The sequence below is a fragment of the Aotus nancymaae genome, unplaced genomic scaffold (assembly GCF_030222135.1).
Source record: "Aotus nancymaae isolate 86718 unplaced genomic scaffold, 86718_ANA_hifiasm-v0.15.2.pri h1tg000058l, whole genome shotgun sequence".
Taxonomy (NCBI): Eukaryota; Metazoa; Chordata; class Mammalia; order Primates; family Aotidae; genus Aotus; species Aotus nancymaae.
This window is the reverse complement of record NW_026988472.1, coordinates 32,761,307-32,833,395: the sequence shown is the minus strand read 5'-3', so window position 1 is coordinate 32,833,395 and position 72,089 is coordinate 32,761,307.

Genomic DNA, 72,089 nt, shown 5'->3' with positions numbered 1-72,089 from the left:
CATGGCATAAGGCAGCCCCAATGCCTTTCTTTCAACAGATCTCTCTCTCAAAAAAAATCGTTCTTTAATAAACCATTATATCTACTATAGCTCACTTTCATCTTAATTATATATTCTTTACTTTTTATAAATAGCCATATGATGTCTCTCCAAATGAGAAGAAGAATACAAAGTGCTACGGTTTTAATGTGTTCCCCAAAGTACATGTGATGGGAACTAGATCCTCAGTGTGGTAGTGTTGGGAGGTGAGACCTAATAAAAGCTGTTTTCGTCATGAGGGCACAACTCTTATGAATGGATTAATGTCATTATCATGGGAGAGGGTTTGTTATCATGGGAGTGGATTGCTTCCAAAAGGATTAGTTTGGTCCCCACTTGTTCTCTCTCTCAAACTCTGTTTGCTCTTCCATCATGGAATAATGAAGCAAGAAAGCCCTTACACGATACCAAGTCAATAAATATCAGTTATTTATGAAGCATCCAGTCTGTGGGATTGTGATAGCACAAAATGAAGTAAGGCACAAGACTACCTCATCCATTATGACCCCATCCACATAGGTTAAAGAAAATAATCAAAGAAGTCCTGACCGAACAAGAACTCTCTCCATTGCCACTTCTCTGAAAGTCCCAATGGCTGCATCAGACTCAGTGTTTTGGCTCATAATGTTCCTTTAGCAGCCTCATGTAACTTGTACTCTGATAGTCAAGAATGGAGGGTCTCGATACAAGCAGGCCTGATTCAAACCCTCATTCTTCCAAGCTTATCATCTGACTGACCATGAGCACATGAATTAAGTTCTCCAAGTTTTAGTATCTTAATCAACTAAATGCAAATAATACTGTACAGTGTTAATAACAGGGCTGGTGTGAGGATAAAGTGTGATAATTATTGTAATGTCTGGCTTATCTTAAATTCTAAAACTGTTACCTAATTTAATTTTTAAAATATTAAGCATTTCCTAATCTTTTCTAGTATGTGCCTCCTCCACAGAGAAGAACCAGAATGGTGAGTAGACACATTTTGACCAGATGGTCTAGGATAGAACATTTGGATTCACCAGAGAAGAGATGGGAAGAAGAGATGATAAGGACAGTGTTCGAGGCAGCTTGCCCCGCTGGGAACTGGCTGAGACTTCAGAGTGGCTCCTGAACACAGGGAAACAGCAAGAGAGAAATAACCAGGGCTCTGAAACAGGCTTTTATGATCTTGGCTATGGGAGGAACCCTTGACCTACAAGGGCCTTGTTCCTGACATCTGGAGCTGCATAAAGATTGCACAGAGATGTTACTTCAGAAAGGGAACCCACACAGAATCCCACACACATCCAAGCCTGGGGCAGCCTCAGCTGGAAGCCATTTTGAAAGCCCAGATGCCAGGGATTTATGAACATGGCTGCAGCCACAACAGTGCTACCAGGAAGGACAGGGGAAAACAGGCTTACTCATTCACACTTGCTGATGTGAATGAGAGTACTTGCTGCTCTGCCAGGAACTGGTGTTGAGACCGAGATGTGAGTGGACCAAACTCCGCACAGCTTCTTGCTCAAGCTGCTTGCCCAGGTGGTGTTCCACCCTCCCTGGCCCCAGGCCCAAAGTACTATTTTGAGAGTTTAACTCTAGGCTGCACCCTGCCTTTGGCCTAAGCTTTGATGTAGCTGCAGCCACTGCCCAGCCAAGAAGGGAGAGGGAGACCAGGCCATCCCAGGCACAACAATGTCCACTGCTCTTAAGTCAGACTGAGATGCAAACCACACTCTTCACAGCTTTTTGCCACATTGCTTGCTCGAGAGGGTCCCTACCCTCTCTAGTTACAAGCCCATAACTGGTAACATTTTGAGAGTTCAGAGACATTGTTTGGTGACATGGTATTGTAGTCTGGGGCCAGAGATTGGAGTGCTTTCTCTGGAATGCGGGGAGAGTCGCTACAGCCAGAATTGAGCAGTGAGTGTGGAGAGTGCCTCAGCAGCAGACGCTGGAATTAGGCACTCTCCCATCACAGGACTGGAGAGTGATGGAAGGTGCTGAAGCTGAGATTTCTCCTGGGCAGCCAAACTTGCAACCAGGGACAGTTTTGCAACCTGGAACCATTCTGTGTGTGTCATTGCTGGATGCCCCAGCCTGTTCCCTCAGTCAGCTGGGGGACACTGGCCCACTAGCTCTGAGGAGTGGAAGGCAGGTAGACTCCACTCTTTTGAAAATCTATCCCTCAACATGGTTCATCCTTAAGGGATGGGGTAGCACAGCCCACCAAAGCCCAGTTTGAGTCAAAGGAAATGTAAACGTGGCGCTGGCCACTGAAGGGGTCACCACCAAAGCCCAGGAACGAATGTGGAGATGGGAGATTCTTTCACTCCCCCCATCCCTCCTTGGTGCACTGTCATGGACTCAGCGGTGGCTCTTCCTGTGGAGACCCTAGGAGTGTTGGCTAAGAGTCCACCTCTCCAAGGGCTTCTCCAGCAACTCCACCCTCACTAAAAGTGAATGCACCCTAGGGGACAGTGTTTTTTGTCCTCCATTGCCTCTGCCCTGCCTTAACCTGCTGGCTCTTACTCCTATGAGCCATCTCCTGGAAGCAGGCAAAATTACGCCAACAAACGAAATTAGATTGCTGCAACAAGCAATGTCTGAGAAAGCCACTGCACAAACCTAACTTCAACCATGGAACACATACTTAGCACATTGAAAGTATCCAGAAATAAAGCCAATTGATCATATTCATTATATAATGCAGTCATACCACCAAAGGAGAAAAGAGTAAGACATCAAGAAGCCCCATTCTAACAATAACAATTTTTTAAAAAAAGCATCCGCTCTTTGAGATGAGAAGGAACCAGCACAAGAACTCCAGCAATGCAAAAAGCCAGAGTGTTTAATCACCTCCAGAGGATCCCATTAACACCCAAACAATGAATCCTAACCAAAGTCAAATATTTGAAATGACGGATATAGAATTCAGAATATGAATGACAAAGAAACTCAGTAAGATCCAAGAGAAATCTAACACAAAGAAGTCAGAAAAATGATCCAAAATTTGAAATATAACATAGCTACATTAAGAAAGAACCACACAGAATGTCTTGAATTAAAAAATTCACTTCAGTAATTTCAAAATATGATCATAAATCTTAACAAATGACTAGACCAAGCAGAAGAAAAAAAATCAGAGCTCAAGGATTGGTCCTATGAATTGACTCAGTAAAAAACTAAAGAAAAAAGAATAAAATGAACAAAGCCTTTAAGAAATATGGGATTATGCTAAGTGACCAAATCTGTGACTTATTGGCATTCCTGAGACAGAAGAAAAGAAGATAAGCAACTTAGAAAAGATATCTGAAGATATAATTCAGGAAAATTTCCCCAGTCTTGCTAAAGGGGTTAACATATAGCTAGAAAAAATCTGGGGAACTCCTATGAGATACTATATAAAGACAATGATCCCTAAAGCACTTAGTCATCAGACTATCCAAGGTCAATATAAAAGAAAAAGTTGTAAAAGCAGCAAGAGAAAAGGGTCCTATCACCTATAAAGGGAAATCCATCAGACTAACAGTGGATATGTCAGCAGAAATCTTGCAAGCCAGAAGAGATTGGGGGCCCATTTTCAGCATTCTTAAAGAAAAGTAAAGCTAGCCAAGAATTTCATATCTGAACAAACTATGTTTCATAACTAAATGGAAAATAAAGTCTTTCCAAAACAAAAAATTACTAAGGGAATTCATCACTATCAGACCAGCCTTACAAGTGATGCTTAATTCTGAACATGGAAACAAAATAATGGTACTCGCTACCATAAAAGCACATGCAAACACAGAGCCCAGGAAGCCCAAAAGCAACTTTATGGTCAAGACTACAAAACAACTAGCTAACAACATAAGTTGTTACAAAACTACACATATCAATATTAACCTAAAAAGTAAATGACCTAAATGCTCCACTTAAAAGACATAGAGTGGCAAATTGGATTTTTAAAAGCAAGACTCATTCTTCTACTGTCTTCAAGGAACTCATGTCACATGTAATGGTACCCACAGGCTCAAAGTAAAAGGATAGCAACAGATTTATCACAACCAATAGAAAACAATAAAGAGGAGGGGCCACTAATCTTATATCAGATAAAACAGACTTTAAACCAACGATAGTTTAAAAAAAAAAAAAAAAAAAAAAGGGCATTATGTAATCATCAAAGGTTCAACTCCACAAGAAGGCTTAACTATCCTAAATATATATTCAACCAATATTGGAGCACCTGTATTTATAAAATAATTACTTCTAAACCTAACAAAAGACTTTAACAGCCAGATAGTAAAGGGGGAGACTTCAAAACCCTACTGACAGCATTAGACAGATCATTGAGGCAGGAAACCAACAAAGAAATTCTGTTCTTAAATTCAATACTTGACCAATTAGACCTAGTAGACATCTACAGAATACTCCACCCAATAACCATAGAGTATACATTCTTCTCATCTGCACATGAAACATATTCTAGGATTGACCACATGCTCAATCATAAAGCAAGTCTTAATAAATTCAAAAAATCTGAAATCATGTGAAGCATCATCTGTGATCACAGTGAACAAAAATGGAAATCAATACCAAAAGGAATTCTTAAAGAAAACCCACACAAATACATGGAAACTAAACAACTTGGTTCTAAATGACTTTTGAGTAAACAACAAAATTAAGGCAGAAATAAGTTCTCTGAAAAAAAATGAAAATAGACATGCAACATACCAAAACCTATGGGATATGGCAAAAGCTGTGCTAAAAGAAAACTTTATATTGTTATGTGTCCACATTAATTAGAAACATCTCAAGTTAATGATCTAACATCACATCTAGAGGAAGTAGAAAAGAACAATCTCAACCTAAAGTTAGCAAAAGAAATTACTAAAATCAAAGCAGATCTAAATGAAATTGTGACCCCAAAAACCATACAAAGGATTGAGAGGAAAAGTTGGTTTGTTGAAAGGATAAACAAGATTGATAGATAATTAGATAGATTAACAAAGAAAAAGAGAAGATCTAAATAAGCACAATCAGAAATGCTAAAGGTGACATCACAACTGTTATCACAGAAATACAAAAGATCATCAGAGGGTACTGTGGATACCTCTATGCACACAAACTAGAAAATCAAGGAGAAATTGATAAATTCTTGGAAACACACAAACTTCCAAGATTGATCCAGGAAGAAACAGAATTCCTGAACCAACTAATAATGAGTAAAGAATTGAATCAGTAATTTAAAAAAATCCACCAACCAAAACATGCTATGGACCAGGTAGATTCACAGCTAAATTCTACCAGACACACAATGAAGAACTGGTACAAATTCTACTGAAACTATTCCAAAAATCGAGCAGAAGGGACTCCTCACTAACCCAAATCTGGCAAAAACACAACACCTACACCAAAATCTGGTAAAAACACAACAAAATAAGAAAACTGCAGGTCACTATCCCTGACGAACGTAGATGTAAAAATCCTCAACAAATTCTAGCAAATCAAATCCAGCAAAACATCAAAAAGTTAATTCACCATGACCAAGTGGGCTTAATTCCTGGGAAGCAAGGGTGGTTCAACATATGAAAATCAATAAATCTAATTCACCACATAAACACAATTGAAAACAAAAAACATCTGATCATCTCAGTAGACACAGAAGAGGCCTTTTGAAAAAAAATCCAACATACCTTCATAATAAAAACCCTCAACACACAAGGCATCAAAAGAATATACCTCAAAATAGGAACCATCTAGGACAAACCCACAGCCAACATCATACTGAATGAGCAAAAGCTGGAAGCATTCCCCTTAAGAACTGGAACAGATAAAGATGCCCACTCTCACCACTCCTATTCAGCACAGTACTGGAAGTCCTATCCTGAGCAATAAGGCAGGAGAAATAAATAAAAGGCACCCAAATGGGAAAAAAGGAAGTCAAATTATCTGTCTTCACTGATCCTATACCTAGAAAACACTAAAGAGTCTATGAAAAAACTCTTAGAACTGATGACTTCAGCACTCTCAGGATACAAAACCAAAGTACAAAAATCAGTAGCATTTCTATTCACCAATGATGGTCAAGCTGAGAATCAAATCAAGAATGCAATCCCATTGCAAATAGACACACACACACACACACACACGCAAACTACCCAGAAATACATTTAGCCAAGGAGGAGAAACATCTCTGTAAGGACAACTACAGAACACTTCTAAATGAAATTATAGACGACACAAACAAATGGAAAAACATTCCATGGATCATGGATTCAAAGAATAAATATTGTTAAAGTGTCCATACTGCACAAAGCAATCTACAGATTCAATGGTATTTCTATCAAATTAATGATATCATTTTTCACAGAATTGGGAAAAACTATTCTAAAATTTACATGGAACCCCAAAAGAGCCTGAATAGTAAAGGAAATCCTAGGCAAAAAGAATGAAGCTGGGGACATCACATTACCTGACTGGAAACAATACTATAAGGCTACAGTAACCAAAACAGCATGGTACTGGTGCAAAAATATATGCATAGAGCAGTGGAACAGAATAGTGCCTCCTGCAATAAAGCTGAACACTTACAACCAACTGATCTTCAACAAAGCTGAAAAAATAAACAATGCAGAAAGGACTCCCTATTCAATAAATGGTACTGGGATAACTGGCTAACCATATGCAAAAGAATGAAACTGGACTGCTACCTTTCACCATATACAAAAATTAATGTAAGATGGATTAAATCCTTAAATATAAGATCTCAAACCATACAAATCTCAGAAGAAAACCTTGGAAATATTCTTCTAGATGTTTGGCTTCTGCAAAGTATTTATGATGAAGACCCTGAAAGCAAAGGTGACAAAATCAAAAACAGGCAAATGGGACTTAATTAAAGAGCTTCTGCACAGCAAAGAAACTATCAAGAGAGTATATAGACAACCCACAGAATGGGAGAAAATATTTGCAAACTATGCATCTAGCAAATGACTAAAATCCAGAACCTTTAAAGAATTTAATAAAATCAATGAGGAAAAAAAAATAACCCCATTAAAAAGTGGGCAAAGGACATAAACAGACACTTCTCAAAAGAAGATATATAAGTGACTAACAGACATAAAAATAAAATCACTAAGCATCAGAGAGATGCAAATGAAAACCACACTGAGGTACCATCTCATACCAGTCACAATGACTATTATTACAAAATAAGAGAATAACAGAGGCTGGTGAGGCTGTGGAGAAAAAGGAACATTCATACAATGGTGGTAGGCACGTAAATTAGTTCAGCCACCGTGGAAAGCAGTTTGGAGATTTATCAAAGAACTAAAACTAGAATGGCCATTCAACCCAACAATCTCATAACTGAGTACATCAAGAGGAAAAAAATTTATTTAAATAAACAAATAAAATAAATACATATACATTACAGAATACCATGCAGCCATAAAAAAAGAATGAAATTGTTAGAGTAGGTAGGTAGGCAGATGTGAGCAGGGGAGGAAAGTTCCCCTCCCACCCAGGAATGTCAGGCAGCCATCAGATGATGGTCAGGTGGTTATTAAACAGTCTCACTAAAACAATTGGTCACAGCTGGCACCAGGGAAGGACAGTCTCCCAACAGACAGAAAACACGTGAAGCTGGTGATCAGCCGCTTCTCAATAAGATCTCAGGAGTTGGGTGAAGAGGCTCAAGCATGCACACTAAGAGGCAAAATAGTGGAGTTTAACCAGAATATGACCTCCCTCTAGGTACACTAGATTGAAGGAAAAATCACCTCAAGTGAGCACCCACAAAATTTCAGTAAACACACTGCACATGTGGTCCCTCCCAAGAGCTGGCAGGCCACCATACATTCGAACAGCCTGTTCCAAGGGAAGAATGAAGGGAGAAGAAACACAAACCCTGGAACCATGCCAATGTATAAAACCCCAAGGCAAGGGCCAAATGAGTACTTGGATCTCTTGTCACCTGCTTGGCCCTCTTCCAAATATACTTTACTTCCTTTCACTCCTGCTCTAAAACTTGCCCCAATCTCTCCCTCTCACTTAAACCTATTTCTGTCTCTCAGCTAAATATTCTTTCCTCTGAGGAGGCAAGGATCAAATTTGCTGCAGACTCATCAAATTTGCTGCTCCCAACAAAATCTTGTCCTTTGCAGCAACTTGGACGCAGTTAGAGGACATTATCCTCAGTGAATTTATACAGGAACAGAAAACTATTGCATATCCTCACTTATAAGTAGGAGTTAAACATTGGGTACAATCAGATATGAAGATGGGAACAATAGACACTGGGGATTCCAAAAGGGGAGGGAGGGAGTGGGTCAGGACTGAAAAACTCTCTACTGAGTACTTTGTTGCTACTTTGGTGGCGAGATCATTAGAAGCCCAAACTTCAGCATCACAAAATATACACATGTAACAAGACTGAACATATACCCTTTTAATTTACAACTTTTTTTAAAAAAGAAAAAACCTTACATTTTTAAATATATAACTTAAAAACTTGAGAAGCCCTGAAATTCTTTTCCCAAAAATAAGGAAAATAATTTAGACAACTGTTCAATATAGATATGATGCAAGTCACCTTTTTAACTTGATTACCAACAGTGATTTCCTACAGGAAACTTAAAAGGAATCAAACACATATCCTATCATTCCACATATCCTGTTCGGATTTTATACAAAGTAATCAAGCATTTCTGTTAATCTGAGAAATTTAAATTGACTATCTGCCAATACTCTTGACTATTAATTTAGTAGAAGCTTTCCTTTATTATTGTAAAAGTACCATATCACTTCAATGTTGATTGTTGTGAGATATTTAATTTTCTATCTACTCAAAGCATTGTAGATCTAGTGGACAAAAAGCCTCATTAAGCTCTGAAATTAAATCTCAACTGCAAACAAGTTGGCTTAATCCCATCTCTGTAAGATTTTCATCTTCAAGTGACCTAATAAAGATTGATATATACTTAGTGTATAATTATTCAGGAGAAAATATTGATAAAGAATATTTTTTAAAAATTGTGGCCAGGCGTGGTGGCTCATGCTTGTAATCTCAGCACTTTAGGACGCTGAGGCAGGCGGATCACCTGAGGTCAAGTTTCGAGACCAGCCTGACCAACATGGTGAAACTCCATCTCTACTAAAAATACCAAAATTAGCCAAGCATGGTGGCATATGCCTGTAATCTCAGCTACACGGGAGGCTGAGGCAGGAGAATTGCTTGAACCCAGGAGGCAGAGGTTGCAGTGAGCCAAGATCCCACCACTGCAGCCTGAGCTACAGAGCGAGACTCCGTTTCAACAAAAAAGAAAAAAAAAATCCTACCAGATACCAAAGGTGAAATAACTCATTACTTTAAACCAAGGATTCTCAGATTCTAACACAAGATGAGAAATATCTTCCCAGGGGTTAGGGCCAAGAAGACTGACTAAAAACAACAGCAATCCGAGGCTACCATTGAAGAAAAACCATAATAAGTATGCGAATCCTTACCAGCAACCAAGCTATCCAGGTTCTCTCCTCAGAACTGAGCAGGAGACTGGTAAGATCCATGGAGAGGAAGGAAGAGCAGTGTGGTGCGGTGTCCCACCTGAGAGCCACAAGGGGCAGGAGAGCCCCCATCCCCAGTGAAGGGGGGGCAGTGAGTGAGTGTGCTACCCAGCCGGGTAAACTATGCTTTTTCCACAGAACTGTGCAACCCACAGATTGGAAGATTCCACTTGCAAACACACACCACCGGGGCCTAGCGTCCCAACCCCCGAGCCATGCAGATTCTCAACAGCCTCTCAGCTGGAATCTGTTTAAGCCTACTGAGCTCCCTTGGGGAGGGGTTAGCAGCACCACAGCTGAGGCTGCCTGTGGTCTAAGCCATTTGAGCTCGTTGGGGGAGGGGAAGCAGCCAGCACTGGGACTGATAATTGCCTAACACGCTAAGCTTTCTGGGTAGGTGAAGGATAGCACTCATCTCTATAGCTCCAAGCTGTGTTTTTCCCTGCAGGAGCTAGGGAGGCTGGACGCCTTGGTCCCAAGACATGTCCCATACAGCCCAACACACTGGCTGTGGCAGACTGCAGCCAGAGTGCCTCTTCAGGCCTGACCTTGACACATCCTTCTTCACTGGGTGGGAATTCCCTGCAGGAACTCCAATAACTTCAGCTAGAGGCTCAGGGATAGAACCCAGATCTCCCTTGACCTGAGACCCTAGAGGGAGGGATAGCCACAGTCTAGCTACCCCTAGAGGATGAGATGGATGAATTGACAGTAGGTTTCAGAAGATGGGTAATCAAAAACTACAGTGAGCTAAAGGAACATGTTCTAACTCAATGTAAAAAAGCTAAGAACCTTGATAAAATGTTAGAAGACCTGCTAACTAGAATAACCAGTTTAGAGAGGAACATAAATGACCCAATGAAGCTGAAAAACACAGCATAAGAACTTGGTAAAGTATACACAAGTATTGATAGCTGAATCAACCAAGTGGAAGAAAGGATATTAGAGTTTGAAGACCAACTTGCAAAATAAAGCATGCAAACAAGACTAGAGAAAATAACAACGAAAATGAATAAACAAAGTCTCCAAGAAATATGGGACTTCAATGAAAGATTAAACCTATGATTGACTGGAGTACCAGAAGGACATGGGTAGAATGGAAACAACCTGGAAAACACACTTCAGGATATTATCCAGTAGAATTTCCCCAACCTAGCAATACAGACCAACATGCAAATTCAGGAAATACAGAGAACATCACTAAGATACTCCATGAGAAGATTAACCCCAAAAAACATAATCATCAGATTCTCTAAGGTTGAAATGAAGGTGAAAATATTAAGGGCAGCCAGAGAGAAAGGCCAGGTCACCTAAAAAACGAAGCCCATCAGACTAACAGTGGACCTCTCAGCAGAAACTCTACAAACCAGAAGATATTGCAGGTCAATATTCAACTTTCTTAAAGAAAAGAATTTTCAACCCAGATTTTTATATTCAGTCAAACTAAGCTTCATAAGCGAAGGAGAAATAAAATCCTTTCCAGACAAGCAAATCATGAGGGATTTTGTTACCACCAGGCCTGCCTCACAAGAGCTCCTGAAAAATGCACAAAATATGGAAAAGAAAAATGGGCACCAGCCACTGCAAAAACACACAAATTATAAAGATCAATGACACTATAAAGAAACTGCATCAACTAGTGTGCAAAATAACCAGATAAGATCATGATGACAGGATCAAACTCACACATAACAATACTAAACTTAGATGTAAATGGGCTAAATGCCCCAATTAAAAGACACAGATTGGCAAATTGGATAAAGAGTCAGGACCCATCTTATGTGGAAAGGAACAAAAAATAAAGGGATGGAGGAAAATTTACCAAGCAAATGGAAAGCAAAAAAAAAGAAAAAAGAAAAAGAAAAACAGGGGTTGCAATCCTAGTCTCTGACAAAACAGACCTTAAACCAACAAAGATCATAAAAGACAAAGAAGGGGATTACATAATGGTAGAGAGAACAATTCAACAAGAAGAGCTGAGTATTCTAAATATATATACACCCAATACAGGAGCACCCAAATTCATAAAACAAGCTGTTAGAGACCTACAAAGAGACTTAGACTCCAATACAATAATAGTGGGATATTTTAACACCCCACTGTCAATATTAGACAGATCAATGAGACAGAAAATTAACAAGGATATTCAGGACTTGTACTCAGCTCTGGATCAAGTGGACCAAATAGACATCTACAGAACTCTCCACCCCAATTTAACAGAGTATACATTATTCTCAGTGCCACATGACTCTTATTCTAAAATTGACCATATAATTGGAAGTAAAACACTCCTCAGCAAATGTAAAATAACTGAAATCATAACAAACAGTATCTCAGACCACAGTGCAATCAAATTAGAACTCAGGATTAAGAAACTTACTCAAAACCAAACAATTGAATCAAAATTGAAAAAGCTGCTCCTGAATGACTCCTGGGAAAATAATGAAATTAAGACAGAAATCCAAGTATTTATTCAAAGCCAATGAGAACAAAGAGACAACATATCAGAGTCTCTGGGACACAGCGAAAGCAGTATCAAGAGGGAAATATATAGCACTAAATGCCCACATCAGAAAGCCAGAAAGATCTAAAATTGACACCCTAACATCACAATGAAAAGAGCTAGAGAGGCAAGAGAAAACTAATCCGAAAGCTAACGGGAGGCAATAAATAAGATCAGAAAAGAATTGAAGGAGATAGAGACATGAAAAACCCTCTAAAAAAAAATCAACAAATGCAGGAGCTGGTTTTTTGAAAAAATTAACAAAATAGACTGCTAGCTAAATTAAAAAAGAAAAATAAGAGAGAAGAATCAAATAGACACAATAAAAAAATGACAAAGGTGATATCACCACTGACCCCAAAGAAATACAAACTATGATCAGAGAATACTATAAATACCTCTATGCAAATAAACCAGAAAATTGAGAAGAAATGGATAAATTCCTGAACACTTACACCTTCCCAAGACTAAATCAGGAAAAAGCTGAATCCCTGAATAGACAAGTTCTGAAATAACAAGTTCTAAAATCGAGGCAGTAATTAATAGCCTACCAAACAAAAGAAGCCCAGGACCAGATAGTTTCACAGGCAAATTCTACCAAAGGTACAAAGAGGAGCCAGTACCATTCCTTCTGAAACTATTGCAAACAATTGAAAAGGAGGAACTCCTCCCTAACTCATTTTATAAAGCCAGCATCATCCTGATACCAAAAACAGGGAAGAGTCACATGGACAACAACAAAAACTTCAGGCCAATATCCCTGATGAACATAGATGCAAAAATCCTCAATAAAATACTGGCAAACCAAATCCAGCTGCACATCAGAAAACTTATCTACCATAATCAAGTCAGCTTCATCCCTGGGATGCAAGGCTAGTTCAATATATGCAAATCAATATATGTAATCTATCGCATAAACAGAACCAAAGACAAAAACCACATGATTATCTCTATAGATGCAGAAAAGCCTCTGATAAAATTCAACATCCTTTCATGTTAAAAACTCTCAATAAACTAGGTATTGAAGGAACATATCTCAAAATAATAAGAACTATTTATGACAAAACCACAGTCAATATCATACTGAATGGGCAAAAGCTGGAAGCACTCCCTTTAAAAACCAGTACAAGACAAGGGTGCCCTCTCTCACTACTCCTATTTAACATAGTATTGGAAGTTCTGGCCAGGGCAATTAAGCAAGAAAAAGAAATTAAGGGTATTCAAATAGGAAGAGAGGAAGTCAAATTGTCTCTGTTTGCAGATGACATGATTTTATATTTAGAAAACCCCATCATCTCAGCTCAAAAGCTCCTTAAAGTAATAAGCAACTTCAGCAAAGTCTCAGGATACAAAATCAATGTGCAAAAATAAGAAGCATTCCTATACACCAACAATAGACAAGCAGAGAGCCAAATCATAAATTAACTCCTATTAATGATTGCTATAAAGAGAATAAAATACCTAGGAATACAGCTAAAAAGGGATGTGAAGGACCTCTTCAAGGAGAACTACAAACCACTTTCAAGGAATAAAAGAGGACACAAAGAAATGGAAAAGCATCCCATTCTCATGGATAGGAAGAATCAATATTGTGAAAATGGCCAAACTTCCCAAAGTAATTTATAGATTCAATGCTATTCCTATCAAACTACCATTGACATTCTTCACAGAATGAGAAAAACATACTTTAAAACTCATATGGAATCAAAGAAGAACCCATATATCGAAGACAATCCTAAGCAAAAAGAACAAAGCTGGAAGCATCATGCTACCTAACTTCAAACTATACTACAAGGCTACAGTAACAAAAACAGCATGATACTGGTACCAAAACAGACATATAGACCAATGAAACAGAACAGAGACCTTAGAAATAACACCATACATCTACAACCATCAGATCTTTGTCAAACCTGACAAAAGCAAGCAATGGGGAAAGGATCTCCTACTCAATAAATGGTGCTGGGAAAACTGGCTCGCCAAATGCAGAATTCTGAAACTGGTCTCCTTCCTTACACCTTATACAAAAATTAACTTAAGATGGATTAGAGACTGAAATGTAAAACCCAAAACCATAAAAACTCTAGAAGAAAACCTAGGCAATACCATTCAGGACATAGGCACGAACAAAGACTTCATGACGAAAAGGCCAAAAGCAATTGCAACAAAAGCCAAAATTGAGAAATGGGATCTAATTAAACTAAAGAGCTTCTGCACAGCAGAAAAAGAAAAAAGAAAAAAAGAAAAAAAATTATCATCAGAGTGAACATGTGAACTACAGAATGGGAGAAAATTTTGGCACTGTATCCATCTGACAAAGGTCTAATATCCCAAATTTACAAGAAACTTAAACACATTTAAAAGAAAAAAACCAGTCTCATCAAAAAGGGAGCAAAGGATATGAACAGACACTTCTCGAAAGACGATATTTACACTGCCAAACAACATATGAAAAAAAACTCAACATCACTGATTATTAGAGAAATGCAAATCAAAATCACAATGAGATACCATCTTATACCAGTCAGAATGGTGATTATTAAAAAGTGAAGAAACAATAGATGCTAGAGAGGATATGGAGAAATAGGAATGCTTTTACACTGTTGGTGAGAATGTAAATTAGTTCCACCATTGTGGAAGACAGTGTGGTGATTCCTTAAAGATCTAGAACCAGAAATACCATTTGACCCAGCAGTACCATTACTGGGTATATACCCAAAAGAATTTAAATTATTTTACTATAAAGACACATGCACACATATGTTTATTGCAACAATATTTACAATAGCAGAGTCATGGAACCAACCTAAATGCCCATCAATGATAGACCAGATAAAGAAAATGTGGTACATATGCACCACAGAATACTATGCAGTCACAAAGTGGAACGAGATTATGTCCTTTGCAGGGACATGGATGAAGCTGGAAGCCATCATCCTCAGCAAACTAACATGGAAGAGAAAACCAAATACCACATGTTTTCACTCATAAGTGGAACAATGAGAACACATGGACATAGGGAGGGGAACAACACACACCAGGACCTGTTGGGGGGTGGGAGGCATGGGAAGGAAATTAGGGGATGGGTCAATAGGTACAGCAAATCATCATGGCACACATATACCTATGTAACAAACCTGTATGTTCTACACATGTATCCCAGAACTTAAAGTAAAATTAAAAAAAACCTTTGCATTATCTTCCCTATATCTGCCCATTCCCCCCACGCCACCCTGTACTCCCTGGCTCCCATTAACCACTATTTTACTCTCTGTTTCTATATATTTGATTTTTTAGGACATCTTTATATGGATGCAGGAATGAAAAACATAAAATTGGCTGCTAACATCCATAGTGTAAAAACAAAACCAATCAATGTTTGTGGCATATGTTTTTATACTTCTCAAATAAGTCCCCAATCTGCTCACTGATGCTTATAAAATGTAATTCCTCTAATATAAATAAAAATGGTTAGCATTTATATTGTGCATGCAGTGCACAGAGTGTTCTATGACATGATTTCCATATATTAACTAATTTTACCCTCACATTACCCAGTGAATATATATTGTTATTAACCTTATTTTACATATTTGGAAACTAAGGCAACCATAGAATAAGCAAATTGTCTGAGGTGGCAATAACTAAAGGTAGAATGATATAATGAGAGTGACAATGATAATATTAGATAACAGCATTGATAGCTACCATTTACTGAATCCTTATGTAAGAATTAAGCCTTCAAATTTACATTTAATTATCACAATATTGCTATAAAGCAGACCTTATTTCCAGAAATAAATAGGTTCTGAGAAGTAAATAAATTTTTTTATGTTCCCCCAGCTGATTAGGTGGCATAACTGGGATTAAAATGCACATCCTTCTGACGCTAAGGCTGATCTCTTTCAATGATGAGGCATTTTATCTCAGCAAATAATACTAATAGTAACACATTGACCTAATTCACTCTACAGCTTGAGTAATGAGAATCAAATTTTTCTCTGAAATTAGATTTTAAAATAGCACTGTGGTGAATATGAAGGAACTGAGTGAAAAAGAAGACATCTCACAAAGTCTGGGGACTGCTCTTCGCGGCAATCAAAACAAGTCCACATATTTGCCACTGATGGTTAGTTCCATTCTCTGATCTATTTGTGCATATTTAGGTAAGAAGTGTTTTTTTAAATGAGATAGATCCTAAGGGTTTGCTTTATTCTCCTGCTTGTCATTTTACATTTCTCATTATTTTTAAAATAATGAAATAAATGTCCTTTACTTATATCTTTAAAATCACTTCTGGTATATATCTTCAATTTTAGTACTACAAACTGCCCTTGCTCATGGCCTTGAGCCAGGAATCAAGAGACATGTGTTCTGTTCATTGATCAATATTGACTAACTACACAGAGCCAAATCCTCCAAATGAAAAACAAATAATAGATGTTGCATCATGCCAATATTTCATGTACACTTTAACGTTTACCTAGTTATTTGGGAAGTGCTAAACAATTGACAGAGGTTTTCACTTTTTATCTTGTTAACAACCTGTAGGCTGTCATTTGAGATAGTGAAAGGCTCATTTCCATCTATTTAATCAGCAATAAACGGGTATGACATTCACACACAAAATACCTATCAGAGTTTTGGCTTACAAGATGCCATATAAGTAGAAAATAATGAATGGTTTTAGCGTACAAATTCTAAAATAGCCCTATATATTATCAAGTGGAAATGCATGCTTTGAACAAGTTATAACATTGAGTGATATAAATGTAAAGTAAAATAATATTGTCTGGAATTTTAATTTTTATTCTATGTTGGAATGAATTCAATTTAATTCTCAAATATTCAATAACTCTTCAATGACTTGGCATTTTTGTAGAAGACAGGGACAGAAAATGGATGAGAAATTTTCAATTTACCAATAGGATTTACTTATAAGTTTCACTTTCAAATCAGTTATTTTTAAGCTGCCTAATCCCTCTTCTGTTGCAACTAACCCTTCCATGCCTTATCCCGCAGAGTGTTCCAAATTCTGAAATTACCTACCTTCCTTTTTAAAGTGTGGCAAAATATCTCTTTTTTCAGAGAACAGTGGCCTTGGCATTTTAATCAACATTCATAACAGTTCAGTACTCCATTTTCTTCTCTATCACACTCAGTTAAAACAAATCCTTATAAATTACTTATGCAGCTATTAAAGTTTGTATTAATAACATAATGGTCATTTAATTTATTTTTTATTTTACATTGTGTTTTGAGACAGAGTCTCACTTTGTCTCCCAGGCTGGAGTACAGTGGTGAGATCTTGGCTCACTACAACCTCTGCCTCCCGCATTCAAGCTATTCTCCTGCCTCAGTCTCCCAAGTAGCTGGGATTATAGGCATGTGCTACCACGCTGGGCTAATTTTGTATTTTTAGTAGAGACAGGGTTTCACCATGTTAGTCAGGCTGGTCTCGAACTCCTGATCTGAGATGATCTACCCGCCTCGGCCTCCTGAAGTGCTGGGATTACAGGCATGAGCCACTGCGCCTGGCCTCGTGCAGAGTTTTGAACTCTATTTTCTCAGAGTTCCAAACAAAAATGTTAAGGTGTTTCAAGCAGCCACTTTTATGTAGGGATATTTGTTAAATATAAAACAAATAAACAATGGTTGACCTAATTTATACCAACAGTGTGGCAATTCCTCAAGGACCTAGAAATAGAAATTTCATTTGACCTAGCAATCCCATTACTGGGTATATATCCAAAGGATTATAAATCGTTCTATTATAAGGACACATGCACACGTATGTTCACTGCAGCACTGTTTATAATAGTGAAGACTTGGTACCACCCAAATGCCTATGGATGATAGACTGGACAGGGAAAATGTGGCACATATATACCATGGAATACTATACAGCCATAAAAAATGATGAGTTCTTGTCCTATGTAGGGACATGGATGAACCTGGAAACCATCATTCTCAGCAAACTGACACAGGAACAGAGAATCAAGCACTGCATGATCTCACTCATATGCAGGTGTTGAACAATGAGAACACATGGACACAAGGAGGGGAACATCACACACTGGGGTCTGTTGGGGGGTACTAAGGGAGGGACAGTAGGGGGTAGGGAGTTGGGGAGGGATAACATGGGGAGAAATGCCAGATATAGGTGATGGGGATGGAGGCAACAAACCACATTGCCATGTATGTACCTATGCAACAATCCTGCATGTTCTTTACATGTACTCCAGAACCTAAAATGCAATTATATATATATATATATTTAAAAGAAAAAAGGAAATTAAAAAGAAAACATTATATTTTAAAAAAAGAAAGAAAAACACATCAAAACCAAATTTTGTTAGTAGGAAAAATGCACTGTTCAAAACGTGAAATAAATGTTTAATGAAAAACAAAAAATAAAATAAAATAAATAACAAAGATGAAAATAAATGAGTTGAAAAGGAAGAGATAATTGTAAAACACGGAAAGGGTATTGAGTTTATTTTTATACTATCAATAATGAGTATTTTCCCCTAACTGACTTCTTAATAAATAGGTCACACATGGCATATGATCTGTTCTCTGTTCTATAAATGGCTTTGGGAATATAATTAAACCATTAAGGCTTACTCTAATAAATTTGTCTCACCTCTTCAAGGAAAGAAAGACTGCCCCATTGAAGACTGAAACATGAGTAGGAATAAGTATTCTCCTTCTCCTTCTTTTCTCTTAAATTTCACATTAAATTCCTGGGTCCCCAGTGGACCAACTTTGAAGGAAGAGAAGCCAATTCTCTTCTCTGATTCTCTTCTCTGATGACACCGAATTACTATACACCAATTCTAACTGCTGTGGTTTTGGAGACTCTAGGATTAGTGAATGGAATGACATCACTGTTTGGAGTTAGGATGTGAGCAAAGTAACTGCCCCAACTTAGCTATAATATCCTTTTTTATCTGAGAAAATTGAAACTAGTAGTTGGTTAATTATGGTAGGCAGAATAATGGCTCCCCAAAGATGTCCATGTCTTAATTCTCATAACCTGTGAATATGTTAAGTTACACGGCAAAGGAAATTAATTAATTGGCTGACCTTAAAATAGGAAGATTACCCTAGATTATCTAGGTGGGTCCAGTGTAATCATCAGAATCTATGAAAGTGGAAGATGAAAGGAGGAAGGAGTCAGAGTCAGAGGAGATATGATGACAGAAGCAGAGTCAGAGTGATGCAATGTGAGGACTCCATTGACCATTGCTACCTATGAAGACAGAACGGGGCCATGGTCAAGGAATGTGGACAGCCTCTAGAAACTGGAAAAAGCAAGAAAACAGGTTTTTCCTGAGAGCCTCCAGAAGAAATACAGACTTGCCAGCACCTTGATTTTAGCTTCATTTCAGACTTTGGATCTCCAGAACTGTGAGATATTGTATTTGTGTTTTAAGCAGTAATTTTGCAGTAATGTGTTACAGCAGAAATAGAAAGCTGATACACTATTTAATCAAAATATAGGTTAAAATGAAGATTAAAAGTAAGTTATATACATGTTAAATATTCTACATTAATGTAAAATATGCAAATACTATCTATTCTCCAAACTTTTCATGTAGGGTCAAGATCTTTGATGATAGTTCCACAATATATATCGTGTATAAACACTCGCCATATGCATTGATTATGATATACAGTTTCTGAGGAAAGTAGTCATTCAATACAGTTTAATTGAATGAAGGGATGAATAAATAAACCACAAGTTTTTCTGGATCAAACTTTTGAATTATTACTCACAACACAATATTTTTAAAGTTGTCCAAAACAATTATATATTTTAAGTCATTTATCCTAACTGGAATTCCTGATTTTGGGTCCTAAATAGACACAGCTAAGGATTACAAGGCCTGTGTGTGGTCTAAGCAGCCAAGGCTATCCAATGTCTGACATTATCTGAGGAATGACGTAAAGAATGTACAGGCATAGCTTGACTTACTGTGCTTAACTTTATTGTTCTTTACAGACACTGAGTTTTTTACAAATTGAAGGTTTGTGGCAACCCTGCATTAAGCAAGTCTATCAGCACCATTTCTCCAACAGCATGTGCTGCTCACTTCATCTCTTTTTGTCACACTTTGATATTTCTCCCAAATATTTCAAAATTTTTCATGATTATTATATCTGTTATGATGATCTGTGATCAATGATCTTTGATGTTACTACTGCAATTGTTCTGGGCTCCATGAACCACTCCCATATAAGATGGTAAACAATCAATAAATGTTGTGTGTATTCTTAATGCTCCACGAACCAGCAGTGCCCTGTGTCTCTTACTATCCTTGGGCCACTGTATTCCTAGACATACAGTAATATTAAAATTAGGACAATTAATAACCCTACGACTGCCTAAGTGTTCAAGTGAAATGAAGTGTTGCACAAAATCAAAATCTAGAATGGTTAAGTTTAGTGAGGAAGGCGTATTGAAAGCCAAAACAGGCCAAAAGCTAGGTCTTTTGTGCCAAACAGCCAAGTTGTGAATGTAAATGAAAAGTTCCTTAAGGAACTTAAAAGTGCAACGTCAGTGAATGCATAAATGACAAGGAAGAAAAACAACCTTATTGCTGATATGGAGAAAGTTTTGGTGGTCTAGATAGAAAATCAAATAAGCCACAACATTGCTGTAAGCCAAAGCCTAATTTAGAGCAAAGCCCTAATTCTCTTTAATTTTATGAAGGGTAAGAGAGGTGACGAAGCTGAAGAAGAAACTTTTGAAGCTAGCAGAGGTTGGTTCATGAGGTTTGAAAAAGGAAGCCATCTATAATATAAAAGTAAAAGGTAAAACAGTAAGCATTGATATAGAAGCTGCAACAAGTTGTCTAGAAGATCTCACTAAATTGTTTATGGAGGTGGCTACACTAAACAATAGATTTACAATGTAGATGAAACAGCCTTATATTAGAAGGAGATGCTACCTAGGATTTTTGTAGCTAGAGAGAAGTCAATGCCTGGCTTCAAAACTTCAAAGAACAGGCAGACTTGCTTGTAGGGACTCATGCAGCTAGGTGATTTTAAGTTCAAGCCAATGCTCATTTACCATTCTGAAAATGCTAGGGCCCTTAAGAATATGCTAAATCTACTCTTCTTGTGCTCTATAAATAGAACAACAAAGCCTGGGTGACAGTACATCTGTTTATAGCATGGTTTACTGAATGTTTTAAGTCCACTGTTGTGACCTACTGCTCAGAAAAAAAAAAAAAAAACAAATTCTTTCCAAAAGGTTATTGCTAATTGATAATGCACCCAGTCACCTAAGAGCTCTCACAGAGATGTACAAGGATATTAATATTTTCACACCTGCTCACACAACATCCATTTTGCAACCCATGGATCAATAAGTAATTATGATTTTCAAGTCTTATTATTTAAAAAATATATTTCATAAGGCTACAGCTGCCAAAGGTAGTGATTCCTCTGATGGATCTGAACAATTAAATTGAAAAAGTCTGGAAAGAATTAACCATTCTAGATGCCATTAAGAACATTCTTGATTCATGGACAGAGGTCAAAATAACATTAACAGGAATTTGAAATAAGCTGCTGATTCCAGCCTTCATGGATAAATTTAGGTAGTTCAAGACTTCAGTGGAAGATCTGCAGATGTGGTAGAAATAGCAAGAGAAGCAGAATTCGAAGTTGATCCTGAAGATGTGACTAAATTTCTGTGATCTCATCATAACACTGGATGAAGAGCTGGGCACGGTGGCTCACGCTTGTAATCCCAGCACTTTGGGAGGCCAAGGCAGGCGGATCATGAGGTTAAGAGATCAAGACCATCCTGGCCAACATGGTGAAATCTTGTCTCTACTAAAAATAATAAAATCAGCTGGGCATGGTGGTGTGCACCTGTAGTCCCAGCTACTCGAGAGGCTGAGGCAGAAGAATCGCTTGAACCCAGGAGATGGAGGTTGCAGTGAGCTGAGATCACGCCATTGCACTCCAGCCTGGTGACAGAGTGAGACTTTGTCTCACAAAAAACAAAACAAAACAACAACAACAACAAAACTGGATGAAGAGTTACTTTTTGTGCATGAAAAAGAAAGTGGTTTCTTGAGATAAAAATCTACTCGTAGTGAAGATGCTACGAACATAGTTGAAATGACAACAAAGGATTTAGAATATCACATAAACTTAGTTGATAAAGCAGTGGCAGGGATTGAGAGAATTGACCTCAATTTTGAAAGATGTTCTACTGTGGGTAAAACGCTATCAAACAGCATCACATATTACAGAGATTCATTAAAGGAAGATTCAATCACTGGAGCAAACTTCATTGTTTTCTTATTTTAAGAAATTACCACAGTCACTCCAATCTTTTTTTTTCTTTTTTTTTTTTTTTTTTGAGAGGGAGTCTTGCTCTGTCACCCAGGCTGGAGTGCAGCGTAATGATCTTGACTCACTGCAACCTCTGCCTCCCTCCTGGGTTCAAGAGATTCTCCTGCCTCAGCCTCCCAAGTAGCTGGGACTACAGATGTGTGCCACCATGCCCGGGTAATTTTTTGCATTTTTAGTAGAGATGGGCTTTGCCACGTTGGCCAGGATGGTCTCAATCTCCTGACCTCGTGATCTGCCCACCTCGGTCTCCCAAAAGCCACTCCAATCTTAAGCAACAACCATCCTAATTAGTCAGCAGCCATCAATGTCAAGGCAAGACCATCCACCAGCAAAAAGATCACAACTCACTGAAGGCTCAGATGATCATTATCATTTTTAGCAACAAAGTCCATTTTTAAGATATAAAATGAATTGTTGCATGCTTAATAAACTACAGTATGATGAAAATATAACTTTTATATGCACAGAAACAGAAAACACTGTGTGACTCACTTCATTGCAACATTTGCTTTATGGTGTGGTCTAGAACCGAATCTCCAATATCTCTGAAATCTGCCTACATAGATTGTCATAGAAGCTGAAAAGTATAAAATGTTTGGGAATTAAAGATTTGTTCTGAGTTTCATGAGGGCCCTGAGAAAAGTCACAGATACCAATAAAGGGAAACAAAAATAATATTCAGGTAAATCTCTCTAGCTTCTCCTTTTGGCCTGTACCCTGGCCTTGCCCTTTTTTTAGTTTCTTCTAACCTAGGTAATAAGCCATCATTTTTCTGCCTAACAATTTCCTTGAGGAATTTTTTTCTCAATCCCAATTTAACACAGATACCTAAATAGAAGTATCTTCTGAACACAGTTCTTTTTCTGCTTTGTCAGTTTTCAATATTTACTTGATTATTTGGTTTATTAGAGTTACCTGCATAAAATTATTTTATTTTTCATTCCTTTAACTCAATTTCCATTTTTTTAGACAAAATTGACACAAGTCATTTAAGGATGTTAAAAGGCAAATAGAAATTATAATATGAGATCTGCTAAATTTGGGTGCCAGAACTTAACTGTAGTAAACACTTAGATCTTTTAACACTGTAGTGAAAATTTATGAAAACTAGGGCAGGTGCAGTGGCTCACACCTGTAATCTCAGCACTTAGGGAGGCCGAGGCGGGCTGGTCACAAAGTCAGGAGTTCGACACCAGCCTGGCCAACATGGTGAAACCCTGTCTCTACTAAAAATATGAAAATTAGATGGACATGGTGGCGTGTGCCTGTAATCCTTCAGGAGGTTGAGGCAGGAGAATTGCTTGAGCCCAGGAGGCAGAGGTTGCAGTGAGCCAAGATCACACCACTGTACTCCAGCCTGGGTGACAAAGCAAGACCCATCTCAAAAAAAAAAAAAAAAAAAAGAAATTATCAAAACTAGTATTAAATCTACATTCTTTTGACATTAATTCAAATTTATTTCTAAAATCAACTTTAGCTCATTTGCTCATGTCACAAATTTTTTAAAAATGTAATCATTATTTATGATTGACTTGGACTGAATTTTATATTCTTAATATCAGAAAAACTGTGCTCTAATTTATTCCCCAACTCTTTGAAGCTCATCTTTGCTAGGAAAGAGATGCTTCTTAGTTGTCCTTTAATCTCTTTCACTTATTATACCATCAATCATTTTTTAACTAAGCTATCAGGAAAGATATTTTGTTATCAACCCGACTGGAAATAAAACTTTGTTGCCACATAATCCTGTTCTGTAAGAAAAAATAATAATCTTAGTGAAAAAGGAAACAACTTATACTATTGGTAAACCAAAGACATCTGTGATATTCTGCATGAAGCACAGAATTTAACGACAAACATTATTTTGGTTCCTCAATGATCAGGCATTCACGAAAGGTCCAATCAGATTAAATTGTATATGTACTTGTGTGCACGCTTTATAAATCAGTACAGATGCTCTTTAACTTACCATGGAGTTACCTCCTGATAAATCCATTGTAAGTTGAAAGGATATGAAGTTGGAAATGCATTTAATACACCTAACCTAATAAACATCAATAACTTAACCTATCCTAATTTAAAATATTCAGAAGATTTTCATTAGCATACATGGGCAAAATCATTTACCATAAAGCCTATTTTATAATAAAGTGCTGAGTATCTCTCATGTAATTTATTGAATACTGTAATGAAAGTGAAAATTTGGGTACTCACTATTAATATGTAGTTGAAAGCATAGTGGGCCTGTAGAATGTTTTATGCATTGAACTAAAATTAATTGCTGGGTTATGGAAATACTATAGCACCAAGGTCATCAATTTCTCTGTCTTCTGATGAGGCTCTAGAATAGCTGGTAAAATGTACCAGGGCATCAATACTTGGTGACAGTTTAGCAGGCATAGTGTTCTTCAGGAAGATGTCAGGTTTTGACCGTACAGTTTGTTTCTTTCTTTCATTATGTATTTCTCTATAGTAAGCAAAAGGATCCTGTATATGCACATCACGTCTTGTGAATTTCTCATAATTGATGTCCACTTTTTCTAACATCAACATGCCACTGCTGACAGTACGAAACACCTCTGACAGCTTCTTTGTTGTACATTTTCTTGGTGCCTCGGGTATAACTTCCTTCTTTGCTTCAGCTTCTTTATTTCTGTCTTCTTCCATTTCGATCAACTCCTCATTGGAAAGCTCTCCAGCACCAATGCCAACAAGTTCATAAATATACACTTCATCAATGCCCAACTCTAGCTGTTTCTCAAGCACTAATATCTTGTTACTTACTATTTCCTCAACATTGGAATTTTTATTAAAGCCTTTGAATGTGTTCACGTACGTCTTCAAAATTTTCTTCCAAATGTATTTACGCACTACTGTGTGACTTTTTCCCATGTTGCAGTGATGTTCCAGACAACATTTAGAATCTTAAAACCATTCCAAAACTCTTTAAGTGTTTGGCCATATTCAGTAGCTTCAATAGCCTATGAAAATGTTTGGCATAAATAGTATTCTTTTAATGCAACAATTAAGCCTTGGTCTATTGGTTGAAGAGTGTGGTTGTGTTTCGCAGCAAATATACAATGATTACATCAAGATTTATGTCACCTATATACTGTGGGTGCCCTGGAGCATTGTTTAAAATCAGAATAATTTTGAATGGGATATTGTTTTGCCTATAATATTGTCTTACCTGAAGAATAAAACAACTCAAAAACCCGTCTTCAAACAATGCAAATGTCATGCAGGCTTCTTTGCCAAGGTGCTAATAAACAGGAAGAATATGCTTGCTCACAATCTTGAATGTTCTAGGATTTTGGGAGTGGTAGATGAGGAAAGGCTTTAATTTGAACTCTGTACCATTTCAGCCTAAAATCAGTATTACACAGTTTTTGAATGCTTTGAATACTGGCATTGTCTTGGACTCTTGATGAATTTACAGTCCTCGATTTATAATGGTTTGACTTACAATTTTTTGACCTTATGATGGTGTAAAAATGATACACATTCAGTAGAAACCATATTATGAGTACCCATACAACCATTCTGTTTTCCACATTCAGTACAGTATTAAAAAATTACATGAGAGATATTATACACTTTATTATAAAGTAGGCTTTGTGTTAGATGATTTTTCCTAACTAGAGGCTACTGGAAGTGTTCTGGACGTATTTGAGGTAGGCTAGGCTAACCTATGTTTGATAGGTTAGGTGTATTAAATGCATTTTTGACTTATGATATTTTCAATCTATGATGTATTTATCAGGAGGTAACACCATTGTAAGTCAAGGCACATCTGTATGTACACTCTGGTATACACTTCTAGAAAAAGCTCATTTAATTAACATTAAATGTTCATTCTGGTAATTATTTCTTACCCACAATTATGCAGCTCTTCCTTAAAAGCTTTGACACCTTCAGTATTGGTAGTTGCTGCCTCACCACTGATCTTCACTTTATGATAATTATGCTGCCTTTTGAAGCATTGGAACCACCCATGACTTGCTATAAACGCTCCCATATACGTAGAATCATTAGCATGCAGTTTTAGTATATTGAAAAGACTTCTTGCCTTAACCTGGCTCATCAATAGGCTAAGAGGTATGTGCTTCTGAATCTTGTCTTCCATCACATGGCAAGTAATTTCAATCGGCCTAGCTGTTTTTTCATAATTACAGTGGATTTAACTGATGATGATGGTCTCATTGCATCACTAATTCACTTCTTATCCTTTAAAAGGGTCATGAGCATTGATTACAGAAGTTCTAACTCATGTGTGGTAGCCATTACTGGCTTGCTGCCTTCGTGCTGGGCAAATGTCTTATATTTCATCTCGAGTAATCACCTTCCTCCTCTTCTCACCATAAGTAGGAGACACAGATGGGTGTTTTATACACGTGATGGTACACTAAACACGAAACAAAACATCCAATAAATGCTGGCAACGCACTACACTGTAAAGTATGGGATGTTGACCCTTGTGATCACGTGACTGACTGGGAGCCATGGCTCCCTTCCATTGCCTAGCATTGCAAAAAGGTACTATGCTGCATATCCCTAGTTCAGTAAAAGATCAAACTTTTAGGTATGGTTTGTACTGGGTGCATATCACTTTCACACCATCTTCAAGTCAAAAAATTATAAATTGAACCTTCATGAGTCGGGATGATTTGTATTTCATTTCATAAGATCATTGTCTTAAAAATGATGCTAAATTTCTCATAGATCTAAAATAAATCAAACAATTATTTCTTTTTATCAAATTGAAGGACAAGACCCATTCCAAAACCCCTTTGGGAATTATGAAATAAATGCATTTATTAAACAATTTCAAATATCACCATAAACAATTGTTCACATAATAATAAATTGCAATGAAAATGTATATTTTTGGCCTGAGATTTTATTCTGACTTTACAGATATGTTTTGAAAAGTGATATGATGAAATTCACTAATGATTACTGAACTCTGAGTAATGTAAGCTGTTCAAAATAGAAAACAGTTACATATTTGGTGAATGAAACTTGGCCTATGATATGGTTTTGAAATGTCATTATTATCTAGATAATTTGAAATCTGTAAAATTACATTATTAACAAATAAAAAGGGGATGTAACATTTTTGAGAGGAAATTAAGGTGTGTATTCAGTGACCCTAAACTCAAGCTACTAATGTTTTATTCTTTAAAAACTACGTAGATACTAGGAACTAATTACTCAGGAGTTATTATGAGTCAGATGAATCTGGGGTATAGGCTTACTTTTTATTTGTAAAAATGATTTTTTTAAAAAAAGAAATCTATTCTTTATCCTTGAAGGTTTAGAAAACATTTGCTGACATTTTGTGAGTTAAAGTTCATTAGAAAATTATGAAAATCCATATGCATTTTTATTTAGAGTTCTCCAGAAAGCAGACTGATACACATATTAAGACGATTAAAACAATAATAAACCATGGTGTAAATTTTAAAAATTTCCTCTGCTTAAGTTTACTAATACCTAGATATTAAATACATTTACATGTCAAGTAGAATATCGATTACTTGTCTAGTCCCAATTTTATTGTCATTACTGTAGTAACTCCTCAGGTATTTTAATGAGGCAAGTAACCACATGAGAAGTAACATAAATTCAAATCTGTCATTCTATGTACTAACAGGGTTAATTTGTGTATACTAATGTTATAATAGCGTCTCTCTCTTTCCTCTTTTTCTGTTTCTATGTGTTCTTCCCACAGTTAGGTCTTCAGAGAAGGAGAAGATGATTGTTATTTGGTTAAGTCAGTATAAATTAGCTGCATTTTCCTACAAATACCTCTGAAAAGCTTGAAACAGAATGGGTAATTTTGCCAAGTTACTAGGAGAATTCTAAAGAGGACTCTACATAATGCTAGACTGAAAAAACAATTTTCCCATTTCAGAAGGAAGGTTCTCCACCCACCCACCATCAAAAACAAATATATATACTTAATTCCGTTAAGTATTATCCTATTACTCTCCAGAAAGGCTTTACAGGGGCCCATTGCTCCTCATCCTCACAAAACTTTTATATTACCAACTTCCAATATTATTAATCTGATGACTGTTGAGTAGCATCTCCTTTTTAATTTGCATTTTTGTTGAATGATACATGATGAACAGCTATTTGTATACAAATTATCTTTCCTTTACCTATTTTTCCTGTCGACATTCAGGATTTCCTTGGATATTCTGGATCTTATTACCTTGAGAATGTTCTTCTGAATTCTCCCAATCAAAAAGATAGTCTCCCATAGTTTATTTGGTTAGTTTCAGAGGTTTACCTTGCACAACTAGGTATTATATGCATCTAAAATTCTTTGCGCGTGCCTTTTATTTTCAATATTTCTGGGTACATCTTGGTAGACACTTTTGAATTGTTTTTAAAAAAATCCAATCTTAGTATTTTGTGTCTAGAAATGCCAGAAAAACATTTACTTTTATTTGAATACCATTATATTTGGAGTGCTCTGGTAATTTTAGCTAATTCTTTCTATTTTCATTACTTTTTTCTTTTTACCTTTAATTTCACAGTTTTACAAAACAATCCACATGGCTTATCTTATGTTGGTTTCTGTGACTTATAATTCTTGTTTCTGTGGCAAATTTTGAATTGAGCTTGAATGACAGAAACATGTTAGTTCACTATCTTGTCAGGAAAAAGATACAGTTGCACCCCTCAGATCCCTTTTTAGAACTGAAGCACACATTCACCACATGGCTAGGAGTGTTGGCTGCTGACAGTCCTTCATCCCTAAGAAACGTCAGAGACCAAAGGGAGTTGCCTTGCTAAGGTCATGTCTTAACCTCAGACAGCCTAGCAGCATATTAAAAACATTAATTTATATGATATTTATAAATTAAGATTATTAAAACTTAATTTTAAATATTTGCTGTAAACAATTACCAGCTGGCTATATGACTTCAACTCTGAAGATTATGTTGTACAGGCTCAAATGTTTTATTTGATATGTTTAAAAATATTATGTGATACATCCAAATAATACATATCTGTGTGTCTGCCTGTGTGTGTGTGCATTTGTAAGTTATGCATCACAATGATATAATGAATCCTCATGAACTTAAGACCCAAATCCAACATGAGAGCCTGTTAGGGAAATATAATTTAAAACAAAATCTCTCACCCCTCAGAAAAATCTCTCCAACAAAAGTAGAAGAGAAAGAAAGCAATTTTATTATTAAATAAGCATTAAACAAAAATGTCATATGCATTTAAGGCAATCTGTTAAAGAGATTGCAAAAACGGGAAGAAATTTCATCCTTTTCTATAGTTTAGCAGATATAACCCATTATATCAATGTTCTCAAGAGGAAAAAATAACTAATCTCAAGTAAGAGGACTTGACTGCAATGTTTGTCCCACATAGTTCATCTCAAATTCACTTGATAGTTGCAGTGACTATCTGTGTTAGCTAACTGGCTTTATCCAAAGGAAAAATAAGCTTCTCATGTCTTTATGATAGGACATAGTTTATGAGCTAGACTCAAGCTGAAGTGAGGAGCCCATTCTCCCAAAGAAAACAGAAAATCTTTGATGATTATATTTCAAAGACATGGCAACAAGGTTCCTAAGACAGATATTCCTGGATTGTAAATCTAGAAAGAAGTTTATTTAGGTTTTTAATAAGATGTACATATATCTCAAAGGAGAAGAGAAAGAATTTACAATGACAAGTTTTCTAAAGAAAATGCTTTGAAGGGGAGGAGGATTCTTTTCCTGATGTAAATCAGACAAAACTAATTTTTCTTTTTAAAATTATTTTTCTATTAATATTTACGCTTACAAACATGACCAATAACTTAAATTTACCCATGTCACACACACACACATGCACACACACACACACACGTAACAATTACACTGAATTTGGCGTGTAGTAATCGTTCTGGAACTTGCTTTATAATTCTTTAATAGTATGTTTTTAAGGTCCAGTCATATAGTTTTATGAAGATGGAAGTCCTTGATTTTCACTGCTGTATATTTTGTACTATGATGATACCCAAAATATATTTATTTTCTACCTCTTCTCTTATACATTTGTATTTTTTCGGCTCCTGCTATTATTAATTGTGCTTCTGTGAACATTCTTTCACACGTCTTCTGATGAACACAAGCAAGAGTTTTTCCACTTGATATACCTAGGACTAATTGCTAAGTCATAGGACATGAATTTTCAATTTTACAATAAAAAATCTAAGTTATTTTCTAAAATAGTATATAGTACATTAGTAATATATATAATACCTACCAGCAAAAAATAATGCAATCTCATTGTTTCACATCCTTTCCAACAATTGATGCAGCTAGACTTAATTTTTGCTAATACAGAGGGTATAAAATGGTACCTAGCGCCTTTGTCAGCCACTCCTTATGAACCACTTTAGATTCTCTCAACCTTTCTCTTTTTCCAGATGCTACACAACCAGTGTAGCCTAATAGCATTTTCAAGCAGGTACAAAATAATAGCACTTTTTCCCATACCCCTGCTACAGCCTGGGGATTCCAAGTTGATGCCAAGATGTGGGATGCTATGGGACACTGCTCTATGACCATACATATGCCCCATGGGATGAATTTTGATTAGGTAATATGGGAACTGGTAGGTACATTTTTCTACTCTCCACTGCTCACCCCCAAGACCGAATGACCTGAAATGCAGTTAAACAACTTCTTAGAAGGCAATCCTATAAGATGGAATAATCAGACATATTTAGCTGCAACTAGCTCCTTAATACACCTTCATATTGACCCTCATTCTTTCCCTGTTTTCTTCTCCCCATCCATCACTCCTACTACCTGGGATTGAATTCTCTAATAAAGTAGTAGCTATCTGGAAAACCCAGGTTAAGGCAAGACCATAATTTTCATTTTTCTGATTACATAATATGGATTGGCCATAATTGTGATGGGCCTTTTCATGTGTCTTGTTTATTTTTATTGAGGGAAGGTGTGATGTTTGTTTATTGCTCTCTCATTGATTAGGATAATTTTTCCATTTTGAGAACTAATCTTTAGTAAGTTACATGTGTTATAGTTTTCCTCTTTCTGATTGTTGCTTGTAATTTCATTTTTCTTATTGTTTCCTTTCGTTGATGAAAGTTCTTAATTTTGATTTAGTTGAATTGAATGAGCTTATTTGTGTTTATCCTTAGTAAATTATTGCTTATCCCAAGGTCAGAAACACATAATTCTGTATTCTGTTTTAAAGATTTTAAGGGTGGCTTTTCATATTTACATCTTAATACATATTCTATTAGACTTTTTTTCTTTGAATCTTGTTAATATTGCTTTGTAAAGGGTACATTCTTTTAAATTATGCTTCTATCTGTTTGTTGATCTTATAGCCAGGAAACTCACTAAAATTTTATTATTTATAATATTTGTAGAAACCCTAAGTAAACAATAATATTCACTATATAATGATATTTTCTCCCCATTCTGATAAACACATACACAGGTGTGTACACACACACACACACACACACACACACACACAGAGACTTTAAATTCCTTTTTTTTTTTTTTTTTTTTGAGACGGAGTTTCGCTCTTGTTACCCAGGCTGGAGTGCAATGGCGCGATCTCGGCTCACTGCAACCTCCGCCTCCTGGGTTCAGGCAATTCTCTTGCCTCAGGCTCCTGAGTAGCTGGGATTACAGGCACGCGCCACCATGCCCAGCTAATTTTTTGTATTTTTAGTAGAGACGGGGTTTCACCATGTTGACCAGGATGGTCTCGATTTCTTGACCTCGTGATCCACCCGCCTCGGCCTCCCAAAGTGCTGGGATTACAGACGTGAGCCACCGCGCCCAGTTAAATTCCTTTTTTTTTAAATTTCTATTGCACTGAGGTCTCCAATCCAATAATGATTGGAAGCAGGGATAATTGACATTCTTGTTTGTTTCTAAACTTTAAGAGGATGATTTTAATTTTTTTTATTATAAGGGATGTCTCTTCAAGTTTTTTGGTTGATTCTGTTTTTCAAGTTCAGAGGTTCATTTATATTATTAGTTTACTGGAATCAAAGATACACTGAATTTTATAACATTCTTTTTCTGCAACCTATAAGGTACAGATATTGCTTTTCTCTTTTAATCACCTCTTGCTGAGAATGATCTTTACATATATTTCAGTGTTGAACTATCCTTACAATCTTGAAATATATTCATTTGAGTCATAATATGTTAAAATTATTTTATCCTGTACATGGTATGATTTGCTAATATTTTGTTTGGGATTTTTGTACCTATATTCATGAATTAGCTTCCCAAAATGAATTTTGATGGGAATTAAATTAAAGCAGCAAATTAATATATGAACAATAGAGTACAATATTCTATCTTTCCATTGATTAATAAATCTAATTTTTTGTCTATCAGCAAAATCTACTTTTTTGTCTATCAACACAGTCCATTACAATTACTTTTTTGTCTATCAGCAAAATTTTATTTATGTTATTCAAAGTTTTCCTCTTTTAGGTCACTTTTTTTTGTTATTTTCAAAAGAATCTTTATTCTTTGTATAATTTATTGATTATTGAAATTAAACTAGGTATCTATTGAATTTCCCAAATACTACAAAGCTATGATAACCAAAACAGCATGATATTGGCATAAAAAAAGACACATAGACCAACGGAATAAAATAAAGAGCACAGAAATAAATCCATGTACCTACAGCCAATTCATTTCCAACAAATGTGCCAAGAACATAAATTAGGGAAAGGACATTCTCTTTAATAAATGTCCTGAGTCTGTCCACATGGCCAGTTAATTACTACTATAACCAGAAGTCAAGACAGAGTTTCCACAGGGGACTCTGCAGAGGACAGCCAAGAAGTTCAGGTGGTGATCGCAAGTTGAAAGAAGCTCCCAATGGAGTTTCACGGTATAACCTCAGGTGGGGATGAGCTCCTCTGGCCAATGCCGAGGCAGGGAAGAGTGAAAAGCAGGCTGTGAGCACAGAAGGCATGTGTACAAGAGTCATGGGTACAGAAACCAGGCACAGGGCTTTGCAGCTATAGGGAGAGGCATGGCTTGAAAGCCTTGGTTGCAATCTCCTAGGGGAAAACTTATGACTCCAGGTAGTGGCAAGTTCTGATTACAGGCTGACTGGACCTCAGCTCGCTACTGCCAGTGGAACACTGTGGGAGTGGATTGGCCTTGCCATGTGCATGGGAACTATGGGGCTTATCACTGCTGGTTACTCTGCACTCCCTGCACAGAGGTGGAAATGTTCCTCTTTGGAACATCAAGCCAGTGGCCCAAGATCTGCTCCTGTGCAAACATGCCCAACCCTGGCCCCACCTGGCTTTGTCCTGACACCACCCTAGTAGTTAACACAAAGCACACCATCGACAGAATTTCTTGGGAGCTACATGATCCTGCCCATTGCCTGAGAAACCAGAGTACCCCCCTCCCCTTGAAACATAAGGCAAGCAAAAAAACCACTGCTACTGCTACCACCACAGCGAGGCCAACCAACAGCGTCCATTACAGTATCTCCTGGTGGTATAACACTGTGCCAAAGAATAAGAAAACGGCTTTGAGATCTCAGCTATCACCACTGCATTCACCACTCTGGCTAACCAGAAGGTCCTGAGTCTGTCCACATGACCAGTCTATTACTACTATAACCAGCAGTCAAGAAAGCCAACACACTAATGCTAAGGCTATTAATAACCAAGGAATTTCACAGAGTATATGTAGCTCCTCTGCCACGCCTATTAGAAGTGGTGCTGCTACCTACTGCTGGGAAACTTGAAGAAAGGTCACATCACCAGATCCCTTGCAGACATTTTCCAGCACCACTCTGGAGTGTGGCAACTTCACTGGGCAGCTAGATTCAGAGGAGCAACAACACTTACAGCAGTCTGGCTCCCAGGGACTCCCATTCCTAGGGGAAGTGGGAGGGTACATCAAGGGAACACCCCATGAGACAAAATAATCCAGATGACAGACCCTGAGCACTAGATCTTTCCACTGCTGGAAAGCTTACTTCAGCAGAGGCACAGCTGAAGTGCTGGGCTCAGGAGGGAAAGTCTTTGACTCTATCCCAAAAGTCTGACAGCCCCGGTGCACATGAAAGGTCTTAGAGAAGAGGAAGTTGTTTCCTCCTTGTCTACCACCAGTCACAGTTGGGTCTTCTCCCATGGGAGCTTGGTGTTAGTGCCATTTTAGATAGCCTTTCTGGCACACATCAGGTGACTGCATCCCTCAGTAAGAGGACCCTATAGGTTCAGGCTTGCAGGAGAGAGACAGAGTCACAATTCCTCTCTACTTGGAACATTAACATTCCTTCAGATGAAAAGAGGTGCCTGTCTGGTATGAATAGCCAGAGCACTGGGACAAGAGCATGTCTGAGAAGTGGATAACTTTCCTGCTAACCTGTCAGAGAGCAGAGGTGGCTCCAACCCTTCCCCCTGGTAAGACCTCAGTACAACTCACTGAGAGCTCCTCCAGCCACTTCTGTCAAGCCTGGGACTTCATTTACGCAGTTACTTTAGTTACAACTGGTTTCTACCCAGGGACACCTCCCCTACTGGCCTGCAGCCTGAACAATCAAACAAGTAAATAAAATATTGGGGAAAAATAAATAAATAAAAGAGTAAACGGCATGGAGAAATGTGAGATAAGCTTTAAGAAACCTCTACCATTCCAACTGCATAGGAGACAGTGAACTTGGTAACACAATGAGCACATTGCTACTACACCCTGTATATGAGAAAGCCATCATATAAAGACTCTCTATAACTAAAGAATTCTTATAGAGCCTTCACCCCTGAAAGCACCAAAAACTAAATTGGGCTATAAGTAACTATAAGCATTAAAGTCTCATCCTTAATGGGGAAAAATAAATTTAAAAGCAAACAAACAAAAGAAACACAATCAAATCAAACATAAACTCAAGAATAATTAGAAGAAATAGTCTATCCAAGTGAGAAGGAACCAGAAAAATAACCAGCAATATGATAACACAAAGATCACACTAACTCTCCAGCAATGGACCCAAACCAAGATGAAATCTTGAAACACCAGACAAGGAATTAAGAAGGTTGATAGAACACAGACCAATAGAACAGAATAGAAAACCCAGAAGCAAATCCACATGCCGACAGTGAATTCATTTTTGACAAAACGTACCAAGAACATACACTGGGGAAAAGACAGTCTCTTTAATAAATGGTGCTGGGAAAACTGGACATATTCAGAAGAATGAAACTAGACTCCTATTTCTTGTCATATACAAAAATCAAATCAAAATGAATTAAAGACTTAAATCTAAGACCTCAAACAATGAAACTACCATAAAAAAACATTGGGGAAAATCTCCAAAACATTAGTCTCAGCAAAGATTTCTTGAGCAACACTCCACTAACACAATCAAAGCAAAAGTCAACAAATGGGATCACATCAAATTAAAAAGCTTCTGCACAGCAAAGGATACAATCAACAAAGTGAAGAGACAACCCACATAATGGGAGAAATTATTTTCAAACTTCTTATCTGAAAATGGATTAATAATCAGAATATATAAGGGGCTCAAACAAGTCTATAGGAAAACATCTAATAATCCAATCAAAAAATGGGCAAAAGATTTGAATAGACATTCTCAAAAGAAGACATATAAATGGCAAACAAGCAAATGGAAAGGTTTTCAACATCACTGATCATCAGAGAAATGCAAATCAAAACTATCATGAGATATCATCGTATCCCAGTTAAAATGGCTTATATCCAAAAGACAGGCAATAACAAATGTTGGCAAGGATGTGAAAAAAAGGGAATCCTTGTATACTGTTGGTGGGAAAGTAAATTAATATAAACACTCTGAAGAACAGTTTGGAAGGTCCTCAAAAAACTAAAAATTGAACTACCATGTAATTATGAAAAGAAAATAAATCTTGGAGCCCCCAAATCACTAAGTTAAAGGAAAAAGTTAAGCTGGAAACTGCTTAGGGAAAACCTGGTCCTATTCTATTAAAAGTCATCCCTCTGCTCACTGAGATAAATGCATATTGGAAGGTTTGTTCTCACCGAGCTTAAAACGGAAGAAACTGAGGCCAGCACAAAAAGATCCAATGCGAAGGAATTTATTCAGGCTCCCGGGTGAGGTTCTGTAGGCGACAGGAGGGGCCGGAGAAGTCGCATGGACTCGTCTCAGACTGGGGTTTTATAGGGAGTGGAGGCGTTTGATTGGTTGTGCCCAAGGTGAGTGGGGCCCGGATGGAACAAAATGGCAGGCAGGGAGTGGGGCCCAGATGGGACAAAATGGTAGGCAGGGAGTGGGGCCCGGATGGGACAAAACGGTAGGTGGGGAGTGGGCCCCGCATGGAACAAAATGGCAGGCAGGGAGTGGGGCCCAGATGGGACAAAATGGTAGGCAGGGAGTGGGGCTCAGATGGGACAAAATGGTATCAGGTAGGTCCTGGCGGGGCTTTTTTCCAGGCTCCCGGTGGGGGGGGTGTGTGTCCGAGCTCCCAGCAAGGGAAAGAGGTGTGTCTGAGCTCCCGGCAAGGGAAGGGGTATGTGCGCGAGCTCCTGGTGAGGGAAGGAGGTGTGGCTAGGGAAGGAGGTGTGTGTGAGCTCCCGGCGACGCGGGGGTGTGTGCATCCGAGCTCCCGGCAAGGGAGGGGGTTGTGTCCGAGCTCCCAGCGAGGGAAGGGGGTGTGTCCGAGCTCCCCGTGAGAGAGGGGGGTGTGTCCGAGCTCCCCACGAGGGAAGGGGATGTGCATCCATCGAGGCAACTGGCCTTACACATATCTGATTGCCTCCTTTGGAAAGGCGAATCAGAAACTCAAAAGAATGCAATGCTTTGTCTCTCACCTACCTGTGACCTGGAAGCCCCCTCCCTGCTTGAGTTCTACCTTTCTGGATGGAACCAATGTACATCTTACATACATTGATTTTTGTCTCAATGAAACGGCCTCGTTGTCTGGAGTATCACCTAAAGTTCATGGTCTCACAGTCACAGAGAACGAAGAGGACACACAAAGAGTGAGGTTAAGAGCAGAAATTTAATAGAAAAAAGAAAGACCTCTTTGCTGCAGAGAGGTGTCCTGGAGAAATGGGTTGCCAGATATCAGTGAAATGCAGGGGGGGTTTATAGATGCCTGGTGAGGAGGTGGTGTTTGATTTACATAGGACACAAAAGACTGGTTTGACCAGATGTGCCGTTTGTATAGGGCAAGAAAAACTGGTTAGGACTATGTGTGCCATTTGCATAGGGCACTAATTTCTGACTGTCCCCACCCTAATATTATGCAAGTGGGTCCTCTGCCTGAGCTGTGCCATGTTGCCCACTCCTTTACTGTATATGTGGTAACAAAAAGAAAAGGAAAGATGGAGACTCCATGTTGGACATGGCTGGTCCCCAGGTAGCCCTTTTCTATTGACACAGCTGCTGGCATTCCCCCGTACAAGTTTCCAGCTTACTTAGCTATGTTTGCAGCTCAATTTTTCTGGCTGCTTTTTGTTAGAAAAGAAGTTATTTTGGGGCTGCTTTTTGTTAGAATGGAAGCTCTGCCAAGGCAACAGCCATCACTATCTGCCTAAATTATTTTCTTTCTAACTCCTGTATCATTATGTATCCCTAAAATGTAAAAATCAAATTGTGCTCCTACCACCTCGGTAACAGTTGTCAGGACCTCCCAAGGCTGTGTCATGGGTGCATGTCCTCAATCCTGGCAAAATAAACTCTATAAATTAACTGAGATTATTTCAGATATTTGGGGTTCACATGATACAGTGATCCCACTGCTTGGTATATACATATAGAAAGGTATCAGTATATCAAAGAGATATCTGCACTCTTGTGTTTGTTGCAGCACTGTTTACAATAGCAAAGATTTGGAAGCAATCTAAGTGTCCCTCACCAAATGAATGGATGAAGAAAATGTAGTACATATACACAATGGAGTACTATTCAGCCATAAAAAAGAATGAGATCCAGTCATTTGCAACAACATGGATGGAACTGGAGATCATCATGTTATGTGAAATCAGGCAAGTATGGAAAGACAAACGTAGCATGCTCTAATTTGTGGAATCTAAAAATCAAAACAATCGAACTCATGGACATGGAGAGTAGAAGGATGGTTACCAGAGGCCAAGAAAGTCAGTAGGGGGTTGCAGGGTAGTGTGGGGATGGTTAATGGGTACAAAAAATGGAAAGAATGCATAATACCTACCATTTGATAGCACCTTACAGTGACTGTAGTCAATAATTTAATTGTACATTTAAAAATAAAGAGTATAATTGGATTGTTTGTAACTCAAAGGATAAATGCTTGAGGGTATGGTGCATTCTCCATGATATTATTATTTCACCTTGCATGCCTGTGTCAAAACATTTCATGTATCCCATAAATTCATATACCTACTATTTATCCATAAAAATCAAAAAACAACATTGTAATCTTATAACTTACAGAAGAAAATAAATAATAAAAATTAAAGCAGAAATCAATTAAATGAAAATAAGAAAACAATGCAAAAATTTAAAAAATCCTATGCTGATTCCTTGAAAAAATTAAGTTTATAACCACGTAGGCAGTATAATCAAGAAAAATAAAAGAGAAGAAAGCAAAATGTAACAACACCAGAAATGCAGGAAAGGTCATTATTGCTGGGTATGCTCATGAGAAAGATAACAAAGAATACTAACAATACTTCTATATCCACAAATTTGATAAATTAGCTGAAACTGGCTACTTCCTTGAAAGACACAAACTACCAAAATATACACTAAGATAAATAATCTGAAAAGGTTTGTATCTTGAAGTTGAATCAATAGTTAATAACCTTCCAAAAAAGAAAAACACTAAACCCATATGGTTTCACTGATAAATTCTAGTAAACATTTTAGAAAGAAATATCAATTCTCCACAATCTTCTCCACAAAACAGAAGCAGAGGGAATGTGAGGCCCACATTACCCCATTACTACAACCAGATAAAGATTTAAGAAAAAGGGAAAACTACACACAAACACTTCTCATGAACAGAGACGCAAAAATCTTCAACAAAGTATTAGAAAATCCAAACCAAAGATGTATAAAAAGAATTATACTTGACAACCAAGTGGGATTTATTGCAGATATATAAGGCTTGTTGTGTGTGAAATCCAGATTGTGATGAAACAATCTAATTATATTACAAATGTATGGAATAAACTCACTGAAATGCGTGGGGGCAAAAGTTGCTGACTTAAGTAAATTTGGAAATGAATCTAGTCAGCAACAGTAAAGGCAAAAGAAACTTCGTAAACGGTACTGTTTCCCATGGGAGTTTTGGTTAATAATTCTGATACTACTATACACATATACTGGAGTTAAACAATTGAGCAAATTACAGATTATGGGAGCCAGGTTTCTCACTATTGGAGTAGGAAGGTACAGACAAGCAAGGAAAGAGGCCAGAATGGATCATCTGGTAATGAATTAAAGTTGGAGACATCAGTCCGAACCCATGTTTAATATACATACCAGTGTTTACATATAGAAATATTTAAAGATATGTGTATGTACATGGGTTAGTATACATGTCTATATTCCCTTGCTCTGTCTGCTCAGAGGGCCTAAGCAATGATACCACAGTAGCAAGAATTGTACCTATTATTCAGGTCTTTGTTTCTAATACCTTAGTCCAAAGAAAAAATCCTAGGGACCCTTGGGGAAATGGTTGATTCTTAGAATGGGGCAGGGAATCCACAATAACCTTAGCAAAATGGGTGGAGGCAAAAGTTGCTGCTCTAAGTAAAAAGAGCCTACACAAGTTTCGATCTACAAAAAGAGCCCAGAGAATGGTTCAGTGCCAGAAAGTATGGAAGTGCTCAAAGTAAACAAAGAATCCTACATTCATGAGAATATGTCAAAGGTAAACAGAAACTGAAAGATCTCCTAATAGCTAAAATTGGAACAATGTAAACAAAAAATAAATTAAGAGGTATTAGGTTATAATCCAAAATAAACATCTAGGAGTCCATAGTTTTATAGATAAACAATTGAATTAAAAATGAAAGAGAATAGATAAATCTTCTATGAGGAAGAATTTTGAATAATTTATGTAGATACTCTGGCCTCAACTAGATGGAGCATAACTCCCCACTCCTTAGGTGTGTGCTGGACATAGGGAGATCCTTCCAAATAGTAGGTACAGTATGGAAAGAGGAGGAAAAGAGTAACATTCCAGTGGAGAAATCTAATGAACACTTGAATCAGGTAATCAAGGCTGACCTCAGTGAGAAGTCATGTTAATATGTGTGAAGAAAATGACATTTTACTTGTTCGATCTTCCTCTCCAAAACATGTAATGTCAGTCTAATCATGAGAAACACAACAGACAAATCCTGATTGACAGACATTTACAAAATATCTCACCAATAATCCTCAAACTGCCGAGGTCATCAAAAACACTAAATGTCTAAGAAAATTGCCACAGCCAAGAAGCACCTAAGAGGACATGATAACTAAATGTAATGTGGTATCCTGGAAAAGCAACAGTAAAAACACCGTTAGGTAAAAACTATGGACATCTGAAAAAGCACAAACGTTAGTTAATAAAGTGTCAATATTGACTAATTGTAACAAATATACCATACTGATGTAAGATGTTACTAGTAGGAGAGATTAGATGTATGGTAACATAGGATCTTTGCAATTCTTGGTAAATCTAAAACAGTCCTAAAACCGAAAGGTTATTTTTAAAAAAACAGTGGGGAATTGTTTCATTGTGCAGGTAAATCCGTACTTTATCCTTTCAGGGTAATGAAGTTGTATCGTACCCAGTTCCACATAAACTCTGTGCTCATTTTAAGTTTGAGAGGGAATTGAACAGGCAAGAGGCCTATTTTACGAGGCTCTGTGACTAAAGAGGATTATACCCATCTTCTTCAGGGATCTGGAGTGTATTCTGACTTAATGGTGGCCTGATAAGCCAAAGATCTCCTCTAAACTCTCCATCTCACCTCATTCTTTTTGTCAAGGAGTATATACACATAATTATTAGCATGGTATTTACCTGTATACAGGCAAACTAATACATATATTGATCTCATCTACAAAAAGCAAAAACAGGATCTAAATATGAGAATGAGAAAAGAAGAAGAATCTGTAGACATTTGGAATAGCAAACTTTGTTTTCCTCTTCTTGAGTCAGATGCTGGTTACCCAGCAACCTGCACCAGTTAGTGTATTCTGCTGTTGGGGAGCCAGATGGGTCATCAAAAATCCCCACAAACAGTTAAGTTGTTTACAGCTTCTGTAGACGACTTTGGGAGTTTGTGCAGTATAGATGACAGGCTGCTTCTGTATTATGTCTTTTGGGGTCCTTTGTTAGCCTATCCATCTTAGTTATTCCAAGTATGCATCTTTTCCCTTACAAAATTTCTCTCTCCTGACTGAGAACAACTTTATACTTCTCCTTCTCCAAGCCTCAAACCCCATTGCCTTCTCAAGACATTGTAGTCATCAATTTAGGCAGTTGTGATCAATATTCCTATCATCATCCAGCTTTTCTGACAGCCTGAAGCATTTTTATATGCATCCTTTATTTCCTCTAAAACTGCTAATAAGTTTTCTAAATTATCACAATGTATTCACTTCCTTAATATCAATGTTAATGTACTGCAAAAAACGCCTTAGCTGTAAGCAGAGTATTAGCTCTGTCCACTTCTCCATCATTGTGATAAAATTTCCCTACATGTAATTTCAACAACAATCCTATGTGTAAAAATACTAGCATTGGAATTATGTTCAAGGTCTAAGAGCATAATTCCCAGAGTCAGTATTAATTCCTTTAGACCTTAAAAGATCCTGGTTTCACTTGACCATTTAATGACAGGTAAATTTTTCTATAAACCAGGACAAGTTAAACTAATGAGCTCTCTTTGAAGTATAGTTCGTGGTTGTTTATGTGTTTTTTAATTATCCTCTGACCTCTTCCCCCAAAAAGGGAGGGAAAACTGTATGAGTACGTGTGTGTGTGTGTGTGTGTGTGTGTGTGTGTGTGTCTGAGAGAGAGAGAGAGAGAGAGAGAGAGAGAGAGAGAGACAGAGACAGAGACAGAGACAGAGAGAGAGAGAGAGGAGAAGAGAGAGTTAGTTTAATCTTGTTCTTTAATTCACAATGGTTGTTTACTTCCAGTCTGGGGTTTTATTCTTTCTTGCTGGATTCATTTTTTAGTTCTTGTTTTGAATTTTTCAAAAGTACTTTGTCACTTTTTTTTCTTTTTTTGAGACAGAGTCTTGCTCTGTCGCCAGGTGCCAGGCTGGAGTACAGTGGCGCAATCTGGGCTCACTGCAATCTCCGCCTCCTGGGTTCAAGCAATTCTCCTGCCTCAGCCTCCCTAGTAGCTGAGACTACAGGTGCACGCCACCATGCTCAGCTAATTTTTGTATTTTTTAGTAGAGATGAGGTTTCACCATGTTGGCCAGGATGGTCTCGATCTCTTGACCTTGTGATCCACCCGCCTCGGCCTCCCAAAGTGCTGGGATTACAGGCGTGAGCCACCGCGCCCGGCTCTTTGTCACTCTTAAATGTTAGTTACATACTTTTATTGGCTCTTGATTTTCCAGATTATCAATTCCTTCTTTACTGAGACAGAAAACCATGATACTTTATATTTTGCTGTTTTTATTTAGTTTTTTTTCTAAATAAAAAGATAAAATTACAAGAAGTGTAAATGTGTTGTCAATTCTAAGATTTCAGTGTCCATTCTGGAAGATAGGACTTGTGAGCTATTCTATGGCCAAATTAAAAATGAGAGAGAGAGAAGGAGAGAGAAAGAGAGAGAGAGATTTTCAAAAGCAGTACAGTGAAAATATTCTATAATCTGTGCTTTTGAATACAAAAGTCATTAATGACATATTGCTACTGAGCACCTGAAATATGGGTTGTGTAACTAAGGAATTCAAATTTTAATTTTATTTTTAATTTATTTAAATGTAAGTGGCTATAGCCATATGCAGCTACCCTATTGAACCAACATAAATCTAAGGCTGGAAGACACTCTTCTGTAACTTTATTGTGTCCTTTATTCTGTTTTATTATGGCATGGTTTAGTTCCTTCATCTGGAACACAAATTGAAACCATGAAAAACTATGTGAATTAAAGGTTGTTATTAATATTTGGTTGATTGTATTCCAGAATCAAGACATCTCAATGCAAATAAAATGACTTTCTTCAAAACAACGGTTTTTCCAAGATGATAGTGCTGTTTACTAAGTGCATCATTTTCCTACTGTTGCTGCAACAAATTGCCAAAAACTTAATGGCACAAAACAACACAGATTTATTATCTTATAGGTCTGGAGGTTGGAAGTCTGAAATTGGGTTCACTGGGTTAAAATCAAGGTGTTGATGGGCCTGCTTTCCTTATGGAGACTAGGGGAAAATCCATTTCTCTTTCTTTTTCTTTCTCTTTCTTCTTTCCTCTTCTTTTCCCCTCCCTCCCTCCCTCCCTTCCTCCCTTCCTTCCTTCCTATGGAGTTTCACTGTTGTCACCCAGGCTGGAGTGCAATGATGTGATCTCGGCTCACTGCAACTTCTGCCTCCTGGGTTCAAGCAATTCTCTTGCCTCAGCCTCCTGAATAGCTGGGATTACAGGCGTGCACCGCCATGCCCAGATCATTTTTGTATTTTTATAGCTATGGGTTTTTACCATGTTGGCCATGCTAGTCTCAAACTCCTGACTTCAGGTAATCCACCCACCTCGGCCTCCTAAAGTACTGGGATTACAGGCGTAAGCCACCATGCCAGGCCTTCCTTTGTTCTACCCACTTGAGACCACTATACTTACTGAGCATGGCCCCTTCCTCCATTTTCAAAACCAGCAGGGTAGCATCTTCTCTCCTTTCTGACCTCTGCTTTCATCCTTATACTTCCTCTTTCTTACTCTGATCCTCCTGCCTTCATCTTATAAATATGCTTGTGGTTAGATTTAGTTCAAGTATAATCTAGAAATCTCCTCATCTCCAGATTCTTAGTCACATTATCAAAGTCTTTTTTGCCATGTAAGGTACATATTCACAGGTACTGGGTTTTAGAATATCTTAGGGGGCTGTTATTCTGTATACAACACTAGTATAGCCTATACATTGGCCAGGAATTGATTAATAATATATTTTTATATTTGAATTTTGAAATGCGGTTGGTTCCAGGGTTGCTTGTGGCTGAAATGTATCCTATAGTAAACATAGGATGTTGACATGACCCAAACATGTATCCAGGTGTATCATTTTATTCAACATAACCAAGAATGCTCTCTGAGTCCCTGCACTGACATTTAGGGCTTCCTGCAGAGAAGGAAAACCCAGGTCTTCAGAGTACTGTGGGCACACACTTTATAAATGAGAAAACTCTGTACCTCTACCAATGTGGAATTATAGCTCCAAGAATAATTTTAGAATAGCAGTAGACTGGCAGACTCTTCTCCCTGTGACTTCCACTTCAAGTGTGCTTAAAAACATTTGAGAGGCTTCTGTCCTATATTTGTCAGTATCTGACCAGTATTTTAACTTCCATGTGAAATGTGAACTAGTATTTAAAATGTCAGTGGAGAAGGGAAAAGTAGAGGGAAAGAGGGATGGATGTTGACAATAAATATTATTAATGCTGTTTAGGGATTTTGGGGGAGGATAATGCCCCTAAACTTTAAATAATAAATTACTTTAGAATGCAATGCATTAAAAATTGAGAGAAGCAGTTACCAAAAGGTGAATCATTTGGATGTAAAATATAGTGCAGATACATATAGAATATGAAGGGATACAGATAATATCTTTTCATTATTCATTTGTAAGCTTAGATATTTCTCTCTTCACCAATCATGTCCTGAGACTGTTAGATGCCAAATATATCTCCAATGCCCTCTTATTTACCCTATGTTAATGCATTTTACTCCACATAATAATTGACTGTTTACATGTATTTCTTAAGTATACCTGTATCTATTTCTAAGATAGTTTATTTTCTTGTGCCTTGCATATCAGCCAATGTAATATTTAGTGCTTGGTCGGTTAAGTCAGAAGCCTAAAAGGTTCTGAGGTCTCATTTCCCTTCATTGCCACTTGCCTTGCATCATTAAGTAAATCATTACTAGTGGTATTTCCTTAGTAAAGTTAACCATTCCTGAAATTATTACAACAGCCTCTAACTAGTGTGATCTTGCTTCCCTTGTACGATCTTCTATCAATGCAATGCAAATACCATCCTCACCTCAGTGCCTCCAACCCCAAAGAACTTCTCCTTTCCTTTTTAGGAAAAGAAATCATTAAAAGGTTTACAAAGCCTTGTTTTGGCTCATTCTACCATCCTAGATTCTTGAATTTTTTCTCCTATGTCAGCTGAAAATAGAGTGTAATGACTGAAGAGGTCAAAGATCTGAAACAGAATTGTGATTTGACAAGTTACTTATTCTCTATGATTCAATTATATTATCTGTTAAATTGGGAGGATAATATCTTCTCAATTGGCTAATGAGGATTCATATAAAGGCCTTATTATAATGATTTGTGTATTTTTCAATGTTCAATTAATTATTTGTTGTAATTATCACTTTTATTATTCACAGTTACAGGTGTCTTAGCTTGCATTCCTCCAGAATTTAGAGTTGAAATAAAAATTCAAGTACAAATAGTTGATTTTGGAGTTGATCCTGATAGTTAACCAGCTGGAGAGTATGTAAGTCAAACAGGGAAGGGAAAAACTCCACTAAAGTGTATATTAATGTGAAGGTCACCATTGTGGGTAATTGAAGATCAATCCTAGTGTGGAATTCTGAAAGATATTGTTGAAGATGCCTCATAGTTATCCTACCCAAGGGATAAGAAATCCAAGTCTATAACCTCCAACTTGTATCTATCATTCTCTCAAGGCTGCTTACAGACCCATCAACCAACCAGCAATTTCACAGTGCTCCACAGTCAGGCTAATCACGTTTCTGTAAACTAAGAAATCCCTCAGGCAGAGAGTTATAGGCACTTATAATAGGAAGCTTTAAGACATGCATAGGAACTAGCAGTCAGGGCATATTTAGTAGACAGGATTTGCTATGTGAAAGAATTGAGGCTTAAAGGGGTGAAATGATTAGTGCAAGATCCTCAGTAAAAAGTGTTTGAGTCTGAATTTGAACCAAGGAATAGCTGCTTCCAAACCACTTGCAGTTTTTACCAAATGATGGTAGCAATCAGTTAGAGGTGGAGATTATGAAAGGAGTATGGCTAAATATGAAGGATCCACCGAAAGATATTGGAGAGGTACAGAGATAATGAAATCCATAAAATACATGACAAAGAATTCAAAATAGTCACTGTATTAGTCAGTTTTCATGCTACTAATAAAGATCTAGCCAAGACTGGGCAATTTACAAAAGAAAGAGGTTTAATTGGACTCACAGTTCCACATGACTTGGGAGGCCTCACAATCATAGAGGACAGCAAGAAGAAGCAAGTCACATCTTACGTGAATGGCAGCAGGCAAAGAGAGAGAGATTGTGTAGGGAAACTGCCTTATAAAGCCATCAGATGTTGTGAGACTTATTCATTAGCACAAGAACAGTATGGAAAAGACCTTCCCCCATGATTCAATTACCTCCCACCAGGTTCTTCCCACAACATATGGAAATTCAAGATGAGATTTGGGTGGGGATACAGCCAAACCATATCAGTCGCCTTAAAGAAGTTTAGTGAGCTATAAGAAAAAAACAGATAGAAAACTAAATAACATCAAGTTGAAATAAAAGGGCACAAAGTAACAACATGAAAATATGAATGCGTAAAAACTGTAAAGGTAAGAATACGGTCAAATTCAGAATACTCTAATAGTGTAATGGTGGTGCACAAATCACTTTTAACTTTAGGATAAACATTAAAAGATAAAAGCATTAAAAATAACTATAACTATTATAATTTGTTCATGAATATACAATGTATAAAAGATGTAAACTGTGATATCAATAACATACAATGTTGGGGGGAGGAGAAGTTAAAGTCTAGAGTTCTTTTACACATTTGAAGTTAAGTTGTAATCACCTGAAAATAGATGGTTACAATTATAAGACATTTTTCCTGAGCCTCATGGCAACCACAAAGAAAAACCTCAAAGCATACCACCACAAAAAAATCATCAAATCACAAAGTCAGTACACAAAACAGAAGAATGAAACAGCAAAATTCAGAAAACAATTAAAAATGGAATTTGTAAGTTTTAACCTATCCATAATTACTTTAAATTTAAATGGATTACATTCTTCAATAAGAAATACAGTGACTGAACATGTAATAAAATAAAAACAAGATGCTACTATGTGCTACCTATAAGAGACTCACTTCATCTTTAAAAACACACATATGCTGACCAGGAAAGGATGGAAAAAGATATTCCACCTGAATGAATAGTAACGAAAAAAAAAAAGAGTAGGGATGACTATACTTGTATCAGACAAAATAGACTTTAAGTGAACAACCCTAACAAGAGACAAAGAAGATCATTATATAATGAAAAAGGGTCAATTAATCAAGAGAATATAATTGTATCTTATTGACTTGTTTGGCTCTGTGTCTCCACCCAAATCTCATCTCAAACTATAATTCCCATAATCCCCATGTGTCGAGGGAGGGACCTGATGTGAGGTAATTGGATCATGGAGGTGGTTCCTCCACGCTATTCCCCTGATAGTGAGTAAGATTTCATGAAAGCTAATGGTTTTATAAGTGTTTGACAGTTCCTTTTTCACACATACACTCTCTCTCCTCCTGCACTATGAAGAAGGTGCTTGCTTCCCCTTCTGCTATGCTTGTAAATTTCCTGAGGCATCCCCAGCCATGTGGAACTGTGAGTCAATCAAACCTTTTTCCTTTCCAAATTACCCAGTCTTAGGTATGTTCTTTATAGCAATGTGAGAATGAACTAATATACTTTTACATTATGTATATAATATATGTAGTCAATTTTGGAACAGTTAAATATATAAAGCAAATATTAACAGAATTGAAGAGAGAAATAGACAGCAATACAGTAGGGACATGAATACCCCACTTTCAACAATGTATAGATCATCCATGGAGAAAATAAATAAGAACACAGCATACTTGGACATCATAGTCCAAATGGACCTAATAGGCATATACGGAACATTCCATCCAATGGCTGTAGAATATATATTCTTTACAAGAGTACATGAAACATTATCCACAATAGATCACATATTAGGCCACAAACAAGTCTTAAGAAATTAAAAACATTAAAATCATATCAAGTATCTTTTGCAGCCACAGGATATAAAACTAGAAATCAGTAACAGGAGAACAATTGGAAAATGTGAAAATGTGTAAATTACACCAGACATTCCTGAACAACAAATGGGTTAAAGAAACCAAGAAATAAATAAAAAATACCATGAGACAAAAATGGAAACACATACCAAATTCTATAAGATTCAGAAAAGTTCTGAGAGAAGTTTATAAAGAGAAACTCCTACATTCAGGAAAAAAAAAGAAAGATTAGAAATAAACAACCTAACTCTTCACTGTCAAGGAACTAGAAAAAAAAAAAAAAAAAAAAAAAAAAACTAAGCCCAAAGTCAGCAGTAGAAAGGAAATAAAGATCAGAGGAAAAATAAATGAAATGGAGACTAAAGAAATGGTAGAAAAGGTAAACAAAACTGATGGTTTTTTAAAAGAGATAAAACAAGGTTGTAAATCCTTTAGCTAGACTAACCAAAAAAATACAAAAGACAAAAATAAATAAATTATAAATTAAAAAGTAGACATGACAACTTATACAGAAGCAAAAAGTATCATAAAACACTACTATGAGCAATTATATGCTAATGAATTGGGTAACCTAAAAGAAATGGATAAATTCCTAGAAACATACAACATACTAAGACTGAATCATGAACACATACAAAATCTAAACAGATCAATAACAAATAAAGAGACCGAATCAGTAATAAAAATAAAAATCCCCCAGTGAAAAAAATACCAGGATCACATGGCTTCACAGCTGAAGTCTACCAAACACTTAAAGAATTAATATCAATCCTTCTCAAAATCTTCCCAAATTCTAAGATGAGGAAACACTTCCAAACTAATTTTATGAGACCAGCATTACCCTGGTACCAAAGTCAGACAAGAGCACTCTAAGAAAATAAAATTGTAGCCTAATATCCCTGATAAACATACAAGCAAAAATCCTCAACAAAATGCTAGTAAACTGAATTCAGCAGTACATTAAGAGAATCTTCCTCCATAATCAAGTGGAATTTATCTCAGGGATGCAGAATGGCTCAGCATACATAAATCAATGTGATACACACAGCACATTAACAGAATGAAGGATAAAATAATATAATCATCCAAATAGATGCAGAAGAGGCATTTGTCAAATTCAACATCCTTTCAAGATGAAAAATACTGTCAGCATATTAGATATAGAAGGCATGTACCTTAATATAATACACGCCATATATGGCAAGCCCACAGCTTACATCCTACCTAAAGTAAAAGGTGGGAAGCTTTTTCTCTAAGATCAAGAACAAGACAAGGAGGTCCACTCTCACCACTTCTATTCCATATTGCACTGGAAATCCGAGCCAGACCAATCAAAGGAGGAAAAGCAAATTGGATAGGAAGAATTAAAACTGGCTATGTTTGCTGAAGACATGACCTTATATGTAGAAACCTCTAAATAGTTCACCAAAACTTTAAAAATCAATTAGAAAAGCATAAGCACTCTAACATGTACATGGGAAAAGGAGATGAATATTCCATCAAAGAAAATGGAAGCTAAAGAATATAAATGCCAGAGTATTATCAAAGTTGTCCAAGTTTCAGTAGTTAGCAAAAAACACTTAAGATTCTGATTTCCCCAATTAAGTTGGGAAATAGTCACATAAAATTGTGTGCGTGTGTGTGTTTGTTTACCCTTTAATTGATTAATTGATAAGAAATGATCTGTAATTCAATTTCATGATATTCTTTTAGTTTCTAAATCAAGAGATTCCATGAAAAAAAAATTCAGGTGAATTATGCTTAGGAAATCTTAAATGATGTACACAAAGTTTAGTGTACAAGAATGATTACCACAGCATCCATTACTCAACAAATATCTAACAAGCATGATCCACATAAAAATTAGTGTTCTGGGCCCTACTTCCAAACATGTATTATGCAGCTTATTTTTTTAATAGGAGAAGGCAAACAATTAAAAATGCAATGAACAAAAATGCTGATTACATAACAACTATGAAAATAACAAAACATGGTTAATTGGTAGGCAGCGAGAAGGAGAAAAGAACTCCCCAAGGCAGTGACATTCCAGCTAACTAATATAAAGAAGCCACCATGGCTCTGGGGAGATAATACTTTCCCAAGCAGAGGAAACAGAAGGACAAGTAGGAAATGAAAGTGGAATGAGCAACAGAAAAAAAAAAGTGTATGAGTAAGACTAGTCAGAGCATAGTGAGAGAAGGAAGAGACACAGTAGATGAAGAGATAGATAGGCAGGGAGATTTCTAAACCTTGGAAGATAATTTGGATTTTGTTCTAAGCCCAGTGAAAATTACTGGAGAATTTTCAGCAGGAAAATACTGAAAACTGATCAAACTTATTAACAAAATCACTTTGGTTGAAGAGAGAACAGAGTATAACATGGGAGAAGTAGTAGAGGGACCAGCTAGGAAGCTAAAGAAATTAGGAGATGGAGGTGATTTTTAGCACAGTGATTATATTAGTCTGTTCTCATGCTACTAATCAAGACATACCTGAGACTGGGGAATTTATAAAGGAAAGAGGTTTAATGGACTCACAGTTTCACATGTCTGGGTTGGCCTCACAATCAGGGCAGAAGATGAAGAAAGAGCAAAGGCACATCTTATATGGTGGCAGGCAAGAGAGTATATGCAGGGGAACTTCCCTTTATAAAACCATCAGGTCTTCTGAAATTTATTCACTATCACAAAAATGACATAAGAAAGACCCCCCTCTGTGATTCAATTACCTTCCACTGGGCCCCTCCCATGACACTTGGGAATTACAAGAGCTACAATTCAAGATGAGATTTGGGTGGAGACAGAGCCAAACCTTATCATTCCACCTCAGTCCCTCCCAAATCTTATTTCCTCACATTTCAAAACCAATCATGCCTTCCCAACAGTCCACAAAAGTTTTAACTCATTTCAGCATTAACTTAAAAGTTCACATTCCAAAGTCTTATCTGAGACAACACAAGTCCCTTCTGCCTATAAGCCTGTAAAATCAAAAGCAACTTAGTTACTTTCTACCTACAATAGGGGTACAGGCATTGAGTAAATACACCTTTTCCAAATGGGAGGGATTGGCCATAACTAAGGGGCTACAGGCCCCATGCAAGTCCAGAATCCAGTGAGGCAATCAAATCTTAAAGCTCCAGAAATGATATCCTTTGATTCCATGTCGTACTGCAAGAGGTGTGTTCCCATGGCCTTGGCCAACTCTGCTCCTGTGGCTTTGCAGGGTATGGCACCCATCCTGGCTGCTTTCACGGCTAGTGTTGAGTATCTGTGGCTTTTCCAGGTACAAAGTGCAAACTGTTGGTGGATCTACCATTCTCGGTTCTGGAGAACAGTGGTCCTCTCCTCGTGGTCCTCTCCTCACAGGTCCACTAGGCAGTACTCCTCCAGTGGGAACTTTGTGGAGGGGCTCTGACCTCACATTTCCCTTCTGCATTGCCCTAGCTGATGTTCTCCATGAGTGCTCTGACCCTGAAGAAAACTTATGTCTGGACCTATGTGTGTCCATACATCCTCTGAAATCCAGTTGGAGGTTCCCAAACCTCGATTATTGACTTCTGTGCACCTAAAGGCTCAACACCACATGGAAATGTGCAAGATTTGGGGTTTGTACCCTCTGAAGCCACAGCCCAAGCTATACTTTGCCCCTTTTAGCCATGGCTGGGAAGCTGGGCACCAAGCCCCAAGACTGCACACAAGAGGAGGGACCTGGGCCCAGCCCATAAAACCACTTTTTTTCCTTGTAGGACTCTGGGTCTGTGACAGGAAGGGCTGTGGTGAAGACCTCTGACATGCCCTGTAGACATTTTCCCATTGTCTTGGCAACTAACATTTCGCTCTTTACTTATGCAAACTTCTGTAGCTGGCTTGAATTTCTCCTCAGAAAATGGGATTTTCTTTTCTATTGCATTGTCAGGCTCCAAATTTTCTGAACTTTTATGCTGTGCTTCCCCTTTAAACATAAGTTCCAATTCCAAACCATATCTTCGTGAATACATAAAATTTAATGTTTTTTAGCAGCACCGAAATCACCTGTTGAATGTTTTGCTGCTTAGAAATATATTCTGTCAGATGCTCTAAATCATCTCTCTGAAGTTCAAAGTTCCACAAAGCTCTAGGTCAGGGGTTAAATGGCATCATTTCTTTGCTAAAACATAGCAAGAGTAATCTTCATTCCAGTTCCCAACAAGTTCCTCATCTCGATCTGAGACGGGCAGCATTTTGGTCAAAGCCATTCAACAAGTCTCTAGGAAGTTCCAAACTTTCCCACATCTTCCCATCCTCTTCTGAGCCCTCCAAACTGTTTCAGCCTCTGCCTTTACCCAGTTCCAAAGTTGCTTCCACATTTTTGGTTATCTTTACAGCAGTACCCCACTCTATCAGTGCCAATTTACTGTATTAGTCTGTTCTCATGCTACTACTAAAGGCATACCTGAGACTGGGTAATTTTTAAAGGAAAGCAGTTTAATGGACTCACAGTTCCACATGGCCAAGGAGGCCTCACAAGCATGGTGGAAAGCAAAGGAAGAGCAAAGAGACATCTTACATGGTAACAGGGAAGAGAGTCTCTGCAGGGGAACTCCCCTTTACAAAACCATCATATCTCGTAAGACTTATTCACTATCAGGAGAACAGCATGAGAAATATCTACCCCCATGATTTAATAACCTTCCGCTTGGTTCCTCCCATGACAAATAGGAATTATGGGAGCTACAATTCAAGATGACATTTGGGTGGGGACACAGCCAAACTATATCAATGATTCTTCTCCAACTTTGCTATTGATATGATTCTGTTATGAATCAGGTTGAAGTTCGGATTCTGACTCAGTAGGTTTGAGACAGGGCCTGAGATTTTCCATGTTTAACAGGCTCTTATGTGATAGAGGTACTGATAGTCCACAGACCATACTTTGAGTATTAATGCTGTACTATCTTTAAAAATTTAAGCCAGAGAAGGAAGAATGCAGTTTTCATTTATATTTGAAGTTACAGCTCATTGATACTGTTGAGGGGTTGAATATGGGGAGTAAGGGTAAGAAATGAATCAGTTATGATTATTGACTTTCTTGTAATACTTTTATAAACTGACAGATAAAATTACATGTATTTATTGTGTACAACATGGTGTTTTAAAGTATATATGCATTATGAAATGAATAAATCTAGCTATTAACATATGCATTACTTCATTATAATTTTTTGGTGAAACAATATCTACCATCAGCATTTTTAAGAATACAATATATTGTTATAACTATAGCCACAATATTGTACAATGGATCTTCTGAACTTATTCTTCTTATCAAACTGAAACTTTGTATATTCTTTGACCAACATCTCACCAATCCACTCCCACATACCACCCCAGTCTCTGGTAACCAGCTTTCTATTCTCTATTTCTATGAAATCTACTGTTTTAAGTTCTACATATGAGGGAGATCATGTGGTATTTATCTTTCTGTGCCAGTCTTATTTCCCCTAACATAATGGCTTCCGGGTTCATCCTAGAATTCTTTGTGATAGTAAAAAATAAAAACAACATAATTATCTAATAATAGGTCAATGATAGCAGATAGAAGATGATGAAAATCTGAAAATCATATTTTAAAACAATATTTTAATATAAGAAAACAATATTTTTGATAGTATCCCAATTGTAGATCAGGTATAGCGCACACACGTGCGTGCGCACACACACACACACACACATATAAATAAATATATCAAAATGATACATTTTTTCTTGTATTTTTAATTATCAACATTGATTACTTTTATCATCAGAAAAACTTATTTTGTTCTGTAAATATATAAAGCCTATATAGCAAGATGGCATCCTCTGCTCAACCTATAGTGGTGAACACATATATTTTGGTTATATTTTCTTCCATATTATAGGTCTGTTTGAAATATTTTATAATTAAAAATCATCTGTAATTGAATTAAGTTGCTATTTTAAAATGACCTCTTATTCTTAATTTTACACAAAATGTAATGTAACCTCATGTGTTAGTCCATTTGCATTGCTTTACCAGGTATTCAGGTAAAGGAATACCTGAGATGGTGTAAATTATAAAGAAAAGAGGTTTATTTTGGTCCAAAGCTCTGCAGGCTATATCAGAAACATGGTGCCAGCATAGGCTTGGCTTCTGGTGAGGGTCTCTGGAAGCTTACAATCATGGCAGAAGGTAAAGAGGAGCCAGAGTGTCACACGGTGAGGAGGAAGAAAGTGCTACACTCTTTTAAACAACCAGATCTCCTGTGAACTCAGAGGGAGAACTCACTCATTACCATGAGAAGGGCACCAAGTCATTCAAGAAGAATCCACCCTCGTGACCCAAACACCTCCCAGTAGGCCCCTCCTCCAATATTGGAAATCACATTTCAACATGAGACTTGGAGGGGACACACATTCAAACCATATCACCTCAGCTATATACAAATATCTGAGTATGTGGACCACGTAAATTAGTCTTTTGACTTTTTTTAAATCTCTACTGTGTGACTTATCTACCTGAAAAGTTTATTTTTGTTGACTGCATTTCAGCAGTCTCTTCATAGAAAATTTACTTGTTAGTCAAGCTTTCACCTTTCTATAGTGTGTGTGTGTTTAAGGGTAGCCACAACTTTCAAATTTAGCTTCTACATTATACCAAATAATCCTGCTTTAGGAGAACAGTGTTCTGATAGCCCAAGTTCTGATGGTTGGGACATGGTGCTTGGCTGAGCAAGCGAGATTCTTGGAAACATGTGAAAGAGTGGCTATGACCCTGGCAGGTGACTTGCAGTAGGAACAAGAATGTGTTGGAGTGTTTGGCATGGCAGTATGGGGGAGACATACTTGTGCCCCTGTAGAGCCAGTAGGAGTGAGGAAGCACAATTATGCTAATAAGAAAAAGCCTGATTCCATTGCTGTTATGATGTGACAAGGCAAGAATGGACTTAGGTCTAGACCTGTGCTTTTAAAATAATTTATCAATCTACAAGCATTAGTCAACAATAGCACATATGAAATCCTGAGGGAGACAAAAGCAGATTTTAGGTCCTGTTCCTCACCTTCAATGCAGTTTAAAATCTACAGAAAAGAAAATATATACACAAAAGTACCAATTTAAGAACATATTTTAAAAGTTCTGTAAGAAAAGGAAATATCTTTGATGACAAACATCTGATTGTATCAGTTGATATCACTGATTTTGCTTATAACGAAGTCTTCTCAATGTATTATATCTAAAGTAACTTAAATATCTGTTCACTTTTTCCTTTCTGTGTAAAATGATTTTGGATAACAGCAAAAATAAATTTTGTACTTGCTTTGTATCTTTGCAATTGTTTATCCAATTGGTTTCATCCATAAGAAATGAAATGTGAAGGTGCCTAGCAGTCCATTAACATATATAAGAAGTTGAATACTATGTACAAAGTCTAAAACATTTACCTTAACTGGACAAAATGTACATTTTTATTTTCCATCATAAGATTCTAAGATATTGGAATACACTCTCTGTTAATAACCACTACTGTGAATAAAAAGAACTCATATACATACATATCTATGTTATAGATTTTATACATGTCTTTATATATATTACTAATTTTCCATTATATCAAATGTGTATTCCTTTTTTAAGTATGAATGAGAGGATGAATACCATAAATATCTGTGTTCTCTGAAGTAATGGTATGTTTTTTAATATGGAAATGTTAATTAAAAGTTATGAGGACTGATAAATCAGAAAGCCATTTTGTATAGTTTATTCCATCTAAATATATATATTTAATGAGTGAATGAAATGAGGTCAGCAACTTTGCATTCTCAGCCTTCATTTCTTTTCTCAATAGTGTGGCATAAGAGGACAGTTAGGTTGGGACAACAGCATGACAGAAGGCAAAAGGAGTATCAGGATTGTGGGGAAAATAATTTCTTGACAAACAACTGTTCTCCCTAAGAAGAAAAGCAGAGAGCTGCCATTGACAATTCCCCTCTGGTTCTCTGAGTGGTCATTGTCTCAGAGACCCAAAGAGAGGATTAAACATTGGAAGTGGGGAGGAAATGGCAGGGTGTTTGATACAGTTGGGCTCTGTGTCCCCACCCAAATCTGATCTTGAATTGTGATCCCCAGGTGTCCAGGGAGGGAGCTGGTGAGAGGTGATTGGATCATGGGGGCGGTTTCTCCCATGCTGCTCTCATGATAGTGATTACTTCTTCTCACAAGAACTTACTCACATGATAGTGACTAAAGCCACAAAATAGGGCGGTCTCTCCCATGCTGCTCTCATGATAGTAAGTTCTCACAAGAACTTTACTCACATGATAGTGAGTAAAGCCACAAAATGGCTTTATAAGGGGCTCTTCCTCCTACACTTTCTCCTCTCTCTCCTGCCACCATGTGAAGAAGGTTTTTGTTTCCCCTTTACCTTCTGCCATAATTGTAAGTTTCCTGAGGCCTCCCTAGCTATGTGGAAGTATGAGTCCATTAAACCTCTTTCCTTTAGAAATTACCCAATCTTGGGTATGTCTTTATAGCAGTGTGAAAATGGACTAAAACAATATTACGAAAGATTTTTCCATTTATTAACATGCCTCTCTCATTTCCACAGACCAAAAATGATATTAGAATATCTGTAATATGTGCATCATAAACTGTCAACATTACAGAATAAACAAATTAATTGAAATTCTAAAGCACTTATTTTTTACTCTGGTTATGAAGTTCAATTCATGTGGGAGCTTTGGGTGTTCATTCAAATAACTGGACTTTAAAGTTTTAAAAATAAAACTTCTTTTACTATAATACTGTAATAGTTTCATATATAAGGTGAAACTTGATTGCTGAGAATGAAACTCTAGTGAAATAAAACAAGTGTATAATACCTATGTTTTCATATAAGTGCCAAAATTGGTTGCTGTTCATGGTTTTATTTATAAGTGCAAGATTTACCACAAAATTCCTTAGATCACTGCAGTCTACTGCTGGTATTTACTTTCTAGGATTATTATTTGTGGAGGTCGATAAATGATTAACTGCAGCTTATTTTGTTTTAGCTATGGCATCAGATAAACTGCATTTCTCACTTTGACTTCTCAGCAGTTGTGTGGATTATGGAGATGAGATGTGGCTCTAGCAGAAAATGCATCATTTATATATGTCAGGTGGATGGCATCACGCTCCTGCTCTGGACTTTTTCACAGAGGCTGTGAGATTTATGACCATCATAAAGCCTTTTCTCCCCCATAGATCACGTTGGTAGAATACACATACCTTTTCTGGACTTCACCTCTTCCAAAAGCAGCTGGAATCAGAGCAAGGTGCTGTTTTGGTAATTTTTTCCCACAGAGGGAGAGAACATTAACCCATCCCCCTAAAATTTTCCCCTACTTCCAAACAGCTAATTATTCAGACTAATTAGAGAAATCTAGTGGATTATTTTCCCTTTTGAGTTTTCTGTGAGAAAAAAATGTATTTATTTTCATGGCAGAGCTACTAAGATAAAACTCATGTCCACACACAGAGCTCTTTTTGCTAATGTTCTCTCCAACTCTCAGGAATATGTATGTAGCTTAATTTGTCTTATACATGTAGATGGTTATCTGTCATGGCTATCCTGTAATAAGAAAATAATTTTCAACATTGAAGACAACCTCTGAGGCAGTCATATGTCTGAAGGCAATTCAGACTTTCACCTTATAGGATTACTAAGTCAAAACTCCTATTCATGAATTAACTACTTGGAAAGTAGAAGGCAGTGTTTGATTTCTCTTTCTCTCAATCTATCCTGCCTCTGTCCCTCTCCCCCCAGCAATGCAAACAGGAAGAAAACCTGATCTATAACTTTAGCAAAAAGGAAAACATAAAGAACACATACTATAATAGATATTTATTTATAATTACAGCAGAATAACTTGATTACCTAAGAAAAAGGACATAGTGTTTATAAAGGAGATGATGCTTGAGCTGGGGTTTCCTGGACATATATTTCCCTTCTGGCTGAGAATTTTTTCTATAAGAAAACAAAAAAATCTGCAAATCAAAGTATTAAAAATATAGGTAGTAGAGCAGGTAGAATCAGGAGATATGAAAATATGTTTGAACCCCTCAGATATATTAACAGAGGTACTTATTATATCTAGATCTATCTTGATACATGCACACATGTGCATACACATGCATGTATGCATGCACACACACAGTATATGTAACAGTAAACACAAATGTCAAGAGGCAAAACTTATATTTGAATGAGTGAGTCAACCATGAGCAAGTAATGTTGTATCATTCATTTTTATTTATTCTTTCTTGCAACATCCTCAAAGATTACAAATTAAATTTCTTTCTCTACTGCTATTCACCTTTTAAACAGAATCTTCATTGATTTTACCCTTTTTATTTGCATCAATCTTTGAAATTAGTAAAAATAGAGTTTATATATTCACCTCATAAGCATGTATTAAAGGCTTATTTGTGATATGAAAATATGATTATAAAAGGTTTACACTGAACATGGTCCAACTCCAGGAAAAAAATTAATAACAATAAATCAAATGTCCTGATATGAACTGCTTTATTGGTGATCTATCTCTTTTGTCTAAATGTTTAATTTATCAAAAATGTATGCTGTTGCACCTCATTGTCCTTTGAGAATGCCAAGGTTTATTTGAGTACCCCTGGGTTGTATTCACCCAAAGGTCATGTCATCATCTAAGTTATGCAACAGAGAGTCCACTCATTACCCTGACAGCACATGGTTAATTTGCAACTGTGTTGAGGAAGACTATCTTGTGGTAATTCCAGTAGATCCCGCAGTGCTGCTTACTTCTTAGAACAACATTTGGTTTCTGAATTCTAACTTTCATAAATATGCCTTTCATTTTTCTGACTCTCCCTGGAATCAGAAAGGCCATCCATGATCAAAGAAGAGTTGCATAGGATATTCTGTCATCTGAAGGATTCAGAAATGTATTACTTTACTCAACTCTGGACCAGCTCATAGCAAATATTTTACAATCATTCCTGAAGTAATTTTAATTTATGAATGTTAATATTTCAAAATTTAAATAAAATAGAGTTAGCGATCAATTGAAAATATTATGTTTGAGATTTTAAATGTGTATACTCCCATTCTTACAAACACAGAGTTTTAAGAACAAATTATTCTGAGGGAATTCAGTATCTGGTAATATGATTAATTAGGTACCATAAACAACCCTAAACAGCTATAACACAAATCTGAAGGAAATACACAAAAATAACTACACATCCATAAGCTGGTAAGATTTTTTAAAAATTACAACTTTAAAACGTGAAAGTGGTAAAACTGGAAGATGAATGTTGAATTAGTTTTTCAGGTTGATGCTAACATCAGAAATATGGTGACCCTGAGCTTCTTTCCTGTCACCTGATCAGGATTAGAAGACAGGAGGAAAATCTATGGCTTGTCTAAGCCAGAGAGTCTAATAGAACTACCTTCTCCCCATGTTAGGAAAAGAAGCTTGTCACATAGAAGAAGATGACAACATAACAAAGAGGCAATTTACCTATTTTGACTTTGGTGCTTAAAATAACTAAGGTAAACACTATAAGATGATATATAAAGAATGTAAATTGCAATCTAGTAGAAGGAAATAAATGATGGCAAAAATAGAACCTCAATAAAAAAAGACAGAAAGGAAATCAAACAATGAGCAAAAACAGGATATATTGAAAACAGGATAAAGAGAATGAATAAATTAAAATAATCAGATAATCAATAACTACATATGGCAAAAATTATTTAATTGAAAGTAAAAGACATTTAGTCCTGAATTTGCTACATCTAGCCATATGACACTGTCAAAACATTAGAAAGCAGAAGTTTGAAAATCAAAGGATGGAATCATACTGACCAGTCAAATGTTAACAAAAAGATGAGCTTGTAACAAACAAAATAGACTTAACACAAAGAGTAATACTTAAAATAAATAAGGTTGTGTCATAATGATTGAAGTTTCAATTCACAAAGAAGACATACAAATTCCATAGTTTTTGTATATAATACATGGGCTCAAAACAACTATTGGAAAAATTTACAGATATAAAAGAGGAAATATGCAAAAATATCATTGTAGTGGAAGATTTCAGTACACTTTTTGTCAGTTATTAATAGATCAATGGTATAAACATAGGTCAGAATATATATAGCAGATTAATAAGCTAGATCTACTAGATTAAAAAATATTCTCATTTGCTACAAGAATACATGGAATATTTAAAGAAATTCATTATGTGATAGGTTATAAGGCAAGTTTCAATAAATTTCAAAGGAATGATATAATGTAGATTATAATGTTTAATCATAATCAATTTACATTTTAAATTAATAGAAATAAAAATAACTTTAAACACTCATATCCTTGGAAATTCAAAGATTACGTTTTCAAATAACCCATGAACCAAATAAAAATAATACTGGGAACTAGAAAGTATTCAGAAATAAAAAGCAATATAAAAGTTATAACAATATATATAAAAGTTATGATATGCTTATGAAGCTGTTCTTAGAAATGTAGAGCCTTAATTATGTCAAAAAAGAAGACAAGCTAAATATTAATATCCTAAAAATTCAACATAAGAAGTTAGAAAATAAATAGCCTAATTAGCTGTCAAGTATTAGAGAAAAATAAGTAAGGAAGAGCAGAAATTAATGAAATGTAAAACAAGCATAAAACAGAGACAAGCAACAGAGCCAAAAGTAGTTTTTTTGATAAGGCTAAGAAAATTGATGTATTTATGACAAGCATAGTAAAGGAAAAAAAGCATACATTAAAAATAGAAATGGAAAAGTGGAACATAAATTACAACAGAGACTTAAAAGTTTATAACAACACATCTTAACAGATTTTATGTTGAACATTTGAAACATTACTCGGTACTGATAAATTTAAAGAAAATTGCAATTTACCAACAGAATGGAGATGACAAAGAAGAGAAAAAAAACTTGAAAAATTATTCCATGAAACAAACACTAGGCCAGGACTGCTGTAGAGAGAGAGCAAGGCTATCCCAGACATTTAAAAAAGAGATTACTCCAGATTTACACAAAATCATTCATGGAATAGAATATCAGAGAGAGTTGTCAGTGGGAGAAAGAGAATTAGAGACAATCACCACTACTGTAGCAAACTAGTAGATGGATGACTTTAAAATAATGAGGGTAAGTAGGCTAAAAGATCTACTGCCAAAGGAGGGTAACGTGTGTGAAGAGGTGTAGAAATTCATCAAGTCAAAAGTTAGTTATTTGAAAAGATCAATAAAATTGATAAACTCCTAAAAAAACTGACCAAGAAAATAAGAGAGGTAGGAATAAAAGATCTTTTCAAAAGACATATATGAGGCCAACAAACACATGAAAAAAGGGTCATCATCACTGGTCATTAGAGAAATGCAAATCAAAACCACATTGAGATACCATCTCACACCAGTTAGAATGGCTATCATTAAAAAATCTGGAGGCAACAGATGCTGGAGAGGATGTGGAGAAACAGGAACACTGTTACACTGTTGGTGGGTGTGTAAATTAGTTCAACCATTGTGGAAGACAGTATGGCAATTCCTCAAGGATCAAGAAAAAGAAATACTATTTGACCCAGCAATCCCATTACTGGGTATATACCCAAAGGACTATAAATCATTCTATTATAAAGACACATGTACACGTATGTTCATTGCGGCACTGTTTACAATAGCAAAGACCTAGAACCAACCCAAATGCCCATTGATGATAGACTGGACTAGGAAAATGTGGCACATATACACCATGGAATACTATGCATCCATGAAAAAGGATGAGTTCATGTCCTTTGCAGGGACATGGATGAATCTGGAAACTATCATTCTCAGCAAACTGACACAAGAACAGAAAAGCAAACACTGAATGTTCTCACTCATAGGTGGGTGTTGAACAATGAGAACACATGAACACAGGGAGGGTAACATCACACACTGGGGTCTGTTGGGGGGTGGGGGGCTAAGGGAGGGATAGCAGGGGGTGGGGAGATTGCGGAGGGCTAACAATGGGAGAAATATCTAATGTAGGTGATGGGGGAATGGAGGCAGCAAACCACCATGGCCTGTGTATACCTATGTAACAATCCTGCATGATCTGCACATGTACCCCACAACTTAAGAGTATAATAAAAAAATGGAAATCTATAAACCACACAACTCTAAATTATTTTAAAAGAAACAACAAGAAAATAAAGGGAAGAAATCAACACACAGCTCTTCCTCTGCATAGCTGAAAAAAAGATGATTTTGAAAAAAAATCAACAGAAATTATCCAAATCAAATACAAAGCCTAAAAAATGAAGCAGAAGACCTGATATCTGTGGCACAATATTCATGTTCTCTGAGCTCTGCATAGAAAAGAATTTTTTAAACAAGGATAAAAACCCATAGCCATAAAAACTATCTGAAAATTAAGAACATGTGATTAATAAAAGACACTGTAAAGATAATGGAAATACAAATAAGTTATTTCCAATTTGTATGACTGATAAAGTAATATCTATATATGTGTCTATCAACCTTCCTATTTATCTAATGAAAGGTAGATGATAAATAAGAAAAAATAGTAAAACAGACAAAAAGAACTTTAAACAATAGTTCCCTGAGGAAGAAAACTCAACAGATTTTTTTTTAAATGTTGCTGAAACTTATTATGAATAAGGGAAAGTTTGAGAAACCAACTGATATTAAGTACTATAAAAAGTTAAAGCTGCAAAAGGAATTGTCATAGACAGGTGATTGGAGTACACATTCAAACAAAATACTTGGGAAAACCATATGACATTACCCAGCATTTTGATAGTGAAGATAAAGATGACAGAGCAATTCAATTCCTAGGTATTATACACTGAAGAAACTCTTATCCTTTAGCTCCAGGAGACAAACATAAGAAAGCTTGTAGCATAGCACAGATCTCTCTTCTCTATCTTCCTCCATCACCCCTCCCTTCTCTGAACATGTCGATGTATTTACATACACACAGACACACATACACACACACACAGATATATCTATATAAATATATCTATATTTATATCTATCTATTGCTCAACTGCTGAATAACTTGTTTCCACTTCCAAATCCACTCTCTATCCCTCTTCATTTATTGTGTACTTTGAGAGATGGATGAATCAGTTTGGACACCATCGATTGACTCACTCTTAACTTCCAGCTCTTGATTTTTCAGCTGTGGAAGGCACTGCCAGAAGCTGAGAGGTTTCTTAGAAGGGTGGGGTTGAGTTATATATTTGTCAGCAGCCTCCGTGCAAGATCATTCTGACTTGACAGCGTTTTCCCTCTATGAAGATCACAGTTGTTGTCAGGTAGTCCTCTCTTTCTATCTTCTATCTACCTTCTCAAAGTTTGTGTAATTGCTTTCTTTCCCTTCAGGTCTAGGGTTGAGTAGGGTTCTTCAATGTTGCCAGCTCTGGAGTACTATGTCACCCCTTGTGGGTTCGCTGAAACCCTCTCACACTTTGGAGAAATAGTTCCTTTATTAAACTCTAGTCATTTAGTTCCTGTGGGAATGTTTACTAATACGAATTAAATCACACATTCCTAATTAAATAAAAAATATAACTTGTGTTGCTTTTATATGATTACATACATTTGTGTAAGTACAATAGAGTAGCAAGATGAATGAATAATGTTTGCATGAATTAACATGGTTATATCTTCATAGCATATTACTGAGTGAAAAAGTCAGAAGGAATGACATTTAAACATATAAAGAAATTTAATATCAGCCAAGGTAGCATATTCCATCCATTGCAACTATTTTAAATAAAGGTTAGAACTTACTGAGTTACAGTTTTCTCTATGTATGTTATCTCTGCACACATTTTGAATCTTAAACACTGTGATTACAATTAAGTCATAGTTTGCCTTAGAAAAATCATTTCGTTCATTCATCTATATAACATGAGTATGTTTAACCAATACTCAAAGAGAATCTTACATATTCTCACTCTTAAAGGAGTTGTTTGTTTCCTTTCATACCACAAAATATTTCCAAAAATATCCAGGGATTTAGTGCCCAGAGATAACCACATTCATCCATTCCTTCATTGCATTCAGCAAATAATTAGCGATCCGCCAGTATATGCTGGGCACTATCTAAAAAACGTATGTTGGGCAGGGACTAAACACTAACTTGGGTAATGGAGATGGACATCATTCCTGCAGGGTGGTCATATGGCACAATGCTGGATGCTATACAACTGAATTCCTTGAATGTCTCTTCAGATACCTATATAAAGACATTTATTATCTGGGTTCAGGCCACATGCATTCCTGCTCATTAGAGTGGAGGCAGGATGAGTCTGACTTCCCTCTCCAGTGGCTCCTCAGTCCTGTTAAGAAGGTTCTGGCTTCAGACCCAGGTTGTCCATGAACTTAGTATCACTGCAGCTCCTAGGTTCTCAAATAATACTCCTCATGATGGCAGTGTCTTAATCTCTTAGCCAGTTGAAAAAATAAAGCAGGTGGGCCGGGTGTGGTGGCTCACGCCTGTGATCCCAGCACTTTGGAAGGCTGAGGCAGATGGATCACTGGAAGCCAGGAGTTTGAGACCAGCCTGGCCAACATGACAAAACCCCGTGTCTACTAAAAATAGAAAAAATTAGCTGGGAGTGGTGGCACACACCTGTAATCCCAGCTACTCAGGAGGCTGAGACACAAGAATCACTTGAACCTGGGGAGGTTGAGGCTGCAGTGAGCCAAGATTGTGCTGCTACACTCCAGCCTGGGCAACAGAACAAGACTCTGTCTCAACAAAACAACATGAAAAGGAAAAGAAAAGAAAAAAGAAAGGGGAAGGAAAAGGAAAGGAAACGAAGAGAAAAGAAGGAGGGAAGGGAAGGGGAGGGGAGGGGAAGAGGAGGGGGGAAGGGGAGGGGGGAGAGGAAGGGAGAAGAGGAGAGGGGAGGAGAGGGGAGGGTAGGGTAGGGGAGGCAAAAAGAAAGAGAGTAGGTGTCTGTTCTCACAGAGTTAGGGTCGATGGAGTGGACCAGAGGAAAGCAATCAGTTATAAACCAGTGCCATGGTGATATATAGGGCAAGTAAAGGATCTTATAGGAGAACGGCAGTGTGTATCTAACCCAGATATTTGCTATCTATAGTATCTGTGTAGACAACCAATTATAGAATTACTGCTACTGCTTCTATTATATGAATTTAGAAGGATATCTCACTATGCTCTAAAATGTTGATCATCAGAGCTCCAGTTTCAATTATTATATGTACACTATATCTGGGCTTCAGTATCCACAGCTTCCTAATGTAAACTCAACTTTAACAGATATAGGTCCTACACATTTTAAATAGAAAATTTTGTAAGTCCTAATATCAGGAAGAAAATCTGAGGTTTTTCCAGTAAGATGAAAAACTGGGAGGAACTAGAGGCAAATGAGCCCCAGAAGAGATGGAGTTCTGTTGCACCCACTATCACTTCCTCTTAACACTTTGTTTTCATTGCCTTCCTGATCTTAATAAAAATTGAATCTGGCTACTAGATATTCATTTAGTTGAAGCAATCAGACAGCAACATGCAAGTATTCCAAGCCAATAAAATAGTAAATTCCAGTGAACATCTAACAGTAACATCTAACAGTAACAAAATGACAAAAAATTTTGATACATGGGCTCAAAGTTTGCTTACTCCAGGCATCGGTCTACTCATTTTTTTCTCCACTACACTTTCTCTTATCAAATAATGAGTATTTCAGGGATTTAAATATATGTGAAAAAAACACAAAAATTTTAGTAACATACAGGTAATGAATGAATAACATGTCAAACCCTTTTCAAATTGGTCTGTGCACTATCAGGTCCAGTGAAAAGAGTCATTGTTAGAGGAGAGAGAATGGATATACTCAGATGACACTAGGAAGGAAAATTCGTACTTGCTGATGGATCTCCTGTGTTTTTCTTATATTTCCTACTAAATAAATTCTCAAAGAGCAGCATATTCATTCTTTCATTACTGTTTCCATAAAGTGCTTATAGTAAATAAGTAAATATTTGCTGGTGGATAAATTAATAAAACCAAATAATAATTTCTTTTAGCACTGTATGCTCTAGACTGAATGTCTGTGTCCCCCCAAAATTTATATAGTGAAACTTAATCCCCAATGTGTTGGTCTTTAGAGTTGAAGCATTTGGGAGAAAATTAGGTCATAATGCTAGAGCTCTCATGAATGGGATTACTACCCTTAGAAATATCAGACAGCTCCCTCACCAGACACGAAATCTGCCAGAACACTGATCTTGCACTTTTCAACCTCTAGAACTATGAGAAATAAATGTCTGTTTAAGCCACACAGTCTATATTTTGTTATAGCAGTGTAAACAGACTATGACACTATGACAGCTATACAGCAGATTTACTGAGAGATTAGTTTTGGATGACCTGTCAATTTTATTAGAAATTGAACCAAAATTTACTTAATGGAATTCTGATGCAGTATTGCTGAAAAAAAGATAAAATCTTAAAAATCTTTAAGTTAAAAATTTCCTGAAACTAGAGGTTGTATTAAGATTACTGGGTAGGAGTTATGAGGAGAAAAATCTTCATACCATTTACGCATTGAATAAATCATTTATCCATTAAATACACATTGAGTGATAGGCAGTATTTTAAGTGCTGGAGATACAAATATGAGTAAGGTAATTCTTGACACTTAGGATTTCAGGATCTACTTGAAATCCTACAAAAATATTTAATACATTAATACGAGGTAACAAACATAGCAAAAGCATTAACAAAATGTTACATGAAACAAATACGTCACTATGCCTGGGATATTGAGGGGAAGGTTGACAGTGGATGTGATATTGTGTTTTAATGTATCAATAGTAGTAGAAAAGCTAGAATGATGTAGTCAGCAAAGCTGTCCAAATATGATACGATGATGAAACTTTCATTTTTAAAGAACTATCCATTTTCAAATAACTTTTTGGCAATGTTGTTTGATTTCATTGCTTCAATAAACACACAAGTTGGGCTTTAACTCCATATTTTAAAAAATGGAATAAACAGAAGTTAACAGAAATTAAATGTTTTGACCAAATTTGTAATGGCTAATAAGGGAATAAATGAAAATCCACAAAAAGAGAATTATTACCTGTCTCAAGAAGTGGAGGGTTACCCACTACAGTGAGTGACTGGAAATAAATGGGATGAGCAGTTGATAAGAAGATTGTGAGGAAGATCCCAATGATAGATTGATGATAGGTATTAGGTAACATATAAAGACATTTAAACCTTGTCTTTGTGATGTTCAGGTTTGCAGTGATTATGAATTTAAATAATATAAAAAGTTTTGTTAATAAGAAATAACCAATAATAACTTCTTTTATCAGCCATTTCTTTGGGAACTACCCTGTAACAGAAATGCCATATTGGGGTGTGACACAATAACTGAATAAGGCTTGGTCTTTGCTTTAACAACAGAGATAATATGCACTCCACTTACATTCCTGTAAAAGATTTTTAAAAAATAATTAAGACCACTTAATTATCATTTTCATTAAGATTTATCCCAAATAACAAAAAGTTAACGAATGTTTTTGATATTATTAATAATCAAGAAAAAATGTGTGACAGAAATGATACATAAATGCAATTATTCATATTGCTTGGCCAAAATCATTTGTTGAGAAAAACATTCAGATGTCAAAAAGCAAAAATTAAGCCAATTATTCAAGTGTTTAACATATCCAAGGGCTTATACTCATATAGGTTGTAAGAATTAACTGATTATTTTTATTTAATTCCTATGTTTAGTTTTCTATGAAAAGGTTGAATGCGTATGATAGCTATGTGTAACTTTTGCAGTTTAAAAAGTGCTATCAAACAAACACTTCTTAAAAGTCTTATACGAACTTTATGAGACAAATAAAGGAATACTCCCTATTTGGAGATTAATAAGTTGAGGTATACAGTAATTAAATGTCTTGCCTCCATGCAAAGGAGTAATTAAACATATAGGACCATATTTCAAGCCTAGCCTTCTAACTTTAAATCCTATGCAGTATTCCACATTTCCTCTGCTAACTAAAGAGTTAATCACTATAATAAAAGTATGTCAAGGTCAATGTATTAATATCGTTAGTTATTTTGTATTTGTATTTTGTGATACTGGAGCTTGATCTCACGAGACACATTTAAAAACACAATTAAAATCAACAAAAGCCATTAAAATTCCTTTCTCCCCAACTCTGAGCCTAGGAAATAGAGCAACACTTCTTTCTCAGCCACTCGCCTTCTGTATGTTAAACCCAGAGAAGCCTGAAAAGTAATCCTTGGACTTTGGATAAGTTTAACCATTGTGGAAAGCAGTGTGGCAATTCCTAAAAGAGCTAAAAACAGAAATGCCATTTGACTGGGTATATACCCACAGGAATGTAAGTCATCCTACCATAAAGACACATGCATCCGAATGTTCATTGGAGAATGATTCACAACAGCAAAGATACGGAACCACCTAAATTCTCATCAATAATAGATTGGATAAAGAAAATACGGTACATATACACCATGGAATATTATGCAGCCATAAAAAGGAGGGAAAGAATTAACCAGATCATTTTTGTCCTTTTCTGCAATATACCTTTTTTAAAAAGTTATTGTTCATTGTTAAATCAGTGGTAGCATAACTCATTAAATTTCCTATCTTAATATACATGGAGCTTAATTATCTATGTTGGAAGAGATCATCTCTTTTGTGGGAGCATGGATGGACCTGGAGGCCATTATCCTTAGCAAAGTAATGCAAGAACAGAAAAGCAAATATCACATGTTTTCACTTATAAGTGGGAGCTAACTGCGGAGAACTCATGGACACAAAGAAGGGAACAACAGACACTGGGGCCTACTTGTTGATGGAGGGTGGGAGAAGAGAGAGTAACAGAGAAAATAACTATTTGGTATGAGGCTTAGTACCTGAGTGACAAAATAATCTCTACAACAAAACCCCATGACACGCATTTGCCGACATAACAAACCTGCACATGGACCCTTGAACCTAAAATGAAGGTTAAAAACAAACAAACAAACAAACAAACAGAGGAAGTTCCTAAACATGCTGCCCTCTGCTCTTTGTATCTTCCCTCTCTTTTACCAGTCTGCAATTAGGTATGCACAGTGTTGTACACCCCCCTAGTGAGCTGATACATTAAAAGACATTTTATTGTTAAATATTTCCTTGTTATGATGGCACACTTAAATCTTGAGAGCAATCTGGGAAAGAACAAAGTATTCAGAGATTTTATAGTCCATAAAACAACAACAGAATTACTTTTTTTGTTTTTTTTAAAAAATTATTATTATACTTTAAGTTCTGGGGTACATGTGCAAATCACGCAGGTTTGTTACATAGGTATACACATGTCATGGTGGTTTGTGGCATCCATCCCCTACTTTTATGGGAACTATAGCATCATGGAGGCACTTCCCTGTTTCTCACTGATTTTTTTTCCTTCTCTGTTTCTTTCAACCCAACCATAATACATCAGCTCTTAACCACAGAAAATTATACACTCTGAGTTGCAAGCCACCAAGGGCATTGGATAATTAAAGACTCAAGATCTCGTTGCTTACTTTGTTCACTCCTCCTTTAACATGACTCATTTCCAAGTCTGCGATCAATGTTCTCCCACTACCACCAAGAGGATGTCAATTCTGCTTTCAGTCACAGCAATTAACAAGTACTCCCACTGGTACTACAAAATCATTTTCTCATACAACGTACCTGTACTGGGAAACTGAATTAGGTAAGAGGAGCACATCAAGAGAAAGACAGGTATGGAGTACCACCGAAATACTAGCAGAGCCCAGGCTCCTGGACTTGTATAAAAGTGATCCTGAGTGGGTGAGAGATGCCAACTTTGCCAACCTTAACTCTGGCTCTATGCCTGCCCTAAAGCATCTTTTCTGCCTTACTGAGTTTCACTGAAAACAATACCCTTCCCTTAGGGTACTAAAATTGTTTGTGCAGCTGTGCTAAGCTGGCAAATAAATAGTTTTCCATCACCCGGCTTCTGGAGAGAACATATTAAGTTGAATCATTGTCTCTTCCGCCATAGATAGTTAAGCTCCATGTATATTAAGATAACAAGCACTAAGGAAATTTAATGAATTGTGTTACCACTAATTTAACAGTGAACAATAACTTTTGAAAAAAGGTATATGGCAGAAAAGGACAAAAGTGATCTAGTTAATTCTTTCCCTCCTTTATTTTAAAAACTCTAGTTTTAGAAATGAAGGTTTTGAGTTCCAAAAAATATGTGACTTACTCAAGATGGCATAAATGATTAGTGATGGAGCCAAGTGTCCAAGGTATATTATCATATAATAAGTTTCCTTGTCTAACAAACAATTTTTAAAGCACCTGCATTATATTTGTTTCATAATAAGCATACTCAGCCTATGACTAAACACATTGAGGGATAGAAAACTGATTTCTTGAACAACCAAAGCATTTTTAGCCATCATTAAAGACTGGAAAAATTTCTTACCATTCACCCGAAATTTATTTTTCTGAAGTCCCATTTCTGGTTTCTTTCTGACCCTTTGGAACTAAAGGGAACAAACTTTATTTTGCTTCTACATGACTTACATATTGTATTCATGCTTTGAGAAACATTTTTTAGCCCCTGTCTCATCTTTCAGTCACTCTTTCTAGATGTCCAAGATAAAGCTATTATATCTGCCTGAATCTTCTTTTCTCTCTGCAAAGGAGTTTATATTCTTTAAACTCAGGCTTTCTAGCTACTGGATATTATTTCATCAGCATAAGTATATGCTGGTGATGTAACACTGTTGGTGACTATTTTCATAGTTTATTATTATTATGATTATTTTCTTATAATTTTGCTGTGATCATCTGCCTTTGTTGCTGACTTATGTGAATAAATCCATAAAATAAAATTTTTGCTGTTGAATTGCTGGATGAAAGCATTTGTATGTTATTCAGGGGAAACTTCCATATCTTTTTTCCAGTTTGTCATCTGCCAGTTATATTTGCCTAATTTTCCGTCCACACAGCAATTCTAAAGTATTTGAAAATAGAGTATGCTGTAGTGGAAATCAGTACTCTGAATATCATAAAATGGGTTTGAAACAGGCTCCTTGTGATTTTGACAATCTATGTAGGGCAAAGTGTCTTCAGTAATAAGGAGTGTTATTCCACCATCAGCATTCTTTCTGTCATTCCTTCATGGCACTTCGTAACTAGTACTTATGTTCATTCTGTATTCATTATCTTGAATTCCTTTAATGACCCCCACATGT